The sequence below is a fragment of the Sesamum indicum genome, linkage group LG8 (genome assembly GCF_000512975.1).
Source record: "Sesamum indicum cultivar Zhongzhi No. 13 linkage group LG8, S_indicum_v1.0, whole genome shotgun sequence".
Taxonomy (NCBI): domain Eukaryota; kingdom Viridiplantae; phylum Streptophyta; class Magnoliopsida; order Lamiales; family Pedaliaceae; genus Sesamum; species Sesamum indicum.
The window spans coordinates 16,055,208-16,121,371 of record NC_026152.1 but is presented as its reverse complement, the minus strand read 5'-3'; the positions used below and the strand labels follow the sequence as shown (position 1 = coordinate 16,121,371).

Here is a 66,164-nt window from a genome sequence, read left to right as displayed (position 1 = left end):
AAAAATTGAAGAATAATGTCAAATGTAAAAAGACGCAGATGACATTCGTTGGAGCAGAAGACAAAAGTAACACTTCACTTCTTCTATGTTCAAAATAGACGTAAAACATGTTCGACCGTGACACACACACACACCCCAAACACAAACCCACACACACTCACACAAAATGAATGTAAAACATGTTCTACCATGACACACACACATACACACACACACACACCCCCACACACACACACACTAAATGGAAGTAAAACATGTTCTACCGTGACAAACACGCACACCCACACACACACACACCGCACACGCACACAAACACACACACACACCCATAAATAAGTATAAAACGTGGCGAAACTAAGATGTCAACCTGCACGAGAAAAAGGGTTGTGTAGATAGAAATAAAGCCTTAGAAATTGAAAAATAATGACAATTGTAAAAAGACGCAGATGACATTCGTTGGAGCAGAAGATAAAAACAACACCTCACTTCTACTTTGTTCAAAATGAACGTAAAATATGTTCGACCGTGATACACACACACACACACCCGTAAATAAGCATAAAATATGGCGAAACTAAAGTGGCAACCTGCACGAGAACAAGGATTGTGTAGACAGAAATAAAGACTTAGGAATTGAAGAATAATGTCAAATGTAAAAATACACACACACACACACACTCACACCCACACAAAATGGAAGTAAAACATGTTCTACCGTGACACACACGCCCACCCACACACACACACACACCGCACACGCACACAAACACACACACACACAATCATACACACTCGTAAATAAGCATAAAATGTGGCGAAACTAAGATGTCAACCCCCACATACACGCACACAAATACATACACATACACACACACACCCCCACACACACGCACACAAACACACACACACACACCCGTAAATAAGCATAAAATATGGCGAAACTAAAGTGGCAACCTGCACGAGAAAAAGAGTTGTGTAGATAGAATTAAAGACTTAAAAATTGAAGAATAATGTCAAATGCAAAAATACACACACACACACACACCCCACACACACGCACACCAACCCACACACACGCACACATACACACACACCCACACACACACACACTGCACACGCACACAAACACACACGCATACACACACACACCCACACACACACACACTGCACACGCACACAAACACACACGCATACACACACAATCACACACACCTGTAAATAAGCATAAAATGTGGCGAAACTAAAATGTCAACCTGCATGAGAAAAAGGGTTGTGTATATAGAAATAAAGCTTTAGAAATTTAAGAATAATGGCAAATCTAAAAAGATACAGATGACATTTGTTGGAACAGAAGATAAAAGCAACACCACACTACTTCTATGTTCAAAATGGACGTAAAATACGTTCGACTGTGACACACACACTCCAAACACACACACACACACCCCACACATACACGCACACAAACACATACACATACACATACACAGACACACCCTACACAAAATGGAAGTAAAACATGTTCTACCGTGACACACACACATACAGACCCCCACACGCACACCCACACAAAATGAAAGTAAAACATGTTCTACCGTGACATACACATACACACACACACACACACCCCACACACACACACACACACACACACACCCACACACACGCACACAAACACACACACACACACACACTGCACACGCACACAAACACACACACACACACAATCACACACACCTGTAAATAAGCATAAAATGTGGCGAAACTAAGATGTCAAATGTAAAAAGACGCACGAGAAAAAGGGTTGTGTAGATAGAAATAAAGCTTTCGAAATTGAAGAATAAGGGCAAATGTAAAAAGACGCAGATGACATTCGTTGGACCAGAAGATAAAAGAAATACCCCACTTCTTCAATGTTCAAAATGGACGTAAAATATGTTCGACCGTACCACACACACACTCCAAACACACACGCACACACACACACACCCCACACATACACGCACACACACACACACATACACATACACACACACATACACCCCGCAGACACACACACCCAACACACACACACACACACCCCCACACAAAATGGAAGTAAAATATGTTATATAGTGACACACACACATACACTCACACACACACACCCCCACACACCCGCACACAAACACACACACACACACACACCCATAAATAAGCATAAAATATGGCGAAACTAAAGTGGCAACCTGCACGAGAAAAAGGGTTGTGTAGATAGAAATAAAGACTTAGAAATTGAAGAATAATGTCAAATGCAAAAATACACACACACACACACACCCCACACACACACACACTCACACACACACACACACACAAACACCCACCCACACACACACTGCATACGCACACAAACACACACACACCTGTAAATAAGCATAAAATATGGCGAAACTAAGATGTCAACCTGCATGAGAAAAAGGATTGTGTAGATAGAAATAAAGCCTTAGAAATTGAAGAATAATGGCAAATGTAAAAAGACGCAGATAACATTCGTTGGAGCAGAAGATAAAAGCAACACCTCACTACTTCTATGTTCAAAATGGACGTAAAATATGTTCGACCGTGACACACACACACACTCCAAACACACACACACACACACACACGTAAATAAGCATAAAATATGGCGAAACTAAAGTGGCAACCTTCACGAGAAAAAGGGTTGTGTAGATACAAATAAAGATTTAGAAATTGAAAATTAATGCCAAATGCAAAAATACACACACACACACACACCCCACACACCCACACACACGCACACAAACACACATACACACACACACACACACTCCACACACACACCCACACAAAATGGAAGTAAAATATGTTCTACCGTGACACACACACCCTCACACACACGCACACAAACACACACACACATACCCATAAATAAGCATAAAATGTGGCGAAACTAAAGTGGCAACCTGCACGAGAAAAAGAGTTGTGTAGATAGAAATAATGACTTAGAAATTGAAGAATAATGTCAAATGTAAAAAGTCGCAGATGACATTCGTTGGAGTAGAAGATAAAAGCAACACTTCACTTCTTCTATGTTCAAAATAGACGTAAAACATGTTCGACCGTGACACACACACCTCCAAACTAAAACGCACACACACCCACACAAAATGGAATTAAAACATGTTCTACCGTGACACACACACATATACACACACAGACAGACACACACACACACCCACACACACGCACACAAACACACACACACACACCCACACACATTCACACAAAGACACAACACACATACACCCACACAAAATGGAAGTAAAACATGTTCTAGCGTGACACACACGCACACACACACACACATGCACACACACCGCACACGCACACAAACACACACATCACACATACCCGTAAATAAACATAAAATATGGCGAAACTAAGATGTCAATCTGCACGAGAAAAAGGGTTGTGTAGATAGAAATAAAGCCTTAGAAATTGAAGTATAATGACAAATGTAAAAAGACGCAGATGACATTCGTTGGAGCAGAAGATAAAAGTAATACCTCACTCCTTCTATGTTCAAAATGGACGTAAAATATGTTCGACCGTGACACACACACACTCCAAACACACACGCACACACACACACACACCCCACACATACACGCGCACACACACATACACATACACACACACACACACCCACACACACACACACACACCCCACACATACACGCGCACACACACATACACATACACACACACACACACCCACAAAAAATGGAAGTAAAAATGTTCTACCGTGACACACACACATACACACACACACACACACGCACACAAACACACACACACACACCCGTAAATAAGCATAAAATATGGCGAAACTAAAGTGGCAACCTTCACGAGAAAAAGGGTTGTGTAGATAGAAATAAAGACTTAGAAATTAAATAAATAATTTCAAATGTAAAAATACACACGCACACACACACACACCCCCACACACACGCACACAAACACACACACAGACACACACCCACACACACACCACACACGCACACAAACACACACACACACACAATCACACACACCCGTAAATAAACATAAAATATGGCAAAACTAAAATGTCAACTTGCACGATAAAAAGGGTTGTGTAGATAGAAATAAACCCTTAGAAAATGAAAATTAATAGCAAATGTAAAAAGACGCAGATGACTTTCGTTGGAACAGAAGATAAAAGCAACACCTCACTTCTTCTATGTTCAAAATGGACGTAAAATATATTCGACCATAACACACACACACAGGCACACACACCCCACACATACACGCACACACATATACATAAACACACACCCAACACACACACACACACACAAAATGAAAGTAAAACACGTTCTACCGTGACACACACACACACACCCCCACACACACGCACACAAACACACTCACACACACACACACGTAAATAAGCATAAAATATGGCGAAACTAAAGTGGCAACCTGCACGAGAAAAAGGGTTGTGTAGATAGAAATAAAGACTTAGAAATCGAAGAATAATGTCAAATGCAAAAATACACACACACACACACACCCCACACACACACACACTCACACACACACACACACACACACCCCACACATACACACATACACACACACACCCACCCACACACACACTGCATACGCACACAAACACACACACACCTGTAAATAAGTATAAAATGTGGCGAAACTAAGATGTCAACCTGCATGAAAAAAAGGGTTGTGTAGATAGAAATAAAGCCTTAGAAATTGAAAAGTAATGGCAAATGTAAAAAGACGCAGATAACATTCGTTGGAGCAGAAGATAAAAGCAACATCTCACTACTTCTATGTTCAAAATGGACGTAAAATATGTTCGACCGTGACACACACACACACTCCAAACACACACACACACACCCCACACATACATGCACACACACACTTACACATACACACACACACCCAACACACACACACCACCCACACAAATTGGAAGTAAAACATGTTCTACCGTGAGACACACAAACACACACACACACACACGTAAATAAGCATAAAATATGGCAAAACTAAAGTGGCAACCTTCACGAGAAAAAGGGTTGTGTAGATAGAAATAAAGATTTAGAAATTGAAAATTAATGCCAAATGCAAAAATACACACACACACACACCCCACACACCCACACACACGCCACAAACACACATACACACACACACACACTCCACACACACACCCACACAAAATGGAAGTAAAATATGTTCTACCGTGACACACACACATACACACACACACCCTCACACACACGCACACAAACACACACACACATACCCATAAATAAGCATAAAATGTGGCGAAACTAAAGTGGCAACCTGCACGAGAAAAAGAGTTGTGTAGATAGAAATAATGACTTAGAAATTGAAGAATAATGTCAAATGTAAAAAGTCGCAGATGACATTCGTTGGAGTAGAAGATAAAAGCAACACTTCACTTCTTCTATGTTCAAAATAGACGTAAAACATGTTCGACCGTGACACACACACCTCCAAACTAAAACGCACACACACCCACACAAAATGGAATTAAAACATGTTCTACCGTGACACACACACATATACACACACAGACAGACACACACACACACCCACACACACGCACACAAACACACACACACACACCCACACACATTCACATAAAGACACAACACACATACACCCACACAAAATGGAAGTAAAACATGTTCTAGCGTGACACACACGCACACACACACACACACGCACACACACCGCACACGCACACAAACACACACATCACACATACCCGTAAATAAACATAAAATATAGCGAAACTAAGATGTCAATCTGCACGAGAAAAAGGGTTGTGTAGATAGAAATAAAGCCTTAGAAATTGAAGAATAATGACAAATGTAAAAAGACGCAGATGACATTCGTTGGAGCAGAAGATAAAAGTAATACCTCACTTCTTCTATGTTCAAAATGGACGTAAAATATGTTCGACCGTGACACACACACACTCCAAACACACACGCGCACACACACACACACACCCCACACATACACGCGCACACACACATACACATACACACACACACACACCCACACAAAATTGAAGTAAAACATGTTCTACCGTGACACACACACATACACACACACACACACCCCACACACACACACACACACACCCCACACACAAACACACACACACACACACGCACACAAACACACACGCACACAAACACACACACACACACCCGTAAATAAGCATAAAATATGGCGAAACTAAAGTGGCAACCTTCACGAGAAAAAGGGTTGTGTAGATAGAAATAAAGACTTAGAAATTAAATAAATAATTTCAAATGTAAAAATACACACACACACACACACACCCCCAAACACACGCACACAAACACACACACAGACACACACCCACACACACACCACACACGCACACAAACACACACACACACAATCACACACACCCGTAAATAAACATAAAATATGGCAAAACTAAGATGTCAACCTGCACGATAAAAAGGGTTGTGTAGATAGAAATAAACCCTTAGAAAATAAAAATTAATAGCAAATGTAAAAAGACGCAGATGACTTTCGTTGGAGCAGAAGATAAAAGCAACACCTCACTTCTTCTATGTTCAAAATGGACGTAAAATATATTCGACCATAACACACACACAGGCACACACACCCCACACATACACGCACACACATATACATACACACACACCCAACACACACACACACACACCCACACAAAATGAAAGTAAAACATGTTCTACCGTGACACACACACACACACCCCCACACACACGCACACAAACACACAAACACACTCACACACACACACACGTAAATAAGCATAAAATATGGCGAAACTAAAGTGGCAACCTGCACGAGAAAAAGGGTTGTGTAGATAGAAATAAAGACTTAAAAATTGAAGAATAATGTCAAATGTAAAAACACCCACACACACACACACACTCCAAACACATACATGCACACACACACACACCCCACAGATACACACACACACACACATACACATACACAGACACACCCAACACACACACACACACACCCACACAAAATGAAAGTGAAACATGTTCTACCGTGACACACACACATACACACACACACACACCCACACACATGCACACAAACACACACACACACACACACACACACACACACACACACACACACACACACACACACACACACACACACACACACACACACACACACACCCGTAAATAAGCATAAAATATAGCGAAACTAAAGTGGCAACCTGCATGAGAAAAAGAGTTGTACAGATAGAAATAAAGACTTAGAAATTGAAGAATAATGTCAAATGTAAAAATACACAGATGACATTCGTTGGAGCAGAAGATAAAAGTAACACTTCACTTCTTCTATGTTCAAAATAGACGTAAAACATGTTCGACCGTGACACACACACACCCCAAACACACACGCACACACACACACACACCCGTAAATAAGCATAAAATGTGGCGAAACTAAGGTGACAACCTGCACGAGAAAAAGGATTGTGTAGATAGAAATAAAGACTTAGAAATTGAAGAATAATGGCAAATGTAAAAAGACGCAGATGGCAGTCGTTGGAGCATAAGATAAAAGCAACACCTCACTTCTTCTATGTTCAAAATGGACGTAAAATATGTTCGACCGTGACATACACACACGCGCACACACACACACACCGCACACGCACACAAACACACACACACACAATCACACACACCCGTAAATAAGCATAAAATATAGCGAAATTAAGGTGTCAACCTGCACGAGAAAAGGGTTGTGTAGATAGAAATAAAGCCTTAGAAATTGAAAAATAATGGCAAATGTAAAAAGACGCAGATGACATTCGTTGGAGCAGAAGATAAAAGCAACATCTCACTACTTCTATGTTCAAAATGTACGTAAAATATGTTCGACCGTGACACACACACGCACACACACACACATACACATACACACACACACACACACACACACCCACACAAAATGGAAATAAAACATGTTCTACCGTGACACACACAACCCCACACACACGCACACAAACACACACACACATACACCCGTAAATAAGCATAAAATGTGGCGAAACTCACGAGAAAAAGGGTTGTGTAGATAGAAATAAAGAGTTAGAAATTGAAGAATAATGTCAAATGTAAAAAGACGCAGATGACATTCGTTGGAGCAGAAGATAAAAGCAACACTTCACTTCTTCTATGTTCGAAATAGACGTAAAACATGTTCGACCGTGACACACACACCCTAAACACAAACGCACACACACACACACCCCACACAAACATGCGCACACACACACACACACCACAACACACACACACCGCATACACACACACACACCCGTAAATAAGTATAAAATGTGGCAAAACTAGTGTGACAACCTGCACAAGAAAAAGGGTTGTGTCGATAGAAATAAAAACTTAGAAATTAAAAAATAATGGCAAATGTAAAAAGATGCAGATGGCATTCGTTGGAGCAGAAGAGAAAAGCAACACCTCACTTCTTTTATGTTCAAAATGGACGTAAAACATATTCGACCGTGACACACACCCACACACACCCCACAACACACACACACCGCATACACACACAAACACCTTCACGCGCACACAAACACACACACACACACACCGCATACACACACAAACACCTACACGCGCACACAAACACAGACACACACCGCACATGCACACACACACCCCCCCCCCCCCCCCCCCCCCCCGAATAAGCATTAAATGTGGCGAAACTAAGGTGTCAACCTGCACGAGGAAAAGGGCTGTGTAGATAGAAATGAAGACTTAGAAATTGAAGTATAACGATAAATGTAACAAGAAACAGATGGCATTCGTTAGCGCAGAAGATAAAAGAAACACCTCACTTCTTCTATGTTCAAAATGGAAGTAGAACATGTTCTACCGTGACACACACACACACACCAAAAAAAAGACGCACAGATAAGTAAATGGAAAAGCCGAAACATGGAGGGGCATCATTCAGCAAAGCTTCTCCAGTTCTGGTCGATAAAATTGAAAAAGAAATGCAGTTGTTGATTAGAACATATAAAAATATACTCCTTGACATCATGATCTCAACAAAAACCTGCTATACCAGATCATGATTTTCAGAGAGGTTGATCCAGAAACTAGAATATTAATATAAAATCATTGCCCTAATACAATTGCATATGTAAAACACACTAGGAAATGTTGCAACCTTCTTTGCTCCAATAATAGTACTGGGTTCAAAAGAACAACAATAGTTATGCTCTTCTTGATGCCCACAGGCAGGCTTCGCCCAAAGCATTGAATAGCAATCAACAAATAAAACCAACTTTAAACTCAATAAAATTCCAAAGCATTACTGCAATATTTCAACTAACAGGACCGATCACATATCGAAATCACATATAGCATACTCAGTAAATATCATAATTCTTACAACTAAAAGAACAAAGTAATTAAAATGATACATTACATCAAACTGAAAAACATCAAATGCACCAAACTAATGCATTATCCACTAAGCTAAAGTGGGTTTCATCAAGAAGCTCATCAACCACCAGATTAAAGATTGAATAGGGCACACTTAGCAGCAGTTTAGAGGAACCTTAAAAGCATAAGACATATCACCTACTGTAGAAGCTAGTCCTCTTCATGGCGATGTTTCCTGATGTTCTTCTCAGACTGCTTCTTGCCCTTCCCACTCGCGAATCATCTAAAGCACTAACCTCGTAATCAGAGTGTGAATATGCCTTCCTGCTCCTCCTTTTATGCCGTCGATCAGCAGAATCATCAGAAGAATCATCATCTGAATTATGGTGACTCCTCATCCTCCTCTTCTCCTTCCTACACTTCCTCTTTCTTCGCCTGCGTTTCAATTCCTGCAATTTACCTAATTCAGATAAGTGCCTTCAATTTCTTAAAAAAAAACAAAAAAAAAATAGAAAAGTACCTTCAAGGTAATCCAACTACCTATACTGCTCAAAAGCAACATGAGATCAGAAAGTAAAGTAAAATCCGAAATGCTATGAATACATGGGATGGTTAACAGAAAGCAATTAGCATTGACTTAGCTTTGTATTTACTAAGGCATTTAAGCAAAAGCCCAAGCGACAAGAAACATAAATTACACAAGACGTCTCAACCTTTAACAAAGTTAGCATAAAAACTTGTAATGGATTTTGATTGCTTCATGAAACTTTCCTCTTTTTCAAAAAGTTAAAGCTAGTGTCTCCTTCCAGTAAATGAATCATTAACTTTCTAAAGAAGAGCCACAGAAACAGTTGTGTCATGTATCAAGCAACACCGCAGATTCAACAACTTATAGGCCTAATATCCTGGTTTCTGCAATACCAAAACCAATATGTATGAAACTGCCCATAAGTACCTGAAGGCAGAAAAATAACGGAATGATTAGTTCTTTACATGATAAACAGTAAGCCTCATGTAAGCACAAGCACGAGTCAAGCATCAGCTACAACATATATAACTAATTAATTGTTCCTGAGCAAAAGGACCATTCTCCCTCTTCCATGCAAGTACCCAAAAATCAATGTGTTGCTACAGAAACTACCATGTGATTCAAGGGTGAAAATTATAAAAACCGCTATTAGCAAGAAGGAAATCAAAATGGCTAAACACACCAAAGTCAGGGTTCAAAACTACAACATTTTGTAGTGGTTGCTGGCAACCAATTCAAGAATTGGTTAGCAGATCATAACCACCCAAGTCATTTATCGAATTTTATCAATCCTCCACTCATTTTCTCTCACTATATCCCCTCTGGTAAATTAAATGAATCCAAGACCACTCTTGCTAACAAGATATATTGTAAGGAAAAAATAAGATGAGCAATGCACTCTCTCCTATCCTGTTATTGCTCTTCGTTTTAATAAATAGTCTTTCATATCAGCCAAACAAAAATGAGAATGCACATCTATGCAAGTACACAAAAATGTTACAAATGACATAAATATACCATAAAGACACACAATACCCGTAATGAGCATAAAATGTTGCGAAACTAAGGTGACATTCTGTATGAGAAAAAGGGTTGTGTAGATAGAAATGAAGACTTAGAAATTAAAGGATAATAGCAAATGTAAAAAGACGCAAATGGCATTTGTTGGCGCGGAAGAAAAAAGCAACACCTCACTTTCTTCTATATTCAAAATGGAAGTAAAACATGTTCTACCGTGACACACACACACATACACACACCCCACCCACACACACACACACCGCACACACACACACACACACACACACCCATAAATAAGCATAAAATGTGGCGAAACTAAGGTGACAACCTGCACGAGAAAAAGGGTTGTGTAGATAGAAATGAAGACTTAAAAATTAAAGGATAATGGCAAATGTAAAAAGACGTAGATGGCATTCGTTGGCGCGGAAGATAAAAGCAACACCTCACTTTCTTCTATGTCAAAATGGAAGTAAAACATGTTCTACAGAGACACACATACACACACACACACACACACACACATACACACACACACCCGTAAATAAGCATAAAATGTGGCGAAACTAAGGTGACAACCTGCACGAGAAAAAGGATTGTGTAGATAGAAATAAAGACTTAGAAATTGAAGAATAATGATAAATGTAAAAAGACGCGGATGGCATTCGTTGGATCAGAAGATAAAAGCAACACCTCACTTCTTCTATGTTCAAAATAGACGTAAAACATGTTCGACCGTGACACACACACCCCACACATACACGCACACACACACACACACACACACACACCCGTAAATAAACATAAAATGTGGCGAAACTAAGGTGACACCTGCACGAGAAAAAGGGTTGTGTAGATAGAAATAAAGACTTAGAAATTGAAGAATAATAGCAAATGTAAAAAAACGCAGATGGCATTCGTTGGAGCAGAAGATAAAAGCAACACCTCACTTCTTCTATGTTCAAAATGGACGTAAAACATGTTCGACCGTGACACACACACACCCCGCACACACATACACGCACACACCTGCACGCGCACACAAACACACACACACACACGCACACCCCTGCACGCGCACACAAACACACACACACACACACCCATAAATAAGCATAAAATGTGGCGAAATTAAGGTGACATCCTGCACGAAAAAAAGAATTGTGTAGATAGAAATAAAGACTTGAAAATTGAAGTACAATGCAAATGTAACAAGACGCAGAGTGCATTCGTTGGCGCAGAAGATAAAAGAAACACCTCACTTCTTCTATATTCAAAATGGAAGTAAAACATGTTCTACCGTGACACGCACAACCCACTACCACACACACAGACCCACACACCCCACAAACACACACACACACCCCACACACACATACACAAAAAAGATTCACAGACAAGGAAATGAAAAAGTCGGAACAAGGAGGGGGCATCATTCAGCAAAACTTTTCAAGTATGTGGTCGATAAAATTGAAAAAGAAATGCATTTGTTTCTTCGTACAAATTATTACATGGAAACGTTAAATAAAGGATAAAATTAAAAATTTATGCAATTTTCTTTGCTAACATAGGCATTTTTCATTAAACCCTAAAAGGAGGAAGTTCGGTGTAAATAATGCATTTTTTAAAGGAATGTAAATATAATTTTGAACTTTTTCTAGAAAGAGGATAATTTTATATTTTTAGAGAATTCTAAATGTAATTAACTGTTAAAGTAATTAAATATTTTAAAGAGAAGTTACTATAATTGAGCATATTTCAGAATAATTCATGAAATGTAATCGAACTTTCAGCCATAATTTTGTGAATTTGTACTAACCAAGAGGTGTAAACATAAATTTTCAAATTTATGTGTAATTAAACCATGGAATCACATAATTATCCCTAAATTGTCCTTTTCTATTTGTCAAATTTTACGCTATACGTATATGAAATTTTAGTGTGATACAGATCTTATTTGAACCCATTCACTCATAACACCAAGAATCAGGTACAAGCATTCTTCTTGTTAGAACCACATCTTCCCCATTCTTTTCTATATGTTTTCCTCTGTCAATGTGTTATTCAATCTCATACCACTTCATTCTGATAACTTTGGGGATCTCCGTGGATCATCTCCTATTGGGGATGACAATTAGGATGAGTAAATTGGAGACCTGCCTCGCCTCGTCATCTCAAATGAGGCGATGCCGAGTTCAAATAAATAATCGCATCCTGCTCCATCGCTACAAAATCAATAAATAAGCAAATCATGATATAACGCAAGAAGTTCATCATCTTCTTCATTAAAGCGTGAACCAGAAGCAGAATCAATACGAAAGGAGGAAATACATCAATCTTCTTCAACCTACCACTAACTCTACAGAAACATAAATTACATTTATTACTACAAACTTATTTCGCTTTTCCATTTCAAATACACGGGCATAGTCAGCCACATATAGGCCGCCCATTTTGCAGTTCGTCCACAAGCATAGCAGCACCACAGGACTTATGAATTATCATCAAGCATCATCGACAACAGCAACCCTTGAACAAAGTCACTTCTCTTTGCCTTCTCCTCCTGATCTTTGATTGACATGGGAGGCTGCTGCACTTTTCTGCAAAACAGAATCCAATAAAGGAGATTACGTTAGCAGTTTGAAGGGCCGTAGAAACCTCAAAAGAAATTTAACACCGAACAAAACAAAGTTTTGGGAAGCTTAACTGGACTATAAAAGTGTCGTAACAGCTACCCAGATAATTAAGTTATATTACCATATAAGATCTCAATGGCGCAGGATTAATATCAATTCTCCATTCAACAGGTTTGTAGGATTTTATTTCTCTATCATCAACAGACATTTCAAGATACAGTAACCGAAGCATGGAGCAGGAGTTCTAGAGCCCCAAAACAAAAGAAAACTTATTCTAAGTGAAGACACTCAAAGCGTCTAAAAAACCATGTAGTTTGATATATAATTTTAAGCTAAGCATCTCAGGTGTTGCAATACATTATGATCATAACTTCAGCAGGGATCACGTTGAAAGCCAATTCAGCTATCTGATACCACTCTAACTTAATGGAAAGATGAGGATTAACTAAAGTTAAAGACATCTAGTAGAAACAAAGATCTATAATTGTCCTCCAGAATGTCAATCCCTCGACATACTTCACTGGTCTCCCAATATTCACATGCCTCTCTTCTATTTTCCTTTCTCCCTCTCTACATCATTGTCGACCTAACTTTGCCATGTCCAGCTCCTTAAATCTAAATCCTTCTCCCAAGAGGTTCGGCTAATTGTCTTTGCTAACAACCCCAAGTTTACCGTGACACCTCCATAAATTTGAGTGCAGACTTAAGTATGCTAAAGCCTGTGAACTGAAGCATTTAAAATTCTTGGATTCATCCTCATGAAGGTACGTGCTTTAAATTGATCTGACGCCTAGCTAGGGTGTCCATGTAGCTGGAGAAGAAAAAAAACAAAATCTATACCCACACCAAGAAAGATTATATACTCCCCCCCCCCCCCCCCCCCGCCCCCAAAAAAAAACCCCCAATTTCACCTAATCCTGTAAACCTCTCTTCGACATGATACGTCAACCAGCCCCAGTGCAACCAACTGTACTTTGTCACCAACATAATAGGATGCAATGCCCACCAAAAACCAGTACTCCCCAGTTCTCCACTTCAATCTCTTGGTAAACTTGATTTTTAATCCAAGTAATACTTGAGCATGTGCAAGATTATGGCGCAGCACGCATGGAACTCAGGCAAGTAGATTTTGCTGTTCTGATCTGCAAGCCAGAGTGTCCACACCCTTAAATTGTTGTCTCGGATGACCATATAACAAGCAGCAGGCAAATAGAGAACTGATGGGAATATTCAAGAAATAACAAAGAATAAAGACTTCTTTCAATACTTGTTGAGGAGGAAGGAAGAAACGTGAAACAAGAAGCAAGTCATCACCGATGCCTTTGAAGTGGCAAACTATTCCGCTACCATCCTTAAAAGTGAACTGCAGATTTTTCATCCATGACTTGCAATCTAATTATGTTTGTTGAGGCTACAAGCCACAATTAGCTGATTCAGTCACCAGGATCAACAACTATGTTGACCTGGATATAGATAACCCACAAGCAAACAAACCAACAAGACAAAGTCCCATAACATTGATTTGTTCGGTGATATAGTTTTCTTCCTATCTCTGTGTCATCAGGTCTATTCACTGTGAGTATTGCTATAAACATGAATGTTTGATGAGAGAAAAGGTGCAGATAGAAGAATATGGAATAACACATAAAAGGGAGCAGATATCTCAAATTGAAGAACCTGAGCTTGTTTTAGGTGAACTACACTGCTAACATAGTGTTGATTTCACCGCATCAAAGTTTTGTCAGAGTTTAAACCAGTCCGTAGTAGAATAAGCAAATAAAAAAATACTTATATCTTTACCAATCATACATGAAGTTGAGCTCATGGTATGCAAACCCAAGTTACCCAAGAAGGACCAAACAACAATTTTCAAGGACTGACTACTGTGTCTATCACAATTACAACATAATCTTTTTGCAGCTCTTATTCATGATATTTGCTGCTTATAAGTATCTAACGGATATAAACATTTGTCACCAAATTCAACATTGAAAAAACCAGTGAACACAATAATGCATTAATAAATGATAGAAAGATCTAGACAAACCTTACAAATGGAACTATCAACTTTTCCAAGAAAATGCAGCAACAAATGCATACCTTCCTTTCACTAACAAACTAAGAAAATTTAGATGCTTAACAGGCAGCAGCTTCAGGACTTTATAAGCATGTCAAATACTTCAGAATTTGCAGAGGTAAAGAAATTTAAATGGTGCAACAAAGTTTAGCAATCAGCCACAGAAAAAGAATGATGAAACAGTGTCTATTTATCCTTTCAGGAAGATCAGGTTAGACATATCTCCAATTTGTAGCAAAATGGACTGGGATCATGCACATAACCAGTGAGTTCAGATCTTCTGTCACACTTTTAGAGTTAGCACTTTGTCTCAAATATGCATGCTTTGCAACTAGCAAGCATCCAATTTTAACTATTTTGGGGTCCCCATATAAACTTGTCAAAGAATTACACTAATGTGACACAAGTATCATATAAAAAGGTGAGCTAGAGATCTTTTGCCACCGGATGCTGACATATGACATATGTTAGGGCTATACAACCATAGCAAGAACCGAGGGACAGAAGCTGTCTATTACCTCTCTGAAATGCTATCAGTTGAGCTTTTCTTTACTGATGTTGACTCCGTTGAAGAGTGTGATGGAACATTTTCATAATCTTCGACCATCGGCAAAATGAATGATGACAACAGCGGATCTGGCGCTGCATTACTTGAAGAAACTATGCAGGAAGACCCTCCAAAGAGGGACTGCAAATTCCCTTCTCTCAGCTCCCTCCTCAACAAAGAAAGAGTAGAATGTGAACCAGCTTTTCGTGATTTTCTCTTGCGCTGCATGTAATCTCTAGTCAAGGAACTCATAATGCAAGGTTAAGTTCTTCTAGCATAGACCCTTATTGCATGAATGAAAAAAAAACAGCTATTGGGGAATTGACATAATCTTGCACTTCCAAAATTTCAAGAATTTATGGTCAGGGTTACTTTGAATAACCAAAGAACCAATTGCATGTAAGACGACATTTCTTCTATCATTCATAGAATCTCGTACAAATCCTGGGGTGACATATAAGACTGCATAAGAATATAAATTTGAATTAAGAAACATAGAAATGATCCCGTAACTGAGTTCAAGAGAAGTACAAAAATAACTGAAATGCAAACTAAGAAGAAGGATATCTTAAAGACATTCCCATGTTGCAAGGTAATATGAGCTACCATGTCGACACCCACCCTCATCGCGCAAACTGGACATACCTGCAAGGATATACTAATTTTAATATCACTTGAAACAACAAACATTGGAATTACTATCAAATAAAATATGCCTGAAACATAGGGAAGAAAAAGTTCTTTGAAAATAATTCAGATCATTCTTGAACGCTTGTGATCAAACTAAGTTCTCAAGAGAAAATTCTTTTAAAAGGAGTTCCTTTAAGAATGATCAAGGAAATAAATCTTGAGAAGAAAAATAAACAGAGTGGGATGGAACAAGCTTAGGAATTCTGGTAACATCTCCTAAACCACCGAAGCAGACAAAGTCTGCTTAGAGTTACTAAATTCAGAATTGATCCATCTCTCTCCTTTTTCTGCACAAACTTTGAAAGCGGAGAATGGTTTACCCCATGATATATGTAAAGTGTCGTCTCTGCATATCCCATAACAAGTAATAAATTCTCAAACTTTATTGATATAAGAGAATCACCAATGATTATCTAGTTCATTCAGTCTCAGCTTTGCACATCAAATGATGCAGCAGTTAAACATCTCTTAACGGTTTCGGTGCAACTTCAACATTTCATACATAATAATATAAGTAATGGAGAGGACAATAGAACTTTACCCCATTCCTGGCTTCTACAGGATGCTCATCATCAATGTGGCAACATAGTCCCACAATATCAAAATAATCCGTACAAAAAGGGCATGGATATTCCTCCCTTATGTCATCATCCACGTCTATTTCCTCAAATCCCATGAGCATTTCTGCATCAAAACTATCCCATTTCATTCCTACAAAGGATACCCATCAACCCCAAATGCTAGAGTGGCATAAACACATGTTCTGATGCATAACATACCCCAGCAAAGATCCAATTTTTAAGGAAACCATTTAACGTTCAAAATTACATATAAATCACTGGTGAAGTGTTAAAATACCCAAACACAAATTAAGTCATTCACACACACAAAAACTCAGAGAAAACCAAGCATAACAGAAAAAACACGTTTACTTTCAAAATCCCTAACTTCGAACTTAAATCGCACCTTCAAGAATTCCACATAGATTAATAATTCAACAAAACCTAGACCGAAAGAATTCAATCATTAACATGCGACTCACAGCATCACACATGTAAACCCAACAAAAACAAAATTCCCGACCAAAACTAAATTAATTCGACCACTAACTAGAAGCACGTAATAAAATTACCCATTAAACAAAAAGCTGAAATATTGGATAACGCGTTTACCAGATCGAGATTGAAGAGCAGTTTGGTAGCGCTTGGAAGCAGAAGAGAGACGAGCAGCCCAAGAATTAGCATCCATGGCTTTCCTTTTCTCAACCTCAAAATTCAAAAAAAATTGAAAATGGTTTTGCAAATCTAAGCTCTCTTCTTCCCAGGAGCTGATTAAACTAATCAAGGGTATGCCTGATCAGTGAAAAATCCTTGCCCAGAAATTCTTCTTGATTTATGAATCTTTTATGAGGAGTGAACAAGATTACGATGATGAGGATATGAGAGACAGAGGGAGAGAGAGCGAGAGAGAGAGATAAAGCGAAGAGGGCTTGCCTTTGCGAGGTGAAATGAAAATCCACCGAAAGGAAGAAGAGAGTTGTCTTCCACACACCTTTTATATTGTTTTTTCTTTCTTTCTTTTTTTTCCCCTCTTTTTTGCCTTTTCCGGATTTTGTTTTCCTGACAGCCCGATGTGTTGTCTCATCCTTATTACTCCCAAATCTATGATGAGATTTTGAGCATAAAGTTGGAAGTTCCCGGTAAAAACACGACAAATAAATTACATTAACATTCCTCAAGATTGCGTAGAAAAACATATAAATGTTTTTTATATTTTATAAAATTATAAAATATTATATTTAAATTATAATTATAAATATAAGTATACTCTTTATTAAGTTATAAAAAGAATAACTATGCTCTCCTCTCTTGAGGTTTGATTTAATTACACATAAATCTCATGTAGTTTGAGAACTTACATCCCGAATTTATTGATATTAATGAAAAAATTGGAAAAAAAATATATTTACCCCCAATTGGCTTAGACGTATAGTAGGTCAAATAAATCTTTTTTTTATTAAATTACCCTTATACGTCCTCATACGTTAATGAATGTGGGGAGCTATATTTTCACCATTATAAGAGTAGTTTAGTATCAACAAATTTGGTAAATTTTGACTAACGGATGGACTTATTTATTAGACTAAAGCAAACCACAAGATGCTAAATGTAATTTTCAAACCACATGAGATTTATGTGTAATTACACCAAATCTTATAGAATGGGAGTGTAATTATCCCAAATTTAAATAAGCATTCTTTAAGTTATATTGCGCTAACCCCTTTAAAAAGTGTAACTGTATTATTGCAGGGAAAAAAAAGAAAAAAAAATTATTTGTATATTTAAATCTAACCTTAAAACGTGTCAATATAATTTACGCGAAAAAAATTAGTGTCATCTTTTTCCAGTAAAAAGGATAAATATTTGTATGCCAAGATTGTGAATTTCAACTTATTTGGGGGGGGGGGGAGTATGTTTATAATTATGTATCTTTTACTTTATCTTAAATTTTATATCGCCAAAAAGCATAATTTTAAATGAATCTACTCAATCACCAAATCGGCAAATACCTCTAGGACGAAGCTAGTAAAGCTCGAATAACAGCATTGAAAGATGCTTCCCCGATTACTTTCTAGTTGCCCACTGCACTCCACGTCCCCATTTAAGCATAGACCAATGCCACTTGACACTTCTCTGAATAACTCGAATATATATTATAAAAAATAAACAGTCATAAAATTTTAATTTTAATTACTAAACTAACCCACTATCATAGGTCCGTTTTTAAAAAAAAAAATCAAGTGATGTCCTTTTATTGAATGTTGTTAGGATTACCCATTTATTCAACCTTTTTTTTTTTTTTTTTTGATAATTGAGAGCTTTGTTTGGAAATAAATTTTAAATGAATTTCTAAAGATGACATTTGAAAAATTAATTAAATATTTTATTGATTGATATTAAATAAATTTCTACATAAACCGCATCGCTAAATCCATTTTTAAAAAAGGAGAGAATTAGTGATAATTTAAATTCATATAAAAGATTTTCTCAATTTAAATTTGGAAATAACTTATATTCATATCAAATATTCCTTTAAATAATTTGTAAATACTTTATACAAACGTTTTCAAGTAAATAAACAAATAGCTCATACTCTGCTGAATTTTATTTCCCATGCGACTCCAAAACCTTGCATCTGTTTTCATGTACTACTCGTTATGACACGTTGTATCTACGTGCATATATAATAAATATTTTTTTACGTTTAAAATATATATTATAAATGAGAACAAAATATACAAATAAATACATTATATTAAAAAAAATAAAAGAGAGAAAACTAATTTATTAGTTAGAGTATAATTTGAAAAGTTGACTAAGTTAGTTATCTTATTAATTGAAGGACATTTTTTACTTTACAAAAAATTGGTGTGGCGATGTTTAGGATAAGTGGCTTTATCATGACGTTTTTTGTTACTTAATTCAAATATTTAAAATATATATTTTCATCTTTTTACCAACAATTCCTATTGTCAATAACACATAAATCATGACTTAAGTGAATAAACAAAAGATGTAAAATTATACTTTTATTCTTATAGGACATGGAGGACAACACTTTTAATTTTTTATCTAAGGGCGTTTTAATTTGGTTTTACAACTAGAAAAAATCCATAAATTCAATCTCATTTTTAGTTTTTCGTAAAAAAAAACAGACATATTGCACGTGTCCAGTAGTCAATTATTTTGGAAAGAAAAATAATTATATTTTTTGTCTTATAAAATATGATAGTATTTTACTTTACAAAAAATTTAATTTAATTTTAAAATTAAAAAATTCGACACATTTCGTCTTTTATCTTCTGAAACGAACTTCCCAATCCCCATGCATCGTAATCCTTTTGCCTTAATCTCAAGAGCCCCAAAATCCCTCCTGTTTTTCCTTAATTTTTTCTTTAACCCTCCCTATCAAAATATTCGTGAAATTAGAAAAATAAGAATGATTTGTAGTGGTTAGAGATCGGAGATCATGATGTCGAGACATTTAGATGCATTACTCGACTGTGAAAATTCATTTGAGGTCAGAGATATGACTATTTTTTCAAGTCTTGCCAAGTCTGCGTATGTTTACGGGATTCTGTTACTTGTTGATTAAAAATTGAATTACAGTCGAATCTTTAAAAGTTTGTTGGTAATATTTTACTATGGCGTGTCCTTATGTGTAAGCGAGCTATGTAACATGGAGTTCTTGTTGTATATTGACTAGGCTTGCTTAAATATATTTTTTTTAGGCCGCCATATCAGTAAAGATTTCGTGGTTTTATGGGCTAAAAGACCATGCTCATGGGTCGATCGAGTCTACTTGTTGGGCTATCCTGGATCGATCGGGTCTACCTGCTGGGTCATTCGACTGGAGACCAATTAGCACTTCTTTGCTCTTGGACTCTTAAGGTGAATACTTGAGGATTCATAAAGTACAAAAATATATATGATTGTATTTGGATTGAAGGATGTGGAATTGTAGATTTTAAATCTTTAATAACGAATCATTTAAATATATTTTGATAATTCTAAATTTATAAAATTTTTATATTTTAATTTTGAACTATATTTTAATAAATACGAATGAATTTCAAATTGAAAGTCATTTAAAATCTTGTTTCAAAATACTTTCTTTAAATTCAAATACAAATTCATGGGTGCAAAATGCAAATACAGCTACTTTGGACTGCACTTAATTTAACTTCTCAAGGGTCCCACGCTTTGTACACCGTATGTCTTAACTAGGCCCCACCTAAACCCGGCTTCCAATATCATTCTTTTTCCTTGCACTGTAACTTCCCGTATCAAAGAAATAAATACCAGAAACCCAGCCCGATTCTCGGCCCGACCACTTTTACCCTGTTTCCGTCAATCGGAAATTGGACACCGTCTGAAATCGGAGAGCTACTTACCCATTAGCCACTAAGTCATTCGTAGATCTATTTGAATTTAGACACTTTTGGAGATTTGATTCTTATGATTTTGCTTATGTTTTAGGGAATTTGGTGAAATTTAGTGTTAACTTTTTTGATTAATGGCGACGAGGAATAGGACTATTTTGTACAGAAAGTATAGGGATGCATTGAAAAGCGTCAGGGTCCCGGCGGGCTCGTCGCCGTCGATCTCTGGGAGCGGAGGTGCGGTGATCGAGATGTCAACCACTTCTTTGCTTAACCCTAAACGATCTTATACTCCTTTGAGCACTGAAGATCCGGGATCCTCCAGGTACTTTGATTGATCGGTATTTTAAACTAGTTTGTTTTCTCTAGTGAAACTCTGAAATGTTATCTGAATTTCTTTTTCTTCCTTCCTATTTACGAATTTAGTTTCTACTCTGTGTTGGAATGATTCAAAATTGTTACCACTTGTCGAGTCATTATCTGGGTGAAAACTGATTCCTCAGATTGACTAGATACTATAAGATGAGATATAAAACATCGTTCTGCCTCCATCACATCCAGGAAATGACTGGAACTTCCCTGAAGAATATGATGAAGTTCCAATGCAATAGCTGTCCTATATGAAAAATAAATGTGTACTAAGATTTGAAAAAATGATTTTAGATAAATTGGCAGAACCCTTGCAAAATCTTGAAAGCTTGTTTTGTTTGCAATATAAGCAATTCACAGGGGAAAAACTGGATGACTCCTTTTCTTTTGCATGTGAAATCTTACACATGTTTCAGATGTCTGCTGCCATGGTTTACTTAATTGGACTTAGTATCTTGTCAAAGAGGAAGGTAAGATGCACAAGAACTTATTTCAGTCGCTCACCAAGGATATTGTGGACTCAGGCATTGTAGTTTATTCATCATGCTTCTATTATAATTTTATCTCAATTCTGCCTCCCTAACTTAGATCCAGATTTAGGTTCTTCTAGTTGATTAAGAAACATGAATAATGCTGCTGTACTTTGTTCTATTTCGTCATCTGTTGTGGATACTAATTATTTGGGAACAAGGACTCCAGGGCTGGATGGTTGCGAGTTCTATTATTTTTTCAAGAATTTCATATTTCCTTGTGTACTGAAGGTATGTTGTGAAAGTATGCTCTCTTCTGCTTTGACTTATACACATAACTGGAAAAGGACAATGTCATAGAAGAACTGTAATGGGACTCTTTGGAGAGTTTGGATTCATTAGGGTTCCACTTGTTGCTGTTTTCAATTTTATGATCTGCCACAAAACAGGAAATGAGAATTTAAAATTTCTTTTTTCTAGCTTTAATGTTAGTATCAAACTTTCCAGTTGAAGCCATAAGAAGTGGCAGAGAGTCTTTGTGTTGTGCTGGAAAAGATGAATTTGGGATGATTACTGTAAGAAAAATAGACAATACTCAATGGAAATTCTAACATATAGTGTGAGGATGCAATTTTAATGCTTCTGTATTAGTACCACTGTAGTTATGTCCACCTGTTTGCCTATATGCTATGTGCCTGATGTTTCTAAAACGCATAACTAAGCTTTAGCTGATTTGCCTGTCCCTGTTCTCTGGTGGTATGGGTTTATCCTTAGGCATAAACTATTCTGATTGTTGACTCATGGCTATATGATAAATGTTCTCCAATCTGAAAATATATAGATCCATCAATGAATTAAAGTTTTCTACATCTTGAGGTATGCGTGGTGGCTTATCTCTGGAACTTGTATTTGATCAACCTGAGATTCATGTGAACTATGATAAGGTTAATTTTTTCATTAAGAGAAAATGGATTACAAATGTTTGTAATTATTAGTTTACATACCATAACTTGCCATAAAGGTGCATTCCGAGGCTGTTAAATTTTCACAATTGTCGCATTAAGTGATGATATGGGAAACCATGTAATTTGATTACCATTACTCGTCAACATGATTCGTACCGAATGACCGACTGAGGAAATCATCCTTGAACAAAGGTTGCTCCAGTTAGCTTTGAGAAATAATAAGATTACTATGGTTCTTTGAATTTTAAAAAAGGATGTTACATTGTGTGATGGTAGCAACTTTAGTTTATTTTTTTAAAAAATATATCTATTTAATGAAGTTATTTGTAAAGAAATTTATGCTACATTGTGAATTACTTTTTTTTAAAGTCATTAACTTAAGAATTTTTAAAAAGAAATTATATGCAAAGATGTTTCACACTTTCACTGGTAGTGTCTTTACACAATATTTAAAAAGAAAAAAAATCAAGGGATGCGGTGCCTCTGATAATTTTTTTTTAAAAAAAATGAAAAATGTATTTCTCGATAACGTCTTTGTAGAAAAACATTATCTTCAATATTGTTTTATGTTATATTGGAGAAATTTTTATACCATATTAACTTACTGTCTTTTCACAAATCTTAAATGAATTGCTATGTGCGATTCTATGTATAGTATAGAATCCACTCTTGCCAGTGTGCTAGATGTTATTGCTACTATTAGGGTGCAACTCAAGACCTTTAAACTGCACAACTGCCCAAGCACGAAATCCGGTTGTGGCTGCCACAAGGACAATTGTTGCCTTAAAAGTCAATATTATTGTCTTAGCTATTACCACAAGTGTTTGCCCTTTCCACACAGCACCTATATTCTCTCCATGGGCGTCTGCCATGCAGCACTATGTTCCCTCCCATGAGTGCCTGCTGCTTTGTAATTCAAAGGAAGGTGAAAGACCCTAAATCTGCAGACTGCTTATGATGAAGAACTGTGAACCACGGTAATTAGAAGCCTGTAACCCCTTGTAAACCAGTCTAGAGGGTCCAAGAGCTATCTATAATCTGTAGGTTTAGGGATGACAGAAGGACTTCCTTGTTTGGTCTTAGTCAATGCGATGTGGAGAAAGAACCAGTATAACAGATACTGGATAGGGGTGCACATTACTGGTGGTAAAAAGTCATAGCTTATAGCAACAATCAGATCTTTAAACAGTATAGTAACATGTGCTTTAGGATCCAAGTGTGCCGCACAATTAGGTAATTGCTGGCACCCCACGCCAACAATCTCCTGCATCACTTGCCATGAAGGTCACTGCTACGGCACAATAGATGTAGTAACTGTTTCATGTTTGTGTCAGAAGAAAGCAAATTTAAGCACTCACTTGATACTGGTAGGAGGTTAGAGGAGACTAACATATAGAGAATTGTCATAACTAATTGAGCTTCTCTTATGTTATTTGCTTAATAAGTTTATCCTATTCTAAGACCCAAAGCTTCCTAACATCCTAATATATGATTATAAGCTATGATTCTCCATCAGATTCTAAGGTTTTTCCCTGTCGCTGTAGGAGTACAGTTGCAGTAGGTTTACCACCAGCTTGGGTGGATGTATCTGAAGAAATAGCAGCTAATGTACAACGCTTGAGGGAAAAAATGGCTGAGTTGGCAAAGGCTCATGCCAAGGCTTTAATGCCTTCATTCGGAGATGGCAAAGAAGATCAACGCCGGATTGAGGCACTTACACAAGAGATAACTGATCTTTTAAAACGATCGGAGAAAAGATTGCAAAGACTCTCTGCTTCTGGGCCTTCAGAGGATTCAAATATCAGGAAAAATGTCCAGGTATGATCTGTAATCTTCTGTTTCCTGATTTGTATATCTGCAGACAGTTGTGGTATACTGTATCCTCAATTGTATAGAGTTATGAATAGTTGTGGTAATACTTATGTACTAAAACTGTATTACTGGGTTTATTAGATAATTTAAAGTCAGATGCAAGCAAAAGACGCAGTATGCTATTAGGGGATTATTACACTTTTGTTATGCATCGAGGAATTTACTAAAATATGTTAAGTATTTGGTGGAATGAGGAACAGACCCAACTGCTGCTTTTCTCGTCCTCGTCTTGTTTCTTTTCTGGACTTGCACCATGCATTGAAGGAAGTTTACTTTGAGTTGCTGAAATTGAATAGAATACGATGAAGTATTGTGGTGACTTTGGATCGCTATTATATCATTATTTTGATATTTCATAACTGAGCTAACTGCTACTCCTGTTGGTAACATAATTGGTAATACTGCTCAGAACATGCCATGCAATTCCACTTTTCTTCTGAAAAATTTTATTGTTCACTATAGTTATCAGTATGCTATTAGGGGATTATTACACTTTTGTTATGCATCGAGGAATTTACTAAAATATTTTAAGTATTTGGTGGAATGAGGAACAGACCCAACTGCTGCTTTTCTCGTCCTCTTCTTGTTTCTTTTCTGGACTTGCACCATGCATTGAAGGAAGTTTACTTTGAGTTGCTGAAATTGAATAGAATACGATGAAGTATTGTAGTGACTTTGGATCGCTATTATATCATTATTTTGATATTTCATAACTGAGCTAACTACTACTCCTGTTGGTAACATAATTGGTAATACTGCTCAGAACATGCCATGCAATTCCACTTTTCTTCTGAAAAATTTTATTGTTCACTATAGTTATCATCTAGGATATTGTCTTACAGTATAGTATTTCTATGACAGAGGTCTTTAGCTACTGATCTTCAAAGCCTCTCAATGGAGCTACGTAGAAAACAGTCCACATATTTGAAACGACTTCAGCAGCAGAAAGAGGTGCAATTTCCTTTGTCAACTCCATTTTATCAAATTTAAATGTCCAGATTAGTGACGTAATGCACTTGTTCACAGGAGAAGTGTTCTTCTGAGGTTTCACCTCCTGAACTTGTCAGTGCTTCCAAGATTTATTGAATAGCTGCTAGTGTCATTGTATCTCTATGCTTTATAGTTATGTTTTGTCAATTTCTTTAACATACTCATGCTGTGTAGGGTCCTGATGGGGTTGACTTGGAAATGAACTTAAATGGGAGCAATCCTAAGGGGGAGGATGATGATTTCGATGATATTGTAAGTATCCATATTATCTTGTTTTCAACATAAATTTCTCTTTGGTATGTGAATTATATGCTCAGCTAAGTAGGAAGAAACCACACACACGTATAGGTAATGGTTAGTTGTAGACCAGAATTGTTTGCCCTTAGAGGTGCTCAAGTAGGGATACATCCATTCCCTCTATTCCTTCATTTATGGAAGTAGATGTAGCATTCAAGAAATTGCCAATTTTTGTGTTAAGATTATACAGGAGTTACTCCTAAGACCTGAATCTGGTTATCACAAGGATACATGTAAATCTCTCAACTGGCTGCTTATACAACTAATATTTACATGGAGAGCAACAAAAGAGGGTACATCCACCTCATTGTGGATGATTTGATGTCCAAAGTGTCACCCTCTTGTCAACCTTTATGTCAATTTTCCACCTGATACAGATTTTTATTTTGTGGAAGATAGAAATGCCATCCAACAATTGGACCTGTTGACCTTAGTTTTTTTAAAAATTGGCATACTGAGTTACCTATTCTGTTCCTTAACATAAGTGGGGTACCTACGAGGCTACGACCTTATCTGTTTGTTCCTATGAAAGTAAAATGAGTTTGCCATGCTTGCAACTGGCATTTAGGCTTTCTCTTAATCCAGACTGATTCAATGAAAAGGTCCATAAAAGTGGCTACTTGAACCCGGGTTCTTAAGGTTATGAATTTACAGACCTGTGATTACTGGGCCTAGACTTCAGGGATATGCAGTAGATCTAAGAAATAACCCTGACCTCATAAGCAGTTCCTGATGACCAGATGAGGATAGGATCATATTACTACCTGAATTAATTTTTCTACTATGTCCACCAACTTGGCAATTTCATTAATGTAGTGGAGATTCCAAAGCTTTCTACAGATTGCTTCTTTGGTTTGTTTCACTGTCAAAGTGCCTCTGATACCCAAGTTACTACTGAAATGCAATTTTCCGCATTTATGTCATGAATGCATTCTTTGACCTCAAGTGTCTCACAAATATCACAAAACAGGGATTCAGTGAACATCAAATGGCCAAATTAAAGAAAAGTGAGGCATTCACCGTAGAGAGGGAGAGAGAAATTCAACAGGTGAGTTGAATTTAGGTTTTTTCTTTAGCATGCACAATGAACAAATATTTCATTTCTTTTGGCATTTTCATTGGTTCTAGGTGGTGGAATCAGTGAATGAGCTGGCCCAAATTATGAAAGATTTATCAGTGTTGGTGATCGATCAGGTCGGTGCTATATTCAATTTTCATTGGGTACTCATGTATTAGACTTTGGATTTTGATTAATTTATGTCTGCAAGCAGGGGACCATTGTTGACAGGATTGATTATAACATAACAAATGTCGCTGTGTCGGTTGAAGAGGGCTTGAAACAGCTTGAGAAGGTCCACATTTTATTTGATTTATTATTCTTATATCACCATTCTCTTAAAGATTTTTCTTTGGGACACATTTTTTGTTTATCTTTGCTTAGATTATGTCTATATTTGTGGTTAATTTTGTGTCTTTTATGAACTGGATTTGCAGGCTGAGAGAAGCCAAAAACAAGGTGGCATGGTTATGTGTGCCACTATTCTTGTTATTATGTGCTTTGTTATGTTAATTCTCTTAATTTTGAAGGTGATAATCTTCTAATCTTTGAACGAAGCATCTTCTTGAATTCTCCTATGGTTCTGGACCTCCATGGCAACCTTTACAAAGTCAGCTATCAAAAAGTCGAATGCTGGGATTTCCAAGTCCCAAATAGACTCATCTTACTAAATGTTGAAGACAACAATTAATTATTTCTCACTGTTCATTTTTTGCTTTTACCACTTTCTATGTGGGAGGAGTATATATATGTCTGGATAGAATGTTTGACTGCTCCTGGGACTTTGTACAGTCTGGAGGAGGGATGTGACATTGATTCTTTCATCCCAGGAAGATTTTGTAGCTTTGTTACAAATGCTCTCTTCTCTTGAGTTGAGGTGAAATATGTTTTCTTTGTAAGATTCTTTCTTGAAGTGGGAAAACAAAACACAGAATGACCATTGTAGAAGCTCTGACTCACCTGAATAATGATTGGCATTTATTGTGTTTGGTAGGGGACTCAAAACCTAATTGTGGCACATACTTGTATGTCTGCGCTGTAACATATATTCAGGTTGAATTATATCGACACCCGTGAAGTTAGGCTAATTACCGTCATTTATAGGTCTAGTGTTGTAATATACCTTAGAAATGTTTGTGTAATATTTTACCACTACATAATTACGATTAATGGGTGTGCTTGAAATTTTATAAAAGATAGGAAGTATTTTTTATAATTAAACATAATTTCGGGCAGTGTTAATATATATATAGGGCCAATTGCACCGCTCATCTAGAATATGAAATTACATTTTTCAAAAATACTTATTTAAAAATATAAGCACATCCTCCCCAAAACGTCTTTTATCAGAATATTTTTGTTTCCCACTTCAATCAGTTAGTGATAACTCATAAGTATAGATATTTTTCTATCATAATATTCAAAGATTGCTTAAAGATATTGAAAGGAGAAAAAAAAAATACACGCACAAACACAACCTTAAAAAGCTATCAATACAAATGTAAAATATTATCAACAAAATCGCCCCTCAAGATATAAACATTACAAATACGTCTATGGGCACAACGACCAATTAATAAATTTATTATTTAATTATGTAGAGCTTTTATTAATTATATTAATCTTAAGCAGCAACATAAATAAAGAGAGTAAAAAAGAGATTATCCAAACATGATCCTGCTCCTACATTATTTACAAGTTAATGAAGAATTATAGCATCACCAAAATATTTCTTTCGACTATATTAAACTTGGACGTGTATATAATGATTATTTTTACAGTATACAGGATAACAGTTATTAGTCCAGAAGAATGACTTTCTGATAAGAGCAGCAATGCATGGAGGTGCTGATGAGAAATGCACTTCACACCATTCCTCTAAAAGATGAACAATGTCGAAGAAGATTTACAGCTTCAGTTTGCACTCTAGCCATCAAGAAATGCTTCGAGTAACTAGAATAGACAAGTTTTGCTTGAAAACCTGCAAAACAATATAAATATGATTCTGAATAACAAAATATTTGTATTCTAATCATGTAACAGGAATAATCTTACCCTCCTAAAATGTTCCAATTCTCTCTCCATTGTCATATTGATATCCCCAGATAATGGCTGGGCAATGCCAGCAGATTGATTTCTTGCCTCACCCTCACTCAGTACCTGAAAAGTACTCCACATCAGCACAAATCAACTGGAAATAGTTAATCCTTAACTTATTTTCTCCTGAGAACACATCCAAGGAGAGACACAAATAGAATCATATACGATGATATGCTTCAGTTCATCTCAGAATTTCAGATTTTATTATATCTTCTCTTGTTCTCATTTATGTCTGATGCCAAAGGTCAAAGGAGGATTTATTGGCCCTATGAAAGGGTGGTGACCCCAAACCGTGGCTTGATTCAAGAGGCAGATATTTGGCTAGAAGGGGCAAGAGGTTTTTCATTCCTTTGACAAATAAAAGTTATTTACAGTACAGTATGACTTAATCATTCTCACTATAAAATCTCCTAGACTCCTACTACTAATTTAAGGTTTGGAGCGCTAACGTGTCCTGTGCAGGGATGTTTTACCCAAAGCCTCATCTTGAAAATTTGACTTCTATGGTGCTTGAAATTTGTAAGCATCATTGGTGCCGCATGTGAAAACATTGTGCAAAAACACGAGTAGAGTGAACCTCAAAAATGAAAAAGAATAACTTATCATCACAGATGTTATTCCATCCAATCAGCCACAGATGGTAAACAAACCACCTATTGCGATGATTCTGCCTAACACACATGAGGAAAGACAACCGGTAGACCAATTCTAATTCTAGCCCAGATCAGTCACCCACACGCCCAATCTCCTTTCAGGATAGTTCAAATGAGCAGACAACTACTAGGTGAGCAGGATGGTAACTGTTGTTAATGGTATTATTTGCAGCTTAAATCCAACAATAGAGCAGGTTGTACCACCTCCTCCACCAATGGTGGGTATAAATGTTAATCCAATACCGAAGCACAAGGTACGGCACAAAGAGAGGCCCACTGAGAGGAGATGTGGGATCAAAGAGCAAAAGTTACCTCTGCACAAGAATGACCTGACAAGATCTACATGGCTAGAACTCAACTCGACCTCACTAAAAAAGCGGTGGACCTCTTCAGTAGATAAAGGATATGAGGAAAAAGACAGTAAAGACATGTCAAAGGTGAAGAGAGGAGGTTGAGCGATCACCTAACCTTAGAACACCCTTTAACATTACTGAATACAATAGCAATGTTAATCCTATATAAGAACGAGTGATATTTCTTTGGTATGGGTAAGCTAAAATCCTACCCCTAACAAGCATAGGGACTTAGAGATTTGTCTTAATATATGATATAATGAAAACCTAGGAGAAGTTTACACCATCCTTACATGATATGTATTTTGAGAAATGCGCTTCAAAATTGTGAAGGATGGAATGTGAAAAAATATGCATAAAAGCAATAACAAATAACCATATCTTGGTCATGCATATTCCATTGCAAATAAATTGGACTGAATGCCAATTCAGGTGTCCCTGGATTTTTAAATTGCAAACTCATAATAAAGAGAGCTCAAATTGTTGACAGACAGAAGGTGCAGACAATTTGTATATAAACAGGGATTGAATCTCACCAATTTGAAACCATCTGGAGAATGTATAAATTCCATGAATTCAAAATTCGACAGAAGACACTGCTGCACTGCATAAGATACCCGCAAAATCGTACAGAGGATTCCGAATTTCTGCTTAACCCAACACTCAAGAACGTAACTAAATCAGAACCTAAATCATCAAACCAAAATTAAGTACTTTATGGTGTACGGAAATTTAGATACCTCTTTAGCAGATCCCTCAAGTGCATCACTTTTTGGAAATTTCTTCCTATGATATCTCACAAGCAATGCTATTAGCTAAAAGCTTTCAATTGTCACTAACAATGAAAACCTTGCAAATCTAGATTGGACACAGGATTATTACAGGGCACCATACCTTAATCTCTTCCTTAGAATAACCTTGGAGGTGATCGCCATTCTGAAAAAAGAAGAGACAGGTTTCCGGGATTAGCATCCAGATACAGTATATTAAACTATATTTCACACAATGCATAATAATTGAAGGTCAGAGTCAGCTATCCGATTCCCATGCATAGTGGAACACTACCATGAACAGGAATAAATTGTTTAGAAACAGTGAGTTCAGAATACATAAGACTTGAAAGTTATAGTCATGAATCTGATTCCAATGCATAGTAAAACACTACTATGAATAGGAATAGATTGTTCGGAATTACATAAGAAACATGAATCTCATCACGTTAACTCTATTCCTCCCGCCAGATTTGGCCAGGATTAGCAAACTAAATATAATACATCCAACTAGAATACACAATGCATAAAACTTGAAAGCCAATCATCCAGCTGAATTGATTGCATAGTGCGAAACTACTGAGTAGGAATAGATAGTCAGCAATATCATAGAAATGGAAAATTCTCAAAGTTCATCTGATTTACTACCTCCCTCCTCTCAACTCATCGACCTCCGCAAATACTAATAGATTAAACATCTGAAGAACTCTTCAAAGGCAGAAGATAAATTAGTACATAACAAAAACAGTAAATGCAGGCATACCAATATAATGCGATAAGACTGCTTATGATAACCCTTCTTGCCGGAATACAGGCCAATATTGTGAAGCAAAGTCGCAGCATCAAGGTACTCAAGATCCCTATCATCCAAGGACACTGAAAGCTCATTGTCATCATTACCATCATTGTGAAGCTCATGCAATTTTCTCAAACCTTCAACAATCTCCTGCAGAATCCAAGTTAATAAACGATAGTAAAGGAGAACAAACACTAAAATATCTATTTAAAATCTTCATGACTATACCCTCGCGACGCTCGCACACATGTTAGCAGCCTTCATCCTCTTCTTATTGTTAAACCTTGACGCTAACCTAACAACCGACCTCCATCGCGCATTTGCATTCAAATCAAACCCCTTGAAAACCTGCCCCAACATCTCTGTGATCACTCCCTCCCCTAATGCATACCCTGAGACTTCTATTTCCTCAATCCCAAGCCTATGAAATATCTCATCCAATAAAACAGTTCCTGCCAAAATGAACACAGCTCGTCTCTTGAAAAACCCCATTCTCCTCATCTTCCCCTCTATTTCCCCCTCTTCGTCATACAACCTCTCCACCAAACACCTCAACTCATGCCTAGTAAACCTCCATTCCCTTTTAACAAATTCCTCAAACACCCCAACATTTTCCTGCACCTCAAGCACATAACCTTTGCACACTGCTTTTTCAATCGCCTTAATCGTACCAGAGGAACCTACCACAATATCTATTTTGAACTCCTTAATCTTCTCGATCAAGCCAGAGTTTTCTAGTTCATTCCGAATATGCTCGCGCATTTTCATGATGTCGCCAAATTCCTGAGTTAGAGTAACATGCCCTAATCTCAACGATTTAGAAAACAGAACATTCCCCTTAAACCCCACTGTGAACTCGGTAGAGCCACCGCCGATATCAATTGTCAGAACCGTAGAGGTGAAAACCGGGAAGAACTGTAGGACTCCGAGGTAAATGAGGCGCGCCTCTTCGGCGCCGGAGAGAATTTCTACGTGGAGGCCGAGGGCTTCATTGACAACACGAATAAATTCAGATCTGTTGGAAGCTTCACGGACAGCAGAGGTGGCCACAAGGCGGAGGCGGGAAGGAGGAAGGCCGTAGGAGAAGAGGAGATGCTGAAATCTCCGAATGGCGGAGACTGCGCGGTCGAGAGTCACGGCGGAGATAGTAGCTGCGGAGGAGGTGGAAGTGGTTTCCAGGCCGAGTACAACAGGTTCTTTGAGGCGGTGGAGGGTGAGGAATCGGCCGGAAGAGGGATCAGTACGTACGATTGTGAGTTTGAAGGAGTTTGTGCCGATATCCACGGCGGCGAAGTGGTTATTGGTGGCGGTGGCGGGTAATGGTATCGGGGCACTGCTGCTCATAATGAGAGATGAAATGAGCGTGGCAGATTGTCTTCGATATGTTTGGAGGTGGAGTGGACTAACCTTTCAACTCATGAATTCCAAGTTTACTAAAACTTGTATGTATTTTATTATTATCATAATTTCCACTCATGTTAAAGTTCGAGTTCTACACCTAATCTTCTCACTTTTTCTCTATTAAAAAGTGTTATTTATAAGCAGCCAAATATATAAAAACCACATCTTTATTTTTAGGGATTATCCTCCCAATTTGGAGCCAACCTTCAATTTTCAGGTTTGTTGACATTCTTGCGATTCATATGATCTCTTAAGCTACCGTCATGTATTCTAATTTGTACTTGCTTTGCAGTTAGGCCAGCCACTCCTGCTAGATCCTTCCTTACAAAGCTTAGCTTAGCTAGACCCTCTTCAATCAATTCTTAATTGTTAGATTAAGAAGCAAAGAATATTATGCACTTTGATTTTTAGTTTCTTTCTCTCATGAAATTCATAACTTGCTATTTATAAAAAAATTAAGATAGTGTGAGTCTGATTTGTATCTATTATAGTAGTCATGCTCATTTCTTTTGTACATGTCGCACCCTTTTAATCCGAACACAAAAACAATACAATACCGTTATTTCTATCACAGCGGCTGGTAGTGAAAGCAATTGACGATCTTGGCTTAGATGGCTTTGCTCTTGGGGAACTTCATTTATCGATAGTCAAGGTACCCGAAGAACATATCCCATTACATCTTCAATTCTATTAAATATATAGCTACTATCGTACACATATTATGTATATCTTAAATCAAATAGAATTAAAAAAACGTAATAGGATTTAGAATAAGGACAAGAAGTGAAAGAATAGGCAAAGCAATCAAGCTTCCTGGAAAATCCGAGCAATCATTTTATTGCTTGAAAATGCATTCATAAGTTAGAGAAGTTGCTTCGCACTTTCACTCTTCTTGTGTTTGCAAGTGAAGTAGTAATAGCAGCATCATCTCACCTTTCCCACTAAACCAAACAATCAAACGGTGGGAAAGTCCACTGTGTTTGGCTAAATTTATTTAAAATATTTTATAATTTATGCGTTTTTATAAATATTTTCACTATTTATAAATTATTATATCTTATTTTCAAATAATATGAATAGTGAAGTTTTCAGGCACTTCTGACCAATTTCTTGGTAATGATGTGGACACATTGAATGAGATTAATATTTTTTTATAAGTAAATTCAGTAGTCTTGATATTAATTGAAAGGGTAATGTATATTGATTTTCTTAAGATTATGTTGAATTATACAAATATTTTATTTTATTTTTTTTATTATAAATAAGATTCTTTAAATAAAAACGATAAACCAAACAAAGTGAATTGGTTGTTCAAAATTTTAATTTATGCTAACTACTCATATTTTCTTTAATATAACCTACGTGGCATAACATAATCTCCTACGTGTCAATAGCAGTCATCATGTCTAAAAAATTTCAAAAATTGAATGAAGTAAAAGGCTCATAAATTAATTTAAAGAATCAACACAAGATTTATATAAATTGAGTTTTAATTAATTCAAAGTGATTCCAGGAAATAAATTATATAAATTGAGTTTAAAAATATAAAACAGTATAAATTACAACATATGATTAATCATATCATTTATTGATTTTACGGCTGATCATATCACCTAATTAATGAGTGTGATTGTCATTGTTTTCTACGACAAATACCATCCCAAACATACTATAAGAAGAAATTACGATTTTTTTTGTCGAGAAATCTATTGTAAAATTACATAAATTATAATTGGTCCAAATTATAAGAGTTGTGACGGGTTTCATTGCAGCCGTTCCTAATTTTACAATGTTTTTTATTTGCGCACTGTGAATATTTTTTGATATTATTATAACGATGGGTCGTTTTTCCATTGCGGAAAAAAAAAAAGCACGGAATTTTATAAGTTGCAGTTGAAAAAAATAATATTTATAGTAAGCTACAACCTGAAATAGTAAGTATATTTTTGAATTGCAATTAATAGTTTGGGACCTCAGATATATAAAAGAAAGGATATTAGTAGCAACAGAATGAATAGGTAGGAAATTAGAAGGCATGCAAACACAACATCAAAGGTAAGGAAAACGTGGATTGAAATGCATGGAATGGAATTCATTCAAATTTCAAACACAAAATGAACCGGAAGAACACTGTGCAAAGTCCTTTTCAGGCTGTCGGTCTACATGTCCCCCTAAACGCGCCACCATCTTTTTCTCCCCGACCTGTGTAGACGTCTCTCTCACCGCGTTTCATCTTCCAACAACCTTCTTCACCACGTCTCTCCCTCTCTCTCTCTCTCTTCTTATTATTCAACAAATAGAACCAAAACAAACTCAAACGATATTATATTTATTAATAATAATCGTCACTTCTACTTCACATTCCTGTTTTTACGCGGTTATTTCAGTCGGTTGAACTTGAATTGTATTCACTCTCTGTGGAATATGCATATATGCTCTCTCTCTCTCTCTCTATATATATATATATATATATATATTTATAAACTAGACAAGAATCAATTTTTGCTGCATGATCCAAGAAGATCTAATGAACGAAACCTGAATCCCCACCACAATACCACACAGGGTTTGTGGGCTCCTGCTTAAAATAATGAAAGCTACATAGTTAAAAGGGTTCTTGTCTTTTCGAACATAAAATCATCACACATACCCCTTGACTTATTGGGATTTTATGTGTTTGTTTAATGATTACTTGAAGCTTTCATGTAGTTTCCTGTAAATTCCTCACTGCCCTCTTTCCTATTTAAGCACTGAAAGTTGGCAGTTTTTTCCCCTTACCTGCCAAGAACAGTTTGCAAAATTTCTTTTTCTCAAAATTAGAGTTGTGAGCTTGTGAATCTTGGTGGGTTTTGATGGTACCCAGACAGCTACTTAGAGAGGGGGCTGAAGCAGATTCTCAGCATCAGATCAAACGCCGTCGGTCCCTCTCGACGTGGGTGCAGTAATAGTGACTGTTTGTTATATATTTCTTCATAGTTATTGCAGTTTTCTTGTTGATTTTCCTGAAATTTTGATGGGGTTTGTGCAGTATATTCAAAGGGGCGAGTAGTGCTCGGAGTCTGCAAGAATATGTGCCCAGCTTGGAACCACTCATTCGAAAATGGGTATGATGTTACGATTATGAGCATTACTTATTCTTTGTACTAGTGGTCTGTCGCATCATGGGCCAGCGAGCTCGTTGAACTCGAGAATTGCCTCTAAATCTACCAAATACATCTTGAAATTCAATTATAAATAGCTGGTAATATCCAATTGATGCATTCGAATTCTTTATTTCATCTGATCCTATTGATCATATGTGAAAGGGAATCACATGGTTGAAGCTTGGGATTTATAAGCTTTTGATGATTCAAACACAACCCTTTGTTTGATCCATGTAGCTTACTTGGAGTGAAAGTATAAGTTCAATTATTTCCAGTAGGAGTACCACTTGTTTTTTATGACGGAATTCAGTTTTGATCAGTTCTCAAACTAATCCAAAAGTTAAAAGGCATCTGAGTCATGTCATTTTTGTATCAATTGTCTATAGCTTTAGGCCAAAAGTAGTTGTATAGTTTATTCTCTTGGATGCTGAAATTTGATTAGTTTTTTATGTAACTTATGACCTCATATTATCTCTGTTGGATATTTCTTTATTCTGCTGTTCTATTGTTTTAGGTGCAAGAAGCGGTCGACCGCGCGATGGACCCTTTTCTGGGGTTAGTTTTTTTGTAAATTTTCAACTTTATCTTTCTTTTTCCACGTTTCACTTTTCTTGTCAACCATTCCCAACTTTCACGACAACTAAATTTGCGACTTTTTTCCTACCGTAAAAGTAGAATATTTTGCACGCACTCCCTTACAGTGAAATAAAGTTACTTACGTTGGATGATTGTTTCAGATCCTCCTCAAATCAAATTGAGTGCTCGGGATCAAGAACTCTGCAGCTGCAGTTTCAGGGCAACTTGCCTCGAACTCTGTTTACGGGCAGTAGGGTTCTATCCGTGGATAAAAGCCCGATAAAAGTTGTCCTGTGTGATTCCACTTCTGGAAAAATAGTAACATCTGGTCCCCTTTCTTCAATCAAAGCGAATATCGTTGTGCTTGATGGCGATTTTAGTCCTGACGATGGGGAAGACTGGTCGGAGAAGGACTTTGAGAGCAAGATTGTTCAGAACAGAGAAGGGAAGAGGCCGTTGGTGACCGGAGATTTAACAGTTCCGTTGCAGAATGGAGTTGGTTGCATCGGTGAGGTGAGCTTCACAGATAACTCAAGCTGGATCAGAAGTGGGAAATTCCGGTTGGGGGCGAAAGTGCATCCTAGTGCTCATGAAATAAGCATTAGGGAAGCAATGAGCAGCCCCTTCAAAGTCAAAGATCACCGTGGAGAATGTGAGTGTGTATTCTCGACTACTAGGTTTCCCCTTTCTGTATCATCTTTTAATTTATTAGTGGTGTGTACTGATAAATGATCTATTTTCCAGCATACCAGAAACACTATCCCCCATCCTTAGACGACGAAGTATGGCGTCTGGACAAGATTGCCAAGGACGGTGCGTCCCACAAACGACTTAACCAGTTTGGTATTTCCTGTGTGGGAGACTTCTTGAGGTCGTACATCACAAATGAGCTCCAACTACGCTCAGTAAGATGCTCGTTCTTGCTATCGACTTTGGCATCTCTTGTGTGAACCATCTAATGATGTGTCTTCCATATACAGGCACTCCGCAATGTCTCAAACAAGACATGGGAAACGATCACTCGACATGCCATGACCTGTACGTTAGACGACAAGAAATACATGTACGGGACTGCACAAGGGACAGGCCTGTTGTTCAACTCCATCTACAAGGTTGTCGGAGCAACCTTCGACGGACACAGCTACCAGTCTGTTGATAGTCTCAACATGTATCAGACGGTTGGTATCCTTGATCTCTAAAAAAAGTAACGGTATTGCGTGCAAATTCATCCACGACACTATAATCTTTCAACTAGACAAGTCATTCGCTCATTCAGTTTGTGTTTGGTTGACAGAGGATGGTGGAGGAACTGAAGCAGCATGCTTACAAGAACGTAAAGGACTGGGTTTCAGTTTGTGATCAGTCTATTGTTGCGTACCCAATGCTTTTGGAAAATCCAGCTGACACTTTCACTAATCCGAACGTGGACCTCCAGGCCCCAAATCGCCATTTTCAACAAGGTACAACTATCAAACTTCTATCTAACATGTCTATGTTCATCCTCCAAACCTGAAGATAATCTTTCTTGACAGATAAACTAGAAATTCAGATGAACAATCATCATCGAACAATTTCACCACCCTACGAAGACTCAGTTGAACATGAGAACAGTTCTTTTGAGTTGGTAGAGAGTTCAGAAATGCAGGGGTTCAATCCGGCATTTAGAAACGGTTTCGAGTTGAGCAATTCTTCCGGCGGATTCTACATCGCAGGACAAACGTGGGCTACTGGAGGGAACTACATGGAGTCGCATCTCTCGACTGAGGATATACCAGTGGACGACAATTTTCAGGTCGAGTCATCCGCATGGCATCAGAATCAACTGTTTCTTGGTTCCAACACTGGTGAAATCGGTATAACATCTTCTAATTCTGGAATCCTTATCCCCAGGAACCGGAGGCCGAAAACATGGTGGTGCAAGCTTCTGGCCGTGATCAAGTGGCAGATACTGGTCAAACGTAACGTCGCTGCAAGAAAATGGAAACTACTCTATCTAGATGTAAATATTTCTTAGGTTTGCTGAAAATGCGTGCATCCCAAATCTCTATATCTCTTAAACCCTTTGCTGAAAATGCAACAAAAGGAGTTTGTGTCTATGTACATAGGATTGAATGAATGAGGATAATTCTGTGCAACATCAACATGAAACAGAGTGTTGCACGGAATTATCTGAGTCAGTTTGTGTTGAGATCCAGCAAACAGTGAAGATTTGGTGCCCAAGATGTGCTTCCTGATGCTGGCTTGCTGTAATTGTTTTAAAATCTTTCATTTGAGCTTTTCTCATCTAAGTGTTGAGATCTGCTGCGGTGAGGTTTTGAGTTAGTCTTCTGTGTACTGTTTATGTCGATATCAGTTGTATATTCAAGTGTTCATTTGTGTATCTCCCTTTCCCTGCTTTTATTACCTACTACCAATTGAATTTCAAAGAAGCTTTAGGGGGTATTTGGAGGGCGATGCGATCACCCTCTAGCGAGGCGACCGCATCGCCTTCAAAGATATGGGCTACGGCCGTCGCCCAGGGATGAGGAGGGCGCCGCACCCTCCTCTTCTGCCGCCTGCAATGCAATTTTTTTTATAATTTAATTTAAATAATATTTTATTATATGAATAATTAAATAATTATTATATAAAATAATATTTTATTATTAATAAAAATATATAATAGTTTAATTAAATAATTATTATAAAAATAATATTTAAAATAATCATTATAAAGATAATATTTTATTATTAATAAATATATATAATATTATATATTAATTGTGAGATAAGGGCAAAAATGTTAAAAAAAAAATACTTTTATAAAAAAATCGCAGTCAAAGCGCGTTTGACCCAAATTTTGTACAGAGATATTTTTTATAATTTTATGTATCACGGGGTATTTGATACTTTAATTTTCATGGAGAACTTTTTGAACATTCTATTATCACGGGATGTCTGAATTTTTCCCGAGATAGAATTAGTGTATCAGACTAAAAATATTAATTTACAAAAGTATGAAATCAAAATAAGTTGAAATAAAGCGTGCAAGTTCAACTTCCGCAGCCCCTCCCAGAAATATCTTCTCTAAAATGTCTGGAAACTTCCTCACTGATATTTTCACCGCAATATTACGTCCATTGGCTTTTGCTGTTCCAATTTATATATCTTCAGCATGGATGCTGAAGCTCACAAACTTTCCTGCCATCCCCGTCGCTGTTCTCGAATGCCTTTGCTGTAGATCAAAAGTACCCTGATTTTCCGTGGAATCAATCAGTGGCTGGTAGCTGCGAAACAAGAAAATAAGCGGGTATGGATCCAGGATCCGACTCCGAATCCTATTGCTACTACTCCGTGCTTGGGATTCGCAAGGACGCCTCCTTCTCCGACGTTCGCTCCGCCTACCGCAAGCTCGCTCTGGTATGGTATTTTCTTTTCGATTTTACATTGTTCTCCTCGTCTCGTAATAGGTAATGATTCTTCTTCTTCTTCTTCCCCAATTTTCTGACTGATCGTGTGTGTGTAGAAATGGCACCCGGATAGGTGGGCGAAGAATCCAACGGCGTCCGGAGAAGCCAAACGCCGGTTCCAGAGAATTCAAGAGGCCTACTCAGGTTTTTAATTAGTGTGTGTGTGAATTTAATTGCATTCTTCTTCAATCCAAAATCATGCATGTGAAATTGTGGTGTTAATTTGATGAGCTGTGTCTCCGATAGTGTTGTCGGACAAGGAGAAGAGGTCGTTGTACGACGCCGGTTTCCTCGATCTCTTTGAGGAAGATGAGGTGCGCTCCGTTTCTTCACAAGGAAAAATATCTTCACATATTTTCTTCCTCCTCTCTTTTGATAATGCCACGCCTATTTTTGCTTTGCGCACGCCAATTAGATATTTCGTCGTCTACGTTGATGTTACGATTTTGCCCTCTGACTTTATTGTATTGCCGTTGCAGGGCATGGGAGACTTCCTCCACGATTTGATGAGTATGATGGAAAAGAACGCTGGCGCTGAGGTATGATGTGAAATTGTAATTTCTTTCCAGTGCTAGGGGTAAAATGGCAAAAACTAAAATAACTTAATAATTATTCAATCTCTGTTGAATTCATTGTTGGAAGGAGGAGAGCCTAGAGGATCTGCAGAGAACATTTCTGGATTTGTTCGGTGAGGATCTGGCTTATATGATTCGAGACGGTAATGATCCAAGGGTAAGGAAGAGGTCACGACTCACCGGGAGCAACGCACGGGTTGCATCCAAGCGCCGCACCAGTACGTGATTTGTCTTGTCTGCCTCTGCCCCCGTCCGACTCTTGTAGTTACCTTCGACGTTTTTATCGTTGACAAATTAACGACTTTAGTGAAACCAATCGGACTACTTAAGTTTTAATGTCTGTGACGTCTTTGAATAAATTGTTAGAGAGCACCTCCTCTTTTTCTTTTTTATTTATATACAATAAAGTACGTTACATTTGATACATTTAAATTGAAAAATTAATTAAATACATTAACAATTTCAAATCAAATTCCAAATCAAATACTATGTCAGAAGAAAATAAAAACTACTGTAAGGTATATATAAATGGACTTTCATGGTGTGCAGTTTGGCTATCTTTTCTTTTGCTTTATTATCTATTCTCCATTCTATCAAATTTTCAAAAACTTTTGTCTAAATCTAAATATTTAAAGTTTTATGGCTAATTAAGTGTTGGTTTAATTATACATCGAACATTAATTATCTTTTTCCAAACATTGTTACATACCCATTAATTTTGCATATCAACTATAATTATTATATTATATCTAATACTATATCATTGTTATTTTTAATCGATGTATAGCTATATCTATACCAATAGTTTTACGTAACAATAATTTTATAGCATGGTTAAATGGTAAAGAAGCATAAGATGTTAACAGGCTGCCTAGCAATGGAAGAAGTCACCAACTCCATGCACTACGATAAATTATCATTTTGTATCTATCAGGCCAAATTGCAATTTATCCTCGTATTATATAAAAATAACAAAATACCCCCATGTAAAGTTTTTTTTAGTAAATTATCTCCTTATTTTTTTTAAAAAAGGAGCAAATTATTCTCTCACGTGAGTGGTGTGACACACGTGCTATATTTTCAAATTTTTAAATTTTTTTATATCTTTATTATCAATTGTTGGATTGTATCTTTATAAAAAAGCGATCCAAATTTAATTTTATATATATAATTATATACAAAAAAATATAATATATTTTTATAAATATACAGTATATGTATAGTATTATATATATATATGCATATATGTATAATATATTTATACATGTTGATTTCCTCCCCTCCCTCACTGTCACAGCTGGACTTTTTTGTCTCCCAATAAAATATATTTTTTGCTCGTGCGTCGTCTCAAGTTACACCAAAATTTGACCAGCCTTCGGATATTTCAGAGTATACCGACTATCCGTCGTGTATTTGTGACACTGAACTCACCTATTCAAAATGCCTATGTTCACTGAAGCTCTCGGCATGCACGACTTTGTATTATCGTGGACGGGCCCAACTAGTTAGTCTATCGCCATGGATCTTGCCCACAATCTCGAAGCCTGCCGATGCATCCCTCGATGTCAGGGAGCATCCTCGCTCCACCTCAGCATTACAGCACTTTGCATGCGCCCGCAACACCAATCTCAAGCCCAACGCTCAGTTGGTGCATCCTTGGCGCATACCTTCGTTGTGGCCGTCTTCTGTGTCTCGTTCGAGTAGGACTGCTTCATAAAAGTTCGAAGCCTATTCGATATGCCAACATCACACATTGATCACACACAGCAATCCAACATGCCCTCTTACCTTTCAACATGGTCCACAGTGTTGTGTTGCCCCACAACCGCTCATCTTAGCCAACGGATCCATGTGGACGGTTAGAACTTAGAACCCAATAGCGCATGCCACGAGTTGGTTCACGAGGTGAAGTGCTTGTGTTGATCACTCATTCGTACGAGAGGTGATGCCCCTGATTTTACACAGCCCGCGGGGCAATCTTGCGTGTCACACGAAACCTCTTGGCCATTTTTCTGCTCAATGTAGGCCATATTGGCCCTACGTCGCCCGTTCGCTTCCCATACATTTCGTGGACTCTAAACACTCTTTTAAGATGCCTAGAGCCAGTTCTTGAAGAGCCCTACATGCCCCTAAGAGAATGCCATTTAGTGTTGTCATGCACAGGGAGGGCTAGTTGGAGCCCACCACCACATGTCCCCCTTTTAATAGTTTTAAAAATACTTTTTCTTGTTCCAGTAGTAGACATTGAAATGGTCGAGGAGTGTACATTTTTCGCATCTCTCTCAATCGATCTCCAAATCACGCGTCACTTGAACCGTTGCATAGCCTACAACTTTTACATCATAACCCAAGAGTTTCAGCCCCATCTGATCATCCATCATTGAGGAATTGCCTCACAATATTCTGAAATCACATTCGGCCTCTACACTAGTAGACTCTGAACATTGTTGTCGTTTCCTACCCAATCGAAATCGTCTAACTCTGAAGTATCTTGGAGGTGTTGCCAACACACCAAGGATATCACCATTAAAACAGTTTTTCAAATCTCTAAAGATAAAGTATTCTACTCACATTTCTCTCCTATTCGCGCGCAGGGTGGCTCCCGATTGTCGCCCTTATATCCCCGTGCCGAAACGTCCTGGAATAACAAATATGTATTGTAATTTTTATTTTTTTGCGATTTTGGTCTGTTAAATTAACCAAACAAAACCCCCATATTAATGAAAAACACATGGAGGTGCCTGCTTTTTTCTGGAAATATTTGCAAAATCCAATAATTAAAAGATTAAAATTGCAGAAAATAAAAATCTCAGAACCCGTTTACTTTTAGAAAGATAAATGATTAAAATGTTAAAATATCAAAGATACAGAATAAAAATTACATTTAATCATAATCTAAAAAGTAAACTCATTTGCTATCCATGACTTTTTCACAAAATAAAAAAAAAATAATTACAAGTTATTTTTATTAATAATTTTAATGTTATATTCTTTTTGTTATTTTTTAAAAAAATTATTTAAATAAATAAGCCCATGTTTTAACAACTTCGGTTTGTATTGTGAAACTTATTATAGATGGGCTTAGTATAAAGTAACACGCACGCCTAGCCTAGGTCTTATCTTAAATTTAAATCCACCGAATTGAACAAAATAAAAGTTTGGATGCATATCAAAATCAAACCGGATAAATGCCTTTTTGGTTCTCAAATACAGTTAATAATGCACTTTTGATTTTTAAATAATTTAATATTGTAATTTTGGTTATCAAACTTTTACTTTTTTCGTATTTTTGGTCTTTTCGTTAAATTTAACGAAAATTTCATTTAAAATGAAAAAAATTAGTATTTTTCTTCCATTTTATGGTATTTTTCAACTTGTAATCCAATGTATTAATTCTTTCTATTTTTCGTCAAACTTCAAAAGAGAATAAATAAAAAATATAAAAATTAAACAACAAATTTTCTAAATTTTATCGATAAATTTTCTATTATTGATAATTTTTTGTTAAGATTATTTAGAAAATTTATTGCTTAAATTTAATTTTTTTGGATTACAACTTGAAAAACACTATAAAATGAGAGAAAAATTGTAATTCTTTTTCCACTTTAAATGAAATTTTCATTAAGTTTAATAAAAAAATTAATGGAAGGGCCAAAAGTGTCAAAAAGGTTTGAGGATCGAAATTACAACCTTAAATTTTTAAGGATCAAAATCACATTAGTGGCTATATTTGAGGACAAAACATGCACTTATCCCAAATCAAACCGAACAATTTGCATTCGATGTTTTTTGGTAAAAAAAAATGGATATTAGATTAGATTTTGATTTTTAATGTAGGTTTACTACACCATATTAATTTGAAAATATTATTTTTATATACGCAGTTTTCTTTATATTAATTATTTCTGACACTATTTTTATCATTTTACTTACTAAAAATTTAGAAAAATAAATAAGAAATGAAATTATTACTAATATTTAATTTTTGACTATTTTAAAAAAAAAGTATGTCTATAAACAATCTTGGAAGGAAAGCCCATGAAAAACCAACTGGGGTGAAAATTGAATACAGTTAAAATTTTGAGGACCTTATTGTAATTACCAAACCCGTCAATATAAAATAACCCGTACCCGGCGACGAATCACCCAAACCTTCTCATCTAAGCCCACAAACGAAAACCCTAACATAATCTTCTCTTTCCTTTTTCTGTGAGCCTGTGAAGTGTGAAGACGATGGCGGTGGAGGCGGCGACGCAACCCAGCAAGCTACGGTGGGGAGAGCTCGAGGAGGACGATGGAGAGGATTTGGATTTTCTTCTGCCGCCGAAGCAGGTGATTGGGCCCGACGAGAACGGGATAAAGAAGGTAATTGAGTATAAGTTCAACGACGAGAACAACAAGGTTAAGATCACTACCACCACGCGCATCCGCAAACTGGCTAATGCTCGCCTCAGCAAACGCGCCGTTGAGCGCCGCTCATGGCCCAAGTTTGGGGACGCTGTGCACGAGGACGTCGGCAGCCGCCTCACCATGGTCTCCACCGAAGAGATCCTCCTCGAACGCCCACGCGCCCCTGGTAATCGCGCCTTTGCCGCTATATATAATCTATTTTATTGCTTATGTTCCATCTTCTTAACCAATATGTACGATGCATAAGTATGCCTTGCCCTTTTTGTTAGTCATCGCTGCTGTTATCTGGATTTATTGTCAAATAACTGTTTTTCAATTTTATGGATCTTGATTGCTTTGAATCTGTATGGATTGCTTGTTGGACTATTTGGTTGGCATATGAAAAATCTTGAGAGTTGAATGATAATTGGTGAAAGGCATGTCATATATGGATGTAATGGTGTTAGTTAATCTTTATTGTGATCTAAATTTCTCAACTGAAGGTGGCAAAAGAGGGATACCCGTATAGCTTCATTTATGACAACTGATTCACCTTTGAACTTTTAAGGTTCCTTGAATAGAGAAGAAGAACATGGAGTGGATGATTTTATTGTTTTGCGAAATAGTGCCTGTTATTCTAACTTTTTAGCTCATCAGTGTTTTGGGGGATGATTTGTTTACGTTGCCTTTGAAATGCTCATTGCCTGGTAATTAAAGTCCTTAATTAAATTAGGACCTTCTCTTTTGTTTCCGCCAGTGTGTGGGCAATGGAACTTGCTTGTTTTTTACTGTTGCAACTGGTCTTTAATGTCTTCATTGTTATAATTTAAGATGTCTGTAAAGATGTTGCACTGTAAAACTCATGTATGGAGTTCGTGGATAGAGTCAGGATGAATGATGTTATCAGCTATATCATGAAAAACAGGGTGCATGGGTAGGTGAGGGAGACATCACAGCGGCAATGTCTTTGACCATCAATATTAAATGAAATAAATATGAGTACACATAATGCTGATAATTTTCAGTCCGTGAAAATCAAATATCTATTTCGCGACATTTTTATACAAAATTACATGAACTATTGATTTATATTAGAACCTTATAGTGATACAAGTTCCTTGTTTTCCAAACGTCAATCAAATAGCTCAAGTCCAGACATTAAATTATCATTATTTGAACAACAAGGTGAAGATTAAAAAAATAGAGAAGCAAAAGATAGATGAAAAGTGAGAAGAGATGCTGTCCAGATTGCCCCTACTGTGGGAACAAACGCTCTGCCATTGGCCTCCAGTTTTTCCCCCATTATTTCCTTTATACATTCTGTGTTGCCTGCTTCTTTTTATTATCTTCCTAGTGTCATCACGATTCTCTGCTCCATTTCACCATTCTCTAGAGTCACCTTTCTAGTGGCAATACCACCATAGCAATCTTTTTGGTTATCGTTTATATGAGTTGAGCTTTATTGATTGTAATCCCATGGATAGTGGAGTTGATTTGTTCTAAAATCACTGGAGTAAAGCCCTTCTGTGTAATACACAAGTATTCTAGTGCGCATCCTTTATTTTATTGGTAGATATGGTATTTCATCTGGTAAAATGCTTGTCTTATCTGGTTATATTCATTGGAAGGTTGTATATTGGTCTATGCCGGTGGTTTGTTTTGGTTTAGCTGTATATGTTACTAATTGCTAGCTTGAAAAATAGGCACCAAACAAGAGGAAGCTAAGGTTGCTGGGGATCCTTTGGCTCAAATAGGCAAAGGAGGAGCTGTACTTATGGTATGCAGAACCTGTGGGAAGAAGGGTGACCACTGGACCTCAAGGTGCCCTTACAAGGATCTTGCTCAACCAAGCGAAACCTTCATTGATAAGCCAGCAACAGAAACCAATGCGGCAGCAGGTGCTACAAAGGGAGCTTATGTTCCTCCTAGCATGAGAGGAGGTAACACTGAGAGGACTGGTACAGACATGAGACGCAGGAATGAAGAGAACTCTGTCAGGGTCACCAACCTTTCAGAAGACACGAGAGAGCCCGACTTGCTTGAGCTATTCCGTCCTTTTGGAGCTGTCAGCCGAGTTTATGTTGCGATTGATCAGAAAACTGGAACCAGCAGAGGTTTTGGTTTTGTCAACTTCGTAAACAGAGAAGATGCTGAGAGAGCTATCAACAAACTTAATGGCTATGGTTATGACAATCTCATCCTTAGAGTTGAATGGGCTGCTCCAAGGTCTAACTAGTTCCTTGACTAAGTGCTCGAAGGTTTGGTTCTCCTGGCAAACTCGTCGAAGTTGTCGTACTTATCGAACAAATTACTTTGCTGTCGGTAGGTATGCCTATTGGGCATCTTCTCATGGTTTTGTTTAATTACGTTGGATGTGAATCAGCATAAAGTGTTTTTGTCATACTATTATCTGAATTGGTTGTGGAGGGGATTTTTCTCCTCTTACGGCTATAGAATTTGGACTTGGTAGTTATATGACATATGAGTTCATTTATAAGTATTTTCTTTTTGTATGTCTGTATTTTTTAGCTGTTGCAATGCTTTCTGTCCGCCTTAGCTGATTTATGCATTTCTTTGAAGGCTTGGCCGTACAGTAAACTTGACTTGCGACTCCTATAGAAGAGGTAATCGGAGCATGCCAAGAGATTAAGGAGAGTATATATATAACATTAGTCTTCTATTTTATTTGTTGTTCAGTTCCTTAGGAGTGCTTATTGAAGCCTGAAGGTGAAAAAAAATGCATAATGCCACAAAGCACAAAGGTAGAGTGTCGTGTGCCTAAAAAAAATTACGAGTGTAAAAAATACAAAAAGCAAAGAAGATTGGAGGCAAAATGGATAGACACTCAGTCGTAATAATTGGGGTGTAAAGTGCAACCAGTGTAAAGAAGTGGGGAAAAAACTAAAATTAGGATATATAATCTAAACATACTTTTCTTAGGGTAAATTAATACAAATATACTCAAATGTTGAGAGGTATGCATTTAACCCTATTTTTCTGCTTAAACAATTATCACTGATTTCTTATCGTCAGGAATCAACGCATAGATTCAGACAATGTTCGGCCTCAATTATTACCAGTAATTTGTCGCACTATATATATATATAGATATATTTGTGTGTAAATTGTATAATATTAATTAAAATAAGATATTTATTATTTAATAAAGTATATAATTGTAATAATTTAATATTAAACTTATAAAAAAATAATGACAAATATATGCATGAAAATAAAAGAAAAAATAACTATAAAAAACTAGTTTGGAGGTGGGTAGTAAGTTAGAGAATAAATAAAAAAATAAGTTAAAAAAAAAAGAAAAGAATTGCTATAGTCAATCTTCATAAAATGGTGTTGCATTTTAGTCCTAATTCAAAAGGAGAGAATTACAAAAGTTGTATATTTCTTAGATAGAAATGACAACTATATCATTGTATCAAAATTTTAATTCATATTTTTATGTATGATCCTTCTTACAAATTAATATGTTGTTATATCATTCAATAGCTCTAAAATTGTAAAACAATAATAAAATAAAAGTTATAACAAACTTATATAAAAGACTAAAATTCACACATCTAATACTAAAAAAATTACAAAATCTCAAGACTAAGCATTAGGCTTGTAATCAAATTTTTAAATTTTGTTTGATTGAATCAATTAAAATCAAATCATGATATAAATCACTGATATTATAACAATCAATGATCGTAAATTATCAAATATTTGTCATTAACTATTATTATTAAAATAAACAAATAATTATTATTAAGACAGAGTAAAAATCCGCATTTTGGTAAGATTATGGAATCTAAATTTTGAGAATTAAAACATACATTGAAAAGAGTGTGAGCCCAAGTTATGGGGCCGGAGAAACATGGATTGGATCTCATGATCCGAATTTCTCGGGTTGGTTTGTGGCAAAGAGGAATTAATTTCAATTCCATTTTTCAATTTATTTATATAAAAAAGCTCTATCTGAAATTTCAATTTATACTAAAAAAATCCCTATTACACTTTCTTCATCACTTTTTCACTTCACCTCCACTCCATGTTTTTCCCCAAAAATTCCTCTCTCCCTCCACAATCTTCTCACCCCTTTCTCTCTGTATATGAATAGACCTGTTCACGTATTAATCTGCAGAATTTCAAGATTGGCTTCAGAGTGAAAGCATTTTGAATACGCCCCATCAGGCACGTTTTCTTCTTTTCAGTCTTATTTATCTGCATTTTTTACTTTTTCTTTTGTGGGATTTTGATACGTTTTCAAAATGAAAAGGGCGGTTTGTGCCCTATAACGAGTTTTTTTGTGTTAAATCATAAACTTTTTTTTGGATATTTTTCTTGGCGGAGTGTAATTTTTTTGGATGGTTTCAGCGGTTTATTCACTCTGCTGTTAAAGTTTTCGCCTTTGCTATTGAGTTTGTTCTATTCCCCTTTCCCATCTGTGATTTTGTTGCTGGGTTTTGTAGTATTGTGTATGATTTTTTAAGATCTTGTTCCAGATATCGTGATGGGTTGGGGTTGAGTTCATGGGTTAGTGTCATTGTTCTTGATGGTTGAAAATTTACTTTCCGCATTTCATTGTTACTACATTCCTTATATTTCTTCTTAGTTCAACATACTGAATTAAAGAATGGGTTGCTCGTTAATGTCTATTTTGGTTGTCAGACAGAGCTATATTTTTAGGTGAAATTATGGTTTTGAGGTCTTGTCTTCATTGGGTCAGGTATTGCTGGAAGTATATGAGACCATTTTGAGTAGCAATTATGTTCGATTTAGTTTTATCGAATAAGCTTTTATCCAATTTCTTATTTATTCGGAGTCATTTTTTAATCCAAGCAAACAGTAGTTAATAAGTATTTGCTTCGGCTCTTCACATGTCTTTCTCTCATTTTGCAGATCTAGAGTTAAATTAAGAAGTGGCTGAAATATTATGAGACATAATTGTTCTTTCTAAGGAGTCATGCTCATCCCGTGCTTGATAATATGCTTTTTTAAGATTTAGGTTGCAACTATGGCAACCTGACTATTTTCTTGAGCAAAATTCCAAAACTGATGTTATCTCTTTGCAAGGAATTATCTGGATTCTTCCTGAAAGAATGCTAAAATTATTGTTTAGTTGAGGAACTAGAGAAATATAAGTTAGTGGTCTGGACTCTGGAGGACGAAAATGCAACTGACAATATTAGATTTCTTAACACATGGTCAATAACTGAGTATATCTTGGCAAGATTTAAATATGATATTATTTTTCGATGCACAAGGTGATTTTGGTTTGACCTATGGAGGAATAGATGGGGAGAATTTATGCTTAAGAGCTAGTACTTTGCTGAAATTCTAAATGCTACGATTTCGAGGCAGTGATTTGAGGAGTAGGGAAATAGATTACGTATAATTTAGTCATATTTGCTGTCATATGAAAGCACTCAAAAAGATTTAGAGTGCCCAATTTTTGCTTTCATAGATATGGTGATTCTTTTTGTGCTGGTTTTCTCTTAGTTGTTATATTAGCTTCTGGCAAAAAGCATCCTTTGATACTTATTTTCATTTTATGTTTTGCTTCCTTGACAGTACGATTATTTTAGGCCTCCTGCTCATAAAATCCTTCTTTCCATCTTAAAAACCTCAACAAATATGATTCCAGTAGACAACTCCTTGCATGCAATGTCAGATTTATATGGAATTTGTATGCAACTAGAATAACTCCTGGAGGTTTCTGCTGTAGAAAAGGGCTATGTTACATCTTAATCTGTATGAATGACTTCTACCCATTGTTGGTAAAAAGAAAAATGTGTAGCTTGCATACATGCAGTAGATATTTGACCAATGATTCAGATGGGAAGCATAAGGACACTCACTTTTCTCTCTCGTGTCCATCTCCAAGCCACAAGCTTTAATGAACACAATTTTTTATATTTCTGGTTCACATGGTTCCATTTGAGTTTTAGTATCTGTAATCCTATAGTCCTATAGTCAGATTGTTTTATTGTGAATTTATTTTCTGCTTAAACTGCATAAATCTTAGATGGGAGCTTGATGCCCGACTTTATATTTGTCATTGATTCCTTGTTCAATTGTTCATTAAGTGATCATTTCTCATGGAATGTTCTATAATTGAGCAGGATAATTTCTTGATTTATATGATATTCTCTGCCAAATTGCAAGATATCTGACATTTTAGAAATTCAAACTTTGCTCTTGCAAAATTCTCCTAAGTTTATGCTATGTGTTGAGTTGTTAAGGGAGCTTCGTGCTAATGGAGTTTCTCATATTATGGTGTAAAATCATTTGTACCATGCTCTGCAGGTTGAGGACGCTATTTTCTGTCTCCAGTTTGGATCTGGAACTCTGGTGGCTCTTTGGTTTGGATGAAAACAATTGTAATGTGCTTCTCTCTGTTGCAATTTCCCCGATGCAGAATTCATTCATTAGCTAATTCCTGGTGGGAAAGTTTTCATAAGTTAGGTAGGAGAAGTGGAAGCAGTTCAAGTTTCAGGGTTCTTTGTTCCAACAACTATGAGCCTGAAGGAGGAAGCAGCAGGAGGTGGACTAGAGTCACTAGACGAACTATTAATACAAAAACAGGAGGAAGCAATGAGAGCTCAATTCGAAACACGAGTGTCAGACATGAGATCATTCCTGAACTAAGCAGTGAGTCAAATAGTAAAAAAATAGAAACAACGAAGGTACAAAGGTGCAGAAAAATAGGCATCAGAAGCAAGATCATTGCTGAAAGTACAAGCACAAAGATTAGTACATATGAAGTAGAATCAACAGAAATAGAATCAGATCAGTATTATATTGACTTGGCCAAACTTGCAACAATTATTTGTTTTGATATTGAAACCACGGGGTTCGCCAGAGAGAAAGATAGGATAATTGAGATTGCATGCCAAGATCTTCGAGGGGGTGAAAACAGCACTTTCCAGACTCTAGTGAATCCGCAGCGGGATGTGCCCAATGAACAAATTCATGGCATTTCAACCCGTATGGTTAACAGATATGATGTGCCCAGGTACTTTGCAGAACATTCACTTTGAGACAATAGCACATATGCTGCTTCTTGATCCAATGGCGTGGGATAAAAAGATTACAATAAAACAAACACAGTGTCTTATCATGGTCTGGTGAATTTAGGCTGCTTTCTATTATGTGTATCTTGAATTCGTTGGTGCTAAGGTTTAAGGGCCCTTTACTTGGCCATAATTTCCAAGTGCCTGTCTTGTGTTAAATCATGTGCGCGGTTTGTTAGGTCCCTTCTGTGCCTGCATTTTTATCTTGTCATCTTTATCATCTTCTCTTGCACTTATTTTCAATGGAACGGATTGTAGCTTGCCATCAATGATTCCATTCTTCTGTTTGTATCTATCTGTAATTTGGTCTGAAATGTCTCCCTCTTCATGCTTCATTGAGTTGATTGTGTTAAAAGACCAGATGATTCTCCATTCAGATGCAAGATTCCTGTCAATTTTAGCTTATAGAAAAAAGCTTTTCCCTGAATGAATATATGCACAAGTCTTAATCAAGCTCTCTTTTGTAGGATGAAGGACCTCATTCCTATCTTTCTGCAGTATGTCAGAAGCCGTCAGATCCCTGGTGGAGTTGTGGTGTTGGTATCTCACAACGGGCGCACGTTCGATGTCCCCTTTCTGAAAAAGGAATTTAGTCGATGCTCTTATGAGATTCCTTCGGATTGGTTGTTTGCTGACACCCTTCCACTGGCTCGTGCTGTAATGAAGTCTAAAGGTGTTTCACTCGTTTCTCTCTTGATAAAAGTATAGCCCATACGGCCACATCTATATATACAAAGGATTTTTAACTTAGATGTCACTCATTTTGGTTGTATTAGGATCAAAAGTTCCTTCAAAGATATCACTCCAAGCCCTCCGGGAACACTATGGCATTCCTTTGATCGGCCCAGCACACAGAGCCCTGTCAGACGTGCACTCCTTAGCATTAGTTCTCCAAAGGCTGACATATGACCTGAAATTGCCAGTATCTGGCCTGATCCAAGGGTCCTTCAAGTAGGGCTCCAATGTCTTTACTGAAGAGGATACTTCTGCCTAGTCCGTCATATTGTTGTAGCAACAGTCTCATTCTTTTGACTGCTCATATCTGTTTCTGTTAGATTGTTCCATGGTAAAGTAAGCCCGTTCTTAGTTTTAAGCCAGAATTACAATGGAGTTGTGTGACCACTCGTCTCAGCCTGGACTCGTTGCGTCCAAAATTGCAGTAACTTAGAGAATACAGAACGGAAATTGATAGCTGTACTTGAAATGGTCACTAGGGCTTATGTACTGTTAGTAATCAAAGCATACTTAAATTACATTTATCATGATCTTCTGATTTATGAAACCATTGAGTCATGTATTCTTGAAGCACTTCCATTCAGTTTGTTATAAAGCGAATATAGAAAGTGCTTCTGAAGGTTGACATAACATTGTGGTTTCTGTAGTGTTACAACTTACAAGTGATAGATTCTGTTAATGTATATATATTTATATTAGGAAAAATTATATGTACATTTCTTGAGGTTTATTGTAACGACAAAAAACACTTTGTTAGGTTAAATATTCTTTTACATCCTTCCAACTTACATTCTTGTTGAGTTGTAGGGTTATGTTAGTTCCGTGATAATTTAATATAACTCTTCTTACCATTTTTTTCTCTCCTGGTCATGTCTTTCGTTTCCACGAGAATTGTGAAGATTGAGTCAAATATGTATGAGCAAGAGATATTGAACACTGTGTTGGGTTTATGACCACTTGACCCATTTGGTATATGCATATTCGGTATAGAAATTTGTAAACTCCCAACTTCATCATGGGATAATGACTCCTTTGGAGTAAGTTAGTGTAATTTATTTTAATTATATTGTTGTAGTGTTCAATTTATTGAAATGTTGATATAATTGTTATAGAATTACCACCGCAAAACACTCCACAAATGTTTTCTTTCCAGTAATTTCTCTTCAAATTCTTTCACAAAACATCATGAAAAAATCCATAAATTTAAGGTCTGTTAAGTGTGGACAAGTGAGTTGCTCGAAAGTAGTATCTGTGTACGACTGAATCAATTGAAAACATCCTGCACAATTTCATTAAAAGTTCAAACTATTTCCATAGAATTCGGACGAAAACTGAGTAGATCATTGGAACCTTGGGATTTCCCAAACAAACATTATAAAACATGTAATAGTTTAGATTAGAGGCAACAAAAACCCAAAACTCTTGCCGCTCTCCGTATTCTTCTCTTCATCTCTTTCCTCCTCCTCTTCATTTGGACAGCTATTCGGTACAATTATAATTGTCCTCAACAAATCACCACAATGCTCAACTCAACAAGCACCAAACGAAACAATTATGTCCTCATGAATTAAGATATTCCATTAATCCCAAAACAATCTATAGATTCACTCACCCAACCCCTTAGAATCCCTTCGTCTTTCTCTCTCTTCTTCAACTACATATATATATACATATACATATATATAGAGAGAGAAACACACGGACAGAGACAGAGCGAATGGAGGGTTTTGATAATTACCGCGGTGGTAGGAAGATGATGATTAGGGGGGCGGGGGCGGAGAGCGGAGCGGAGTCTCAAATATCTACGTACAGAGATTTCAACCCAAAAGGAGGGCGTTCAGTTGCGCGGCCGTGGTACAGCAGTGGGGAGCTGAAGAGAAGGAAAAGGATTGCTGAATACAAATTGTATTCGGTAGAAGGAAAGATGAAGAACAGGCTGAGAAAGGGTTTCCGTTGGGTCAAGAACACCTGCTCCAGAATTGTGCATGGATTCTGATCTCACCCCGTTATCAATATTTTCAAATATCTCTCCTATCCCATGCATGCATGCGTGCAAATTAATATTTATTCTTTTTGTTGTGTACATTGATTTTCGAAAAGTTTCTAATTTTAATTAGTCCTAAAGTACATCGTTGATAATTTTAGTTCCGTACGAATTCATTTTTGTAATTCTTTTTTCTGTAATTTTAAGAATTTCGAACATTGAGGACGAAAATGGTCAGAATTTGCAGAAAAGTGCACGTGACCAGCTTAATTGAGTGCACACAATTTTCTGGCTATTTTAGCAAATTCCATCCCTTTTTATCCTCAATGTGCAAGACTCTTAAAATTATAGATTTTTTTTCTTTTGTCAAATAAATTCGTATAAGTCTAAAATTACTACTTTATACTTACACCACTAAAATTGTAATTTATTAATTAATTTTCATTCATGGATGATGGAGTAAATTGTAAGCATTTGTTGTTCTTCTTCTTTTGCATTGGCTATTGAAGCTGGGCCTTGAATTGGCAATTCTTTAGATTAATGTAAAGAAATTGAGATAATTGGTACTGCAGGTAGCATCATTGTATGTAATTAATTAACCTAGGCTGTTATTGCAAATATGATGTTAATTTTGTGCATTTTATTATTATCAAGAAAAAAATATGCAATTTTAATTAATAAGGGTGACACTTTTGATCTTCTCTGATTTCAATATATAACTAAAAGAAATGACGCGTTTAGTCTAAATATCGTCGGAAAATTAGCATTTATTTGACCTCTTTCGCACCTTTTGGTCCGTTATAGTGCAATTTTCATCCAGTATATTTGATTTTTTTTTATTTTTTTATTCACGCAACTTGGATCTGAGCAGTAATCAATTCAATTTAGTGCTAATGCCCCTGATGCAACTTGCTGCTCATTTAGTACCCTGTTGTATGAGTTATTATCTACTCTAACTTCGTAAGAGCCTCATTAGTTTGTTTTGAAAAGACGAGTCTCTAGAAAGAAGAGACCTTGGGACTTATACAATTACGGGGATGACAAATCTTCATCATGAATTCATTAATATACAATCATAATATATAATGACAATCATTTAATCATAATATACAAAAAAAAAAAGAAAAAACATAATTCTTAAGTGTTCAAAATATAGACATAATCATAAACACATATTCTTGAATAGAGAAATCTGAAGATTTTACAAATTGATAAAAACACAAACTTGCACAATTGATCGCACAAATTCGGAAGCAGAGCCATGAGTTTCATTTCTGAATTTTGTTCTGTTACAGTGCTTAACGAAGAAGAGGAACTCTGTTTAAATATACAATTCTGCTTCCTAACTGTCCAACTAACTAACAACCGACTTGGCAGCTTATGTGGCCCAATCGTGTTGCGAATAAATGACGTCAGCGCTGACTGTACAAAACTTAACAGAAAACAGAGCAAAAGACGTAGGCACGCCTTCAACGCATAAATGCGATTTTCTACCCTTTATCCAAAATTCCAACATTGGCAGCAGCTTGAATGGCAACTCCAGCAGCACCTTGAATGTTATTTTCAGAACTAGAATCAAGCTGTGAAGAACTTGAAGATGACGACTGAATCTGCATGTCAACAAAATCGTCACGTAATGATGCAGAATTGGACATGATCTTGCACAGCCATTCACTCGACTAACTTGGGACCAATTCTTCTAGTGAAAATGAGTTTTTTGTCCTTTTATATTTCTTTTTGTGCTACCGATAACTAAATGTATGAGTTCTAATAATTTTATTTGTTTTTATAGATAGAGAGACGATCAATTTATATATATGACATTGAATCTGACACGTTATAAGAAATATGCACTCGATTATCCTTTTAACTCTATTTTTTTTTTTTGGACGGAATTAATGAGTGATTGATGGGCTCAAAATATATGTGGAATAAAATGAACGGTTTGGATTGAATAACTTATCCTATAACTCTCAAGATGAGTTGATAAACTAACTTTGAACCTTCTAAAAGTAGTCCAAAAAAAGAAAAAAAAAAAGAAAAAAAAAAAGAGAAGAAGAGGTTGTCGGGCCAGCAAATTGATAATGAATAATAGCCCATGGTGTTGAATTGGGCTGTATCCAAGTCCAACAAAGTAAACGGGTGAGGAGCAGTAACATACCCCGCCAGGTCTAGTGATACTAATTTCCAACTTGAATGCGCGGGAAATTCATCTTACAGTTGCCGGGGGGAAGAATATTCCGAGGAGAGAGATGGACGATCAGGACTTGGAGTTGGAGAAGGCGAGATTGATTAGTCTGGCTCTGGAATTTGGATTCGACGAGGCCTCCGCCAACAGGTGTTTGGATCGCCTTGTTCAGCTGTATGGTGAGTGATTCCCCGTTGTGATTTCACAGCGCAGCCCTAGCTCATGTGTATGCTTAACATAGGAATTTTTTGGGAAAAAGTTGAGATTTTTGTTTGTTATAAGTAGCCATTTAGTCAAGTGACTTGCAAAGTGTACTGAACTTAGGAGTTCTGGTAAATGCTGAACCTACCAGTAAACTCCATGTTCATGAAAATGTGATAAGTTATGTCCTATAACAAACGAATCCTATTAGCCACATTTTTTAAGTTACAGGGTCCAGATGTTCTCGTTTATGCTAGCAAAGATGTAATATAAAATGAATGATAGTTAAGATTGGAAAATGGTGCAGATAACTGGATTATATTCTAATAATGACGCAACAGATGTTTGGCGTTACCGTGGATTGGTCTATTCTGCCATCTGCTGCCTTCCTAGAATGAGCACCAGCATATAGCAATTATATAATAAGGCAGACACTCAACTGACTGCTGAAATCTACAAGTAAAGAAGCAAAGGTTACTAGTAAAAATGAATAAAATTATGTGCATTTTACCATGAGATTTGTATGTGCAGAGAGACCTAAAACGTCCAATTAGTGGGAAAGCAATGTTGCTTCAACACTTTTAAGGATTTTACAATCTAATGTTGCGTCTATAAAACTTGATTAACTGGGCACTCACGTGAATCAGAGTATTCCCATGGAACTGTCATATGTTGTTGCTGCAGAATCTGAAAAAGGATGGGGAAGTTCAACGCCCTATCTACTTAGTAAATTTCTACTTGTTATTTTAGTTGTTCTCCGAACAGGATTTGAACATAGAATGAGAATTAGGAATTTGAATTCATGTTTGGGAGGAGACAAGGCAGTGGAAACTAATCTCCTTTGGCATACAGTTAAGCAGAGATCGTAATTTGTTGATGGGCGCATACGAATGGGAAAATTGTGGGTGTTAGGTTTCATTTGTCGTCAATTTTCATTTTTTACTACGTTGGAGTATTTTAATTTTTATGTTAGTATTTTCTGTTGAATGAGGTGATTGGATCAATTGACGTGGTTGTGTTTTCTGATTGTTGATATTTCACAGTAATGTATGATAAAAATATATATAGTGTTTTAATAAGTTCATGATTGGAAAATATATATGTATTTAATATGGATAGATATATGCATATATATATGTGCATGCATATATGTACAATATGTTGAAAAGCTTTTATTTTGTTATTGGTTTTTGTGTGAAAATGATAATGTATTTAGGTTAGTTGATGCGGTTTTGTTTTCTTTGTACATAATTAAAAGTTATGTTATTGCTTTACTAAATTAATGATTGGAAGATATATGTAGATATGTATATACATACATATATATAATGTAAGGATTGAGTTGAGAAGATATGAAACAAAGGAGTGAAATTGGGGTGTTCCTTTTTTCAGTTGAAACAACAGGCTGCAAACACAGTTTCTATTTTCATAGGGATGAAAACGCAAATATTGGAAATAAATGGAACCAAACAGGTCGGGATTGGGATAAGTTAAATATGGGAAAGCAATTATGTCGAGTGAACAAATGATTTGATTAATGAATTTTGACCGACATGAAGGCTAATGAAGTATTTTGGTAGTAGTCTGATGTTTTCTTCAAAATGTTGTACTGGCAATATCTATATTTCTCTATTTCACAGATGTACTATTTATCCCTTCATATTTATTTCTAGAATTTATCATCATTGAAATGACTCTTTCAGTATTTATACTTACATAGTTTCGCCTACAGCAAAAACTTGGTCAACTCGAATCCATGGTGTCCTTATTTGCCTGCATTCATGGATTTTCATTACTATACTTTTCATCTTCTTAAGGTGATGATGGGCGAGATTTCATCACTGTGGAGCATTGTGGTGATGACTTTCTGGCATCACTTGCTGAATGTATGCAAGACACTGAGGATTGGGATGATGTGCAAGCCATCGAAGCAGAAGCATGTGGTGCTTTGACTGAGATTCTGGACAAGGATCTTCTCCAGCAATATGATGCAAAGGTTACAAAAAGTAACCAAATTCATGTCATAAAAGATTCTCCTGAATCTCAGAAGCATCAAAATATTATGCAGTTGGATTCATCAAGTGACGATGAAGTAGCATTCCAAAATGTTCCTGGAAAAAAGCATGTGAAACCTTCCTCTCATGTATATTTAGATGGCAATGGTCATGACCCTTCTCCAAGTTGGACTAGACCTACATCAATCTCTGTAAGACTTTCTACCCTGATATCCAAACATAACAATGTGTCTTCTTCTCTGCGCTGCAAAACTTGCATGTTTATTTTACTGGAGCCTTCCATTTTTATCATAAAATTATATGGATAAATCTCATAACTTTTAATATTCCTTAAAGCAGTTTATGACCAGGGTAAAAGGATAGTAATGTACTTAGGCATGCCAGTGGATCTAATTAGCAGATCCATCTGGTTGTTTTAAACCCATTCACCTTTCCTCCACCCAAAGACGGAAGAACAAATACTTTTCATCTTTCACTGCTTTTAGAGTACTAATATGCAATTCTTTTGAAGGACTACTGGAGTGATCTAACTCAAAGTTCAGGTCCATCAGTTTATCAAGAAGTACAGCACTCCAGGTCATATGACAATATGCATGGAACTCTCACATTTGAAGAGCTGCAGAAACTGGATGATATGGAACTTGCAAATGTTGTTGTATTTGGTAATAGAAGTTTCCGGCCACTGCAGCATCAGATTTGTAAGGCATTTCTTGGTCAGCATGACTGTTTTGTTCTTATGCCTACAGGAGGTGGTAAAAGCCTCTGTTACCAGGTCAGAATTACACTTGAAGAGCATGCCACTCTTGTTTCTGTTTATGCATTTCCAGAATGACAATGAAACCTCTTAGGGCATGCAAATTTATTCATAGAGTTCCTAACTAGTGCCAATTTTTGGGGCTTTTATAGAACGAATTGAAGTTTTCAAGGTTTGACTAAGTGGAACTGAGAAAGGACATAGGCATCCTTTCCAGCATCTCATGTATTTGAAGATTTAATCTCTTGGATCTCAATTTCAAAGATTATGAAGGGTACCCTGGAGGTTGTACCTGGCGGTGACCTCACGTTGTTACATAAATTACTTGAAAATTCAAATTTTGCTGTGTTTATAGTTTGAAATGCCTCCCACTTGAACCAAAGTACTTATCTCACCAACAAGAATAAGAATTATGGCTCTGTTGTGCAAACTTATCCATAGACAAGTTACTTAATGTTTTCTTTATTTTCTTACTATGATATGCCATAGTTTGCAGCTTCCAGCCATTCTCCGCCCAGGTGTTACAGTTGTTATATCTCCACTTCTTTCCCTCATTCAAGATCAGATTGTTACCCTGAATCTCAAATTTGGAATACCAGCAACTTTCTTAAATTCTCAACAGAAGCCTTCACAAGCAACAGCCATACTTCAAGAATTAAGGTAAGCCTGTTTCAATTTTCTCTCCGTGTATATTATATCATTTTATGCCCCCCCCCCCACCGACCCCCAATCCCCACCTCCCATTACTCCGCATTTCTCCTGTCAAAAAGTCCTCTCGAGCTGTCATGTGAGGGCAAAGCCAATTCTTTCTCATAATTTCTCATCTGAACCCTCAAATGTGATCAAAGGTCATCACTCTAGAATATCTAAAGTCCATTTTTATTCTTATAGAAAGACAAGCTTTTTTTTCTTATATCAAAAGAAGGATATTATGTAGTTGATAGTGTAAACTATTGTCATCATTGTACTATTCCTTGTACTTGTGAACTTCTACGGAAGTGCATTTATTTATTTCTTTGCCATAATGTGATGGGGTGATAAGTTGGAAAATGATCATTTTATCTTCTTTTTTTCTTTTTTCCAGTGTCCACCTAGAGGGAGTCATGGGATACTTTGGTTCATGTGAATATATTTGTATAAAGGTTCTGTGGACCTTCATAACTACTGATATATAATTTTAGTATTTTACAAGATTTTATTTCACTGAGCTCCAATCCCCACATATGCATAGAGTAAACAGACATTTCCAAGAGCATCAGGTACTCCTCGATTAAGGGATGCTTCATTTTTATGGCACACATCCTGAAAAGTTAAAGAGTTTCTCATACAATTACCCCCCATTTGAAAACATATCTTAATGGCAAAATTTGTGTATCAGAGTAGAGGGAAGTTTTATTATATGCAGAGGATATTGATATAGCTCCAGAATTAAGTGCAAACTGCAACTAGTCTTCATGTAAATTATATCCTGATTGCTTACTGATAATTGGAACTATCTTTGTGTTTCATGTTTGTTTGAATGTTTAGGAAAGATAAGCCTTCATGTAAACTTCTGTACGTAACTCCAGAAAGGGTTGCTGGAAATTTATCATTTCAAGAGATCCTAATATGTATGCACAGGAAGGTAAATTCTTACTATGTTGTGGAATATCAAAAGCAAATTTGAGTCAATTGTACTTTCAAGTCTATGGCACTTTTAGATACACTGAATATGAGATGATTAATATTTTTAATTTCAGGGACAATTAGCAGGATTTGTTGTTGATGAAGCTCACTGTCTGAGGTATGCCTTTCTCTGAAATTTTCTTGACATAAGTTCAAGCATGTGTTAGAAACTGAAACTAGAAGTAAGTTGGATAAAGGAGAATTGATCATAGAAGGTGATGAATAAAAATACAAAAGAATGAGGATATTACTTTTTGATGTCACAATTACATATCCCATTACAAGATAGTTATAATGGAATGATATGAAATACATGCAATTAAATCCATGAGCGTAGGCTGCTTGTCTATGATTGCAACTGAAGTAGAAAGATGGTAGGAGTAGAACTATATTACTAGTTTGAGGAACAGATTTCATTTTTCTTTAGTTAGTTGAAGTGGGATCTGCAGCATACTTATCTGTTTTCACTGCTTTTTCAGCCAATGGGGACATGATTTTCGTCCCGATTATAGATTACTAGGATGTCTTAAGCAGAATTTTCCTCGTGTTCCTCTAATGGCTTTAACTGCCACTGCAACACAGATAGTTCGCAAGGTCAGATTGCTAGTTCCTGGATTTATCTGGAAGTTCCTATTGCTTCTTTTTTAAGCTCTCAACTCACACAATATCTGCAGGATATCTTAAATTCATTGAGAATCCCTCATGCAATAGTACTTGAGACAAGTTTTGATAGGCCCAACTTGAAGTACGAAGTGATAGGGAAAACTAAAGAACCACTCAAGCAGCTTGGGAAATTACTGATGGATAATTTCAAAAGCTTATGTGGGATCGTATACTGCCTCTCAAAAAATGAGTGCGTGGAGGTCTCGAAGTTTCTGAATGAGAAATTCAAGATCAAAACTGTATATTACCACGCTGGTTTGTCTGCTCGTCAGAGGGTTGCTGTTCAGAAGAAATGGCATAGCGGAGAAGCCCAAGTAGTCTGCGCGACCATAGCTTTTGGGATGGGAATCGACAAACCTGATGTTGTGAGTCTTGCTTATCTGAAAATATCTGTTCTTTCATCTCATAACTTAAGAGTTTCAATATAGTTCAGGTTGTTTCTAGAATTAACATTTGAAGATGAAGTAAACTAGAAATGATCTTGCACGTCATATTCTTGACCATTAAGACAGTATTTCAACATATTTCCCAATTATGTCTGGTTTTAAAGACCTATATATTAATTGTCGCATCATCCCTGTAATTGGCCTATGAATCCTGGCTTGCTGGGAAGAAATATTTTGTGCTACAGTGCAGAATTAGGAGGGGGAAGGAAAGAAGTTAACATCATTTCTCCATGTTTCAGCGTTTTGTTGTTCACAACACCATGTCCAAATCGATTGAGAGTTACTATCAGGAATCGGGGAGGGCAGGCCGAGATAATCTATCTGCCACATGCGTCCTTCTGTACCAGAGGAAAGATTTCAGCCGGGTGGTGTGCATGCTTAGAAGTGGACAAGGAGGCAAAAGAGAAAGCTTCAAGGCGGCCATGGATCAAGCCCGAAAAATGCAGCAGTACTGTGAACTCAAGGTAACAGCAAATGACAGCCAAGATTACCTAGATCTCGACGTATTATAGGCATCCGTAGTGCTTTCTAAAGTAAAATTTCATCTCCTGCAGGACAAATGCCGTAGACAAGCTTTACTTGAACACTTTGGAGAATCCTTTGATCGGAGTGCCTGCAAAAATGGTACCAATCCTTGTGACAACTGTGTCAAGTTATCTTCATGATCAAGAATGCACGAATCTTTTCTCCTTTTCTCCAGTCTAACGTAGTGGATCTATCCAGAAACCAATCTTCTGGCGTAATCCTGCTTTGTGGAAAAACATGGAATTCCACCGAAAACAACTTTTTCCGTGGGAGCCTAATATGTCCGCTTGCTGCACTATTTTGCAACTGGCTAGGACTAGAAATGATCTTCCTTACTGCCAGGATTGCCAGAAGATAGAATGGGCCAGTCCTGTTATACGATTTTCGATAGGTCTAGAGATATGCTTTGCCTATCATCTGCTTTAAGTAGAGTATATAATCAGCAGAACGTCGTTGAGGAAAACCAATATGTAGTCTTGCAGATTTTCCAGGAAACACAAGATACAAACAGGTTAATTATGCTTTTTGTCGTCACCTGTAAGTCTCTTGACATCACTGTTTTAGTAGTATTTATCTCTCTTCAATGGAATAGTATTCATACTTACTTGAATCTTGGAGATAAATTGATAGCCTTACAACAAGAGGATGAAATTGATTTACTTGAAATTTTTGGCCAGTCAATTATTACAATGTGACAAAATCGGTTATGGTTCACCCAATCCAAGGTGATTTGACTAATGTATAACACTGGTCCTACCTAATAATACATCACATCTATGTTGATGTCAATTATGTGCTGAGGATGAATCCTTGAAACGGTCTGTTCTATATTTTTGTTTCTGACAAATTGATTGGCTGTTTAGAGGTAGTATCATATGACAGCAGAATCTTGATGGACCCAGATGACGGATCTAGGCACAAGGATTTGAAGGATATTGTTGACCAAGTGCACATGCCAACAGCTTGCCATCTGCTATGATTGTAACTACTCTTTCCATCACTATTTTATTTCTTTCTCTTAAATTCGCTTGGCCCTAAATGCTGGGACTCAATGAGACAACAATCATAGCACCACCCCCTCCACAAATTTGGGGAATTTACACTAAGTTTGAATTTAAGATTCTAGCTAGGAAATAAGGTTATATTTGTATTTGAGTTTTAGTAAATACAAGTATTGTAGGGGGAAATTGATCTAGGAGGAGGATCTCAATCCCCTATCAAAGTGATATGTTAACCTTGGAGTGACTCCCAGGATAAGAATATAGAGAATTTTATTATTCAACCTCCCTCCTTCACAATTGCCTCATTGGGGTATATAGGTTTTTAGTCTAGTACATTTGTTGTTTAGGTGCATAATTATGCTCTTATCCCTTATTTAATTCTCTTCTTGTGGCTGATATTTTTCCACGATAGACAACTCGATGACTTAAACTTTGATATGTATAAAACTTGACGGAAATTATCAAATGGACATTAGCCATTTGACTACAAGAGTGAGGATCATGAACCCCCACCCCCCTCCCAATGTAAGAAAGAATGACGGAGTGATTTAGAGTTTAGGTGGTGATTGAAAGCAAAGAAGAGGTGCCAAAATGATTTGATTTACCAAGATCCCAAAATTGTTGCCCCCACAATGGCCCATTTGATGTTGTGGGGTTTGCAAATTTTGCAACATAATTTTGCTGCAAGAGT

General features: G+C 36.7%; 8 protein-coding genes across 17 annotated transcripts; 6 read left to right on the top strand and 2 right to left on the bottom strand.

Annotated features, from left to right (window-relative positions):
* On the bottom strand, positions 13,356 to 18,589 carry LOC105168946 (protein DEHYDRATION-INDUCED 19 homolog 3-like). Of its 2 annotated transcripts, none has more exons than XM_011089169.2 (5): positions 18,226 to 18,589; positions 17,595 to 17,737; positions 16,931 to 17,008; positions 16,335 to 16,591; positions 13,356 to 13,703 (listed from the first exon to the last, which is right to left on the bottom strand). In XM_011089169.2, the coding sequence occupies exons 1-5, from the start codon at positions 18,299 to 18,301 to the stop codon at positions 13,595 to 13,597; spliced, it is 663 nt and encodes a 220-aa protein (XP_011087471.1). In that variant the 5' UTR covers positions 18,302 to 18,589; the 3' UTR covers positions 13,356 to 13,594. The 2 variants fall into 2 exon arrangements, with proteins under 2 accessions (XP_011087471.1, XP_011087470.1); XM_011089168.2 differs by having other exon boundaries at positions 17,595 to 17,764; positions 18,226 to 18,588.
* Positions 21,888 to 29,033, top strand: LOC105168945 (syntaxin-43). The gene is made up of 8 exons (XM_011089166.2): positions 21,888 to 22,320; positions 25,344 to 25,617; positions 26,533 to 26,622; positions 26,836 to 26,913; positions 27,929 to 28,006; positions 28,087 to 28,152; positions 28,230 to 28,310; positions 28,453 to 29,033. Exons 1-8 carry the CDS (start codon positions 22,130 to 22,132, stop codon positions 28,558 to 28,560), a joined length of 966 nt encoding a protein of 321 aa, XP_011087468.1. The 5' UTR covers positions 21,888 to 22,129; the 3' UTR covers positions 28,561 to 29,033.
* Positions 29,726 to 34,173, bottom strand: LOC105168944 (exopolyphosphatase). 6 transcript variants are annotated; one of them, XM_011089160.2, is made up of 7 exons: positions 32,916 to 34,173; positions 32,655 to 32,837; positions 32,016 to 32,057; positions 31,862 to 31,936; positions 31,658 to 31,783; positions 30,071 to 30,175; positions 29,726 to 29,996 (listed from the first exon to the last, which is right to left on the bottom strand). In XM_011089160.2, exons 1-7 carry the CDS (start codon positions 34,029 to 34,031, stop codon positions 29,949 to 29,951), a joined length of 1,695 nt encoding a protein of 564 aa, XP_011087462.1. In that variant the 5' UTR covers positions 34,032 to 34,173; the 3' UTR covers positions 29,726 to 29,948. The 6 variants fall into 6 exon arrangements, with proteins under 6 accessions (XP_011087462.1, XP_011087463.1, XP_011087464.1 ...); XM_011089161.2 differs by having other exon boundaries at positions 31,658 to 31,771; XM_011089162.2 differs by having other exon boundaries at positions 31,658 to 31,768; positions 32,916 to 34,171.
* On the top strand, positions 36,578 to 40,187 carry LOC105168943 (calmodulin-binding protein 60 C). 3 transcript variants are annotated; one of them, XM_020696261.1, is made up of 9 exons: positions 36,578 to 37,020; positions 37,117 to 37,192; positions 37,746 to 37,798; positions 37,969 to 38,459; positions 38,552 to 38,712; positions 38,788 to 38,985; positions 39,102 to 39,267; positions 39,340 to 39,599; positions 39,698 to 40,187. In XM_020696261.1, the coding sequence occupies exons 1-9, from the start codon at positions 36,941 to 36,943 to the stop codon at positions 39,767 to 39,769; spliced, it is 1,557 nt and encodes a 518-aa protein (XP_020551920.1). In that variant the 5' UTR covers positions 36,578 to 36,940; the 3' UTR covers positions 39,770 to 40,187. The 3 variants fall into 3 exon arrangements, with proteins under 3 accessions (XP_020551920.1, XP_020551919.1, XP_011087459.1); XM_020696260.1 differs by having other exon boundaries at positions 36,582 to 37,020; positions 39,340 to 40,187; XM_011089157.2 differs by having other exon boundaries at positions 36,583 to 37,020; positions 37,746 to 37,786; positions 39,340 to 40,187.
* LOC105168942 (dnaJ homolog subfamily B member 8) lies at positions 40,894 to 42,223 on the top strand. Its single transcript, XM_011089156.2, has 5 exons — positions 40,894 to 41,206; positions 41,313 to 41,400; positions 41,503 to 41,570; positions 41,736 to 41,795; positions 41,899 to 42,223. Exons 1-5 carry the CDS (start codon positions 41,099 to 41,101, stop codon positions 42,055 to 42,057), a joined length of 483 nt encoding a protein of 160 aa, XP_011087458.1. The 5' UTR covers positions 40,894 to 41,098; the 3' UTR covers positions 42,058 to 42,223.
* Positions 45,973 to 48,748, top strand: LOC105168941 (eukaryotic translation initiation factor 3 subunit G-like). The gene is made up of 2 exons (XM_011089155.2): positions 45,973 to 46,407; positions 47,924 to 48,748. Exons 1-2 carry the CDS (start codon positions 46,065 to 46,067, stop codon positions 48,454 to 48,456), a joined length of 876 nt encoding a protein of 291 aa, XP_011087457.1. The 5' UTR covers positions 45,973 to 46,064; the 3' UTR covers positions 48,457 to 48,748.
* Positions 50,214 to 54,661, top strand: LOC105168939 (exonuclease DPD1, chloroplastic/mitochondrial). Its single transcript, XM_011089154.2, has 4 exons — positions 50,214 to 50,414; positions 52,530 to 53,238; positions 53,764 to 53,969; positions 54,073 to 54,661. The coding sequence occupies exons 2-4, from the start codon at positions 52,592 to 52,594 to the stop codon at positions 54,249 to 54,251; spliced, it is 1,032 nt and encodes a 343-aa protein (XP_011087456.1). The 5' UTR covers positions 50,214 to 50,414; positions 52,530 to 52,591; the 3' UTR covers positions 54,252 to 54,661.
* Positions 58,135 to 65,126, top strand: LOC105168938 (ATP-dependent DNA helicase Q-like 1). Of its 2 annotated transcripts, XM_011089153.2 has the most exons (11): positions 58,135 to 58,382; positions 60,222 to 60,610; positions 60,931 to 61,191; positions 61,670 to 61,833; positions 62,701 to 62,797; positions 62,913 to 62,956; positions 63,318 to 63,432; positions 63,513 to 63,866; positions 64,187 to 64,411; positions 64,502 to 64,571; positions 64,671 to 65,126. In XM_011089153.2, exons 1-11 carry the CDS (start codon positions 58,268 to 58,270, stop codon positions 64,688 to 64,690), a joined length of 1,854 nt encoding a protein of 617 aa, XP_011087455.1. In that variant the 5' UTR covers positions 58,135 to 58,267; the 3' UTR covers positions 64,691 to 65,126. The 2 variants fall into 2 exon arrangements, with proteins under 2 accessions (XP_011087455.1, XP_011087454.1); XM_011089152.2 differs by having other exon boundaries at positions 58,138 to 58,382; positions 64,502 to 65,125.

Excerpts from the sequence above, each read along its gene's own strand:
- LOC105168946 (XM_011089168.2), bottom strand. The coding sequence starts at position 18,301 with ATGGATGCTAATTCTTGGGCTGCTCGTCTCTCTTCTGCTTCCAAGCGC. Across the intron at positions 17,009-17,594 it reads CTGTAGAAGCCAGGAATGGG|GTATGTCCAGTTTGCGCGAT; the intron begins GTAAAGTTCTAT and ends ATATCCTTGCAG. Across the intron at positions 13,704-16,334 it reads ACTGATAGCATTTCAGAGAG|AAAAGTGCAGCAGCCTCCCA; the intron begins GTAATAGACAGC and ends TCTGTTTTGCAG.
- LOC105168945 (XM_011089166.2), top strand. The coding sequence starts at position 22,130 with ATGGCGACGAGGAATAGGACTATTTTGTACAGAAAGTATAGGGATGCA. Across the intron at positions 22,321-25,343 it reads GAAGATCCGGGATCCTCCAG|GAGTACAGTTGCAGTAGGTT; the intron begins GTACTTTGATTG and ends CTGTCGCTGTAG. Across the intron at positions 28,153-28,229 it reads CAGTGTTGGTGATCGATCAG|GGGACCATTGTTGACAGGAT; the intron begins GTCGGTGCTATA and ends GTCTGCAAGCAG.
- LOC105168944 (XM_011089160.2), bottom strand. The coding sequence starts at position 34,031 with ATGAGCAGCAGTGCCCCGATACCATTACCCGCCACCGCCACCAATAAC. Across the intron at positions 32,058-32,654 it reads AGTCTTATCGCATTATATTG|AATGGCGATCACCTCCAAGG; the intron begins GTATGCCTGCAT and ends TTCTTTTTTCAG. Across the intron at positions 31,784-31,861 it reads TTGAGGGATCTGCTAAAGAG|TGTTGGGTTAAGCAGAAATT; the intron begins GTATCTAAATTT and ends TACGTTCTTGAG.
- LOC105168943 (XM_020696260.1), top strand. The coding sequence starts at position 36,941 with ATGGTACCCAGACAGCTACTTAGAGAGGGGGCTGAAGCAGATTCTCAG. Across the intron at positions 38,460-38,551 it reads CAAAGATCACCGTGGAGAAT|CATACCAGAAACACTATCCC; the intron begins GTGAGTGTGTAT and ends TCTATTTTCCAG. Across the intron at positions 38,986-39,101 it reads GTCTCAACATGTATCAGACG|AGGATGGTGGAGGAACTGAA; the intron begins GTTGGTATCCTT and ends TTTGGTTGACAG.
- LOC105168942 (XM_011089156.2), top strand. The coding sequence starts at position 41,099 with ATGGATCCAGGATCCGACTCCGAATCCTATTGCTACTACTCCGTGCTT. Across the intron at positions 41,571-41,735 it reads ATCTCTTTGAGGAAGATGAG|GGCATGGGAGACTTCCTCCA; the intron begins GTGCGCTCCGTT and ends TTGCCGTTGCAG. Across the intron at positions 41,796-41,898 it reads AAAAGAACGCTGGCGCTGAG|GAGGAGAGCCTAGAGGATCT; the intron begins GTATGATGTGAA and ends CATTGTTGGAAG.
- LOC105168941 (XM_011089155.2), top strand. The coding sequence starts at position 46,065 with ATGGCGGTGGAGGCGGCGACGCAACCCAGCAAGCTACGGTGGGGAGAG. Across the intron at positions 46,408-47,923 it reads CGAACGCCCACGCGCCCCTG|GCACCAAACAAGAGGAAGCT; the intron begins GTAATCGCGCCT and ends CTTGAAAAATAG.
- LOC105168939 (XM_011089154.2), top strand. The coding sequence starts at position 52,592 with ATGAAAACAATTGTAATGTGCTTCTCTCTGTTGCAATTTCCCCGATGC. Across the intron at positions 53,239-53,763 it reads AACAGATATGATGTGCCCAG|GATGAAGGACCTCATTCCTA; the intron begins GTACTTTGCAGA and ends TCTCTTTTGTAG. Across the intron at positions 53,970-54,072 it reads TGCTGTAATGAAGTCTAAAG|GATCAAAAGTTCCTTCAAAG; the intron begins GTGTTTCACTCG and ends TGGTTGTATTAG.
- LOC105168938 (XM_011089152.2), top strand. The coding sequence starts at position 58,268 with ATGGACGATCAGGACTTGGAGTTGGAGAAGGCGAGATTGATTAGTCTG. Across the intron at positions 60,611-60,930 it reads CTAGACCTACATCAATCTCT|GACTACTGGAGTGATCTAAC; the intron begins GTAAGACTTTCT and ends ATTCTTTTGAAG. Across the intron at positions 63,867-64,186 it reads GAATCGACAAACCTGATGTT|CGTTTTGTTGTTCACAACAC; the intron begins GTGAGTCTTGCT and ends TCCATGTTTCAG.